Here is a 72,089-nt window from a genome sequence, read left to right as displayed (position 1 = left end):
TACGTTTCATCAGCTGTGATTTGTTTTCACTGATATTTTATAATGATCTCAATAATCTTAATTTATATTACCATTTTTATTATTGTGCACTCAACAAGTTACACTTTGGGCCATGAGTTATAATTATTATCCACAGTATTGAAGATATTGCATGGGATTTCATAGAATTTGATTTTGAAGTTAAAGCAAAAAAACACAGCCAAGACATGTACTACTCCTCTTGAGGCATTTTGTCGTGTATTGTTGACAATATTGTTAGTGGAATTTTACTGTCACAAATTTATGAGATGGAATTTCAATGCTTTTCAGACAAACAGTACCATCACTATAACATGCAGCAAACCGCCAGCTTTCTTACAATACTAACTAATTAACTTTTACTACCATTTTTTTAGGTTTTTAAAGTCACATAAAAAAATTGCATAAAAAAAAGTCACAAAAAAAACAAAAAACTCTATATAAGTTGCACCTAACCTCTTGCACCAGAAACTTCACCAACTTCTTTATAGAGAGACAATTGGATAGAAAAAAAATTAAAAGAAGTGATATGTCTGAAATTGTTATAAACAATTTATTTGAGGAACATATTCCCACACCAATGGGTTTCATTCCACTCCCAACAAACCTAACTTTCCCTTCTTTGGGTTGCAATAATCAATCTTTGAAACCTTTCACTTCCATAGCTTCTTCACTTACATCTGAAATATCATCAGATTCTACATCACAAACCCTACTCACAACAACAACCAATCCTCAAAAATCAAAAGAATATCTCACTCCAAGCTTTGAAGATGGAACTACTCAATTCCTATCCTTGCAGAGATCCACTCTAAATCCATGGTGAGAAAAAAAACTTTTTCTAATTAATTAATTTATTAACCTTTTATTATCTTCAATATTATATAATATATGTTGTTTGTTTAATATATAGGGCAATATTAGGAGGAGGAGTAGGTGATCATTACTTCAATAATAATAATAATGATAAGAGAAGTGGAGTAGTTCATGATAATTATCATTTGGGAGTTTGTTCTACTTCTAGCATGAAGATGAAGAAAATGAAGGGAAGAAAGAAAGTGAGAGAGCCTAGGTTTTGCTTCAAGACACTGAGTGCTGATGTTGATGTTTTGGATGATGGTTACAAGTGGAGGAAGTATGGACAAAAAGTTGTAAAGAACACACAACACCCAAGGTATATTATCAACAAAAAATAATTCAAAAAACTCTCTTTTCCATTTATTTTGATTATTATTAATAATAATTTGAAATAGTTATGAATAGTAATTTAATAAATTAATAATACAACATATGATTTTAGTAAGATAAAATTTAAAAAAAAAACTTTAATTAACTTTGTATTCATTGTGTTCTAAACTTGCAACTGAACTGATGGTTCTCTCTCCAATCTCTTCAGGCCCATCTTTTCTTCATTATTTGTTTTTTTTCTTCATCATAATTAGGTAGCTTTATAATTTACTTGTTTCAGAAAGTTTTTAAAGTAATAATTTAATGATTCTTCTCATTACATGCATAGAAATAAAATAAAGAGTTTATGAGGAGCTAGTATTATTAGCGAGTTAATTAATTGTGTGATTAATTAATTAATATGCAGAAGCTATTACCGTTGCACTCAAGAGAATTGTCGTGTAAAGAAACGTGTGGAGCGTTTAGGGGAAGATCCAAGGATGGTGATAACCACATATGAAGGGAGACATGTACACACTCCATCAAATGAGCTTGAAGATTCTCAAAATCAATCTCAATTTGAGAGTTTCTTGTGGTAGTATATATAGTGCATGCTTCATTATTATATATTTATATGTATATGTTTGTTTGTTTTATGATTAAGAGAAACTATATAGGTGTGCTTTGTAGAGATGAAAACCTTGCAATAAGTATAGAGAAAGGAGTGTAATGTAATGTATCTTGTCATATTCTGATTTTTCATCCCTTCCAAGCATACTATATATGATGAGTACTGTTGATTTTTCTATGATGAGTACTGTTGATTTTTCTATGATGACATTTTCGCCATGATATGTATCGGGGATATGCTATTGTGTGTCATTTGAGAGGTTGTTAAAAAGGATTTTGTTTTTCAATCAAATTTATTAATTTAAATATTATTAAATAATTTATGGAGATAAAATATTTAATAATATTAGATGATTATAATGTTTTGTTAGAAATTAATTATGTTGATTCTATGAGGTCACACAAATAGTAATATAAAAATTAAATTGGAAGGATATACATTGAAAAAGAAATTATCGATGATTAAGTTATTCCCTCCATTACTGTTTTTAATCGTCACTTTTTAACTTTTTTACATATACCAAAGAAACTTATAAATGTTGTTACTTTTTATGCTATGATTTTTCTTTCATCTATAATACCCCTAACTTTTAATTATTTTGATAAAAAAAATTCTCTCTATTAAATAGTTAGTGGTAATTTTAATAAAACTATAATCATCACTATATTAAACTTTGTAAGTGACAATTAAAAAGAAACATATTTTTTCTCTTTAAAAGTGACAATTAAAAAGGAACAGAGGGAATACATAATGTATGACATTACGAACTTAATCAATCCTCCTCTTATTGACCATTTTATCATCATTCTTAAATTCTAATTTTGGAGAGTGTTTCTTCGCATTCTCTTTCTCCTATCTTTCAGTTAAAAAAACTTACTCTTGGAGTAAGTTGAATCCCACTTTTACATTTATATCATTCAGTTAGTTTTCAATACATTAAACAATAACCCTAATATAATACTTTTCGATCTCTCTCTCTCTCACTCATTCCTTCTCCCACTCATTCCTTCTCCCACTCAAAGTGCTTAAAGCACTAACAAATTGGTATCTAAAGCTCCGTTTAGTTTTTTGATCGTGTTTTCAAGAACTGCAAGTTGGTGGCCGTGTTTCCAGTGATCGTGAATCACACTTTTTGCAAAGATGAATGGTGGCAATGGAATTCCCAAATCTCTTCCAATTCTTGGCGGCAAAAATTGGAACTTTCATTCCTTCTCCCACTCAAAGTGCATCAAGCATTAACAAATTGGTATTTAGACCTCTGGTTATTAGTTTCTTGATTATGTTTTCAAGAACTGCACATTAGTGGTCGTGTTTCCTGGGACCGTGAATCACACTTGCTGCAGAGATGGATGGTAGCAATGGAATTCCCAATTCTCTTCCAATTCTTCGCAGAAAAAATTGGAACTGATAGTGTAAGCAAATAAAATCCTTGTTTGGTTTTCCAGAAACCCTAGAAGTGGTTAACCCTATAGGGGTTCAAGATTCAATATAAGATCTGCAGGCCGATACATAAAAGAATTATGGTGGTTCCAACAAGTTCAAAGGCAAAGGATCAACAAGACTCGGAGCAATTGAGTCTTGGATGAGCCCTCAAAAGCATAAAGCTTGTGATATGGATTTTGAATCCTTGAAAAGAGGAGAAGAAAACCCCTATCAAAAAGATAAAGAAGAGAGAAAAGGTGTGTCATACCCCAAAATTTGCCCATACTCTTCTCCTGCACAAAACCAAATCAAAACACAATGCTCCTAAAACACACTCCCCTATACAAGGCTCTGAACTAGGGTTTAGGTCATTCAAAAGGAAATCATTGAATCAATGGCTCAAGGTGGCTCCATAGGGTCACCAACATCCCAAAGAATCTCTGTGCAAGGTTTCAAGTCAAACAGAGCTAATTGAGTCCCTCAAATCCTGATTAGGTCAACAGTCGATCCCCAAGGGCAAAATAGTCATTTCAAGTCCGAATACAGTCAAAGTCAATATACTTGGTCAACAACATCCTCATAACCCTAAAATCATCATTTGATCAAGGATTGATCATGATGATGCAAGGAAAGATCAGAAAAGTCAAAAGGCAAAAGTTACTATTTTGGGCATGAACTGAAAAAAGTCAACCAAACTTTGAAAATTCGCCAAATATTCATACTTCATCAGAAAAATTCCCGCCAAAGCTCATTTTGAAGGGAATTCATTCCCCTATCCAATGGTCCAAGAATCAAAGCCCATAGGTCAATGGTTTAAGAGATATGGCTTCATACATTCTAGGTCCTTTTCAAAGGTCAACAAAAAGGCATGTTTTTCAAAAGGTCATAAAATAAAAATGGAAAATGATTTTGATATGAGACCAAATACATTGGTTAGAGATCTCTCTAAGGTTTCCAAAATGCCCTATAACACTTCCATACCTCAAAAATTGAAGGAGATATGCCTTGTCAAAATTGAGTTATTTTGGAGGGAAAAATATGAAGGAATTCAAAATATTTTGCAAATGGGCCCAAATAGTTTTGACTCAATCATGATTCCCAAGTATCCAAGAGCCCAAGATAGTATTGCCACGAAAATATTTGGTTTATTTAATTTATTATGATTTTTTTATTCTAATTAAAAAGGATTAAAATCATATAAATAAAGAGAAAATCCAATATTTTATAAAAAATATGGTTTGAACCTATTTTGATCATCAAATATTCTCCAAAACAAATCAAATTTCGTGCACTTAAAGATTGGAAGGAAATTGAATCAATTTGGTCAAATTTGGAAAGATCCATAATCAAAATTCAATCAAATTTCTCAAGATAGGAATCAAAGATTCACATAGATTCAAGCCACTTTTATTAACCTAATTCACTCTCCCATATATAAGCAAGAGCTGCAGACCTAAAGGACACGGATTGGCTGCCTCCAAAGAACCAAATTCGAGTACAAAAGTTCAAGAAAATCTCAAACCACAATTCTGAATTCCAGGCCGATTCAAGGTGTTCTAGCTATTCCAAAACGTTCCTCAAAGATCACTGAAGGTGTTTGGATCGTTCCCTTGCCTCAATACCTCAAGAACACTCCACTGTAAGTCATTCTTGGCCGTTTCTTAAATTGCTTCGATCTTACAAATTTACGCATCCATACTCATATTCAATTGCATATTTGTGGTTATTATGTTGTGTTAATCAATCCTGGAGAATTTGGTACGTTATGATGCTGTTATGAACGCATCACCATATTAGGGTTTGTACCTTCGAATTGGGGGTTTTTGATACAGGTTTTATTAGATGAAATTGATTCCGTCATCAGGATCGTGAGAATCAGGTGAGCTTAAGGGCACTATCGCGATTTATTTCTGTGTTGGTTTGCATATATTCGCTATTTTCAGGGCAAGCATTGGTAACGCTTTTTTACAAAAGCGCTGTAAAAAAGGGGTAGTTGCAGATGCCCAAGGTCAGGGACGAAGGCGTGTCACACGGCCATTGGTCCATTCGAAACGGAATGGCGCGCGAAGGATTTTAGAATCCAGGATGATTCGGTGCATCAAGACGCACGCGAAGCCATGCTCCCTCATCCAGTCAGCCCTCTGATCATGATGTCTTCCAATCCAATGCTTTCAGATGTGAGGGTCTATCAGAGACCACCATGCATGCGCCACACAGGATCAAAAACGCTAAGTTTTCTATTTTTTTTTATTTTTAATTACACAAATCCTTTTTATTTATATATACACATATATATATTTTTGTTTTGTTTTGTTTTATTTGTTTTTACTAAGAAAAATTTTATTTAGTTTTCTAATAACTTTTTTTTATATATCATAATAATTATTATTATTTTATTTTAATGTTATTTTATTTAAATTATTTTTTAATTTATATTTAATTGCTTAATCACTTTAAAAAGTCATATTTATGTTATTTTAACTCCAAAAAATTCATAAAAATTATTTTTACACTCGATTTAATTTCTTTATTCCGATTTAATTAATTAGGCCGCAAGACCAATAATTAATTAAATCAATTTGTCATTATAGAGAATTTGAATCCTAATTAGGGTTTACCCTACACTAAAAAATCTTCTTCTTCTGTGCCTTTTTCAGGGTTATCTTTTCAAACGCCTTCCGACTACGCGCATGATCAACAAACCTCGAAGTTAAGTAATTTAATTCTAATTCAATTTAAATTATATTTAGATTATTTTACTTTTAGGGTTTGCTTTGCATTCATCCCTTTTTCTGCCTTGCCTTTCAGGGTTAACCTTAAAGGCGCCCTATTAACCATATCAGATCAAATCCAAATCAAAGCTAAGTATTATTTATTATTCATTATTAATTTATTTATCTTTTATTTTATTAGGGTTAGCCTTAATTGTCCCCGAACCGATAATGCACTCATCCTCTTTTGTTGGCCATTTTTTTTCTTTCTTTCAGGGTTTGTCAAATGCCAAAGCTACGTCATTGGTAACCCTAAATCTTTTCTTCTTTTTTATTTTATTATTACTTATGCCAAACCCTATTAAGGGATCCGCTGGTTACAAATCCCCTCTCCTCCGCTGGTTTCATTTTCCCCCTTCCCTTTATTGCTTTATAACTGCGTGGTTAGTAATTTAGGGAGTGCAACTCGCTAATTGAATTAGAATAACTAATTAAAAGATAAATATCTGAATTGAATCACGTGATTGGTGCACACACGCACGCTTTTTGGGTAACCCTCTCTGTTGCCTGTTGCCTTGTTGCCTGGTGCCTGTTGCCTTCGTGTTTTTGCAGAATAAGCCACGTCCCTCGAATTCGAAGATACCTCAGCCATGCTGCCTCGAATACTAAAGGTCATACGACCCTAAATGATGCTGCCTTCGATACACAATATGACCTCGACCCTCGGAAGTTGCCTACGGAAAAAGGCTGAGGTATCTTCTGGCTGCCTACGAAAATGGCTTATTCTGATCCTTGCCTTAGACTACCTGCCCTTCTATGGCATGGGATAGTCTTATGGCAAAGGATGCTTCGATGACCCTTCAACCTCCAAACGAAAGGCTTCCTGCCCTCTTATGGCAAGGATAGACCCTTTCATTCTGAAAGGCAAAAAGAGACCTATTATCTGAGTTTAAGGTAATTGCCCCTAATTGCCTTGCAATGCTCAAACCTTTTTATTATATTCTTTCTCATAATTTTTCAAAAGGGCAACGCTTATTCACAAGCTAAAGTCCCTGTCTCTTTCATCTACATTTTCTAAACAAACGAGCAAGCAAAGCAATTAAGAGCCCATGGAAAACCATGGATGCAAAGGGTGCCTTACACCTTCCCTTTGCATAAGTTACCCCCCGAACTCAGTTTTCTTAAAAGGTTTTTTTCTGTTTCTTTTTGCCTTTCTGAATTTGTTTGGATAAAATAAAAGTCGGTGGCGACTCTTGCTTACCGCGACATTCCGATTAATAAAAAGTCAGTTCACCGTATTACAGAACTGGCGACTCTGCTGGGGAAATTTCGATTAAGAGGGGTTACCTTAAAAGTTTAGGATTCATCTTAAATGTCTTCTATTGTTTGCTTTGTTTGTTTTATTTTTCAGGGGCGTTTTGGGAATTAACTGAAGGACGAATCCTATTCCCGGATTCAAGTACATCTAAGATAGGAAGTGGCATAGTCATGGCGACCTCCTTCATGTATGTGGAGGATTGGTCAATATGAGAGTTCACGCTTGAGTTAGGCCTCTATAGGTGTTTACATGCTTCTCTTGTATGAGGGAGGTTCGTGTGGATACCTGTGGGTGAGTCGGAGCTCAAGGACCGTTAGTAACCTTTAACCCATCCTGACTTTTAGGAACGTAGTGGGGGGACTACTCTTGATGTATGTTGAGAGCATAGTCGCTACCCGATACTACAGCTCAGATAGGCTCTTTCTCAAAGTATCATTGCATGGTATGTATGTATCATGTTCGAGGGTGCTTTAGGAGGGTCGACAATTCTGAGTCACTTGGTAGAACCCGTTGCTGAAATTTCCTTATCCGTAGGAATACCCTTGGGAAGGACACTTGATCAAACTCCACGCAAGCCTTAAGCCAAAAATTGTGTGACTTGTGTGACTTGTTTGTGTTTACTACTAACCTTCATTTCCTCGCAGGTTTTGTTGAAAGGATTTGTTTGTCCTTACCATCTCGCACTAAGTCCAACGAACTGCATTCGCATAACATCATGACATCATGGCATCATAAGCATAACATGTTGACTAACCCTTTCAAGGATCTTAGGAATTTAGAACGCACAATTTCAGGTGCTTTTGTCAAGGACTGAATTCCTATCTAGGGGCAAGAGGATTTATTTTCCTCTGGCCATGTACCTTCCAAGTTATAGAATCAGTACCTGATCAAGGGGCAAGAGGATTTATTTTCCTCTGGCCACGCACCTTCCAGTTCAGAAGTATCCCGAATCAGAGGCGATGACCCACTCGATATGGTGAGCTTGATTCTCAAAGAGGGACACTCATAGACGAAAGTCAGATTTCTTCAGACAAAGACGCGACTAAATCATTTTCTAAATATTGCTAACTAAATTCCTAAAGATCCTTGAAAACATTGCATTTGCATCCATAACATCGCATAACAGGTTTATTACAATAGGTCTCTCATCCTCCCTCGCTGTTTATTCCAGTATCATGGATCTTGAACAATCGGTCAAAAATCTCCAAGCTCAGAATGCTGAATTCCAAGCTTTGATCATTAACTTGGCCAAGGGGCAAGAAGAATTGAAGGCACTTCTGATCGAGAAGGAGAAGAATCAATATAAGTATCAAGGTGGTCAAGATAATCAGAGATCCAAGCCTAAGCGGTCATTTACTCCATTACATATGCCGCTGTCTCAAGCTCTGCAACAATTGCTCAATCAGAACTTGATAACTCTATTGCCTCCATATTCACTTCCTACTAATCCCGCTCCTGGGTACAAGTACCATGCAAGATGTGCTTATCATTCAAACAGTCCTGGTCATGATACAGAGGATTGTGGACCATTGAAGCACATGATCCAAGACCTCATTGATTGCAAGATCATTGACTTCAATTCACCTGAGAAACCTCATATGGCCAATACTGAGTACAATCGGAAAGGTCGCGATGAACCCAACTAATCTGCGGGGACAATTCTAATCTCTACACCAGTTCAACAACAAAGACACAAGACAGATACACCTAAGCGCCAATTCGCAAAGATCAATATGACTCTGGCCGAAGCGTTGCAGCAATTGCTGAAGAAAGGGCTAATCACTTTGAAGGATCCTCCGAGGAACCCTAGTACTTCCTCTTCTCGTTATAATCCTAATGCAAGGTGTGCATATCACTCTGATAGTCCTGGACATGACACTAATAACTGTTGGACACTGAAGAATAAGATCCAAGACTTAATCGATGACAAGACCATTGACTGCCACTCTCCGGAGAAACCTCACACTGTGTACGACCAGAAAGATCATGATGAACATAACCGATCTATGGGGACAGTTCTGACCTCTACACTAGCGCTGCAACAAAGACGCAAGTCAGATACATCTAAACGTCAGTTTACAAAGATCAACATGTCACTGGCTCAGGCATTACAACATTTGCTGAGAGAGAACTTGATTACTTTAAGGGATCCTCCTGTAAAGCCCAACACCTCCGCCCCTAGCTACAAGCCCAATGCAAGGTGTGCATATCACTCCAATAGCCCTGGGCATGATACGAATGATTGTTGGCCATTGAAGAACAAGATTCAAGACATGATCGATGCTGGTGAAATTGAATTCTATCAACCCAAGACTCCTATGGTGATCACTACTCCTATGCCTAATCACAAAAAGATTGATTAATACCTAGAAGGATGAACTTTTTAGATCATTAGATTTACTTTCATTTGCAATTTCTATTCTGTTTGTTTAAACACTCCAATTATGATAGACATTATTTGTTTTAATAATCATCATCAGTGCATTGCATATGTTTGTCTTGAATAAATTATTTCGCTATCACTCTTTTCAAATTATGTCGTTACTCTACATATGTTTTGTGATACTCAACTCCTGCTAAGCTGTAAGCCTTTTAAGGGAGGATGACGAGAACGATACCGCAGCCTCATATAGTATGCTTTTGAACAGACTATGCTGACGATGTACAGGCATTGTTTCAATTCCTAAACAATGGAGATATAAGGATGTTAATCCCTCGTTAACCCCGTTGAGCCTAAGAAGTAGAAGTTTTCTTTCTTGTACTAATTAAAACCCTTGATCATAACCTGGGGCAGGGTAGTTCTCAGTTAATTTGGCTGTGCATTCTATTTTTAAGAGAATCATTCAGTACACCTTTTAACAAAGGTTCCAATCATAAACGTTCAACCATACACATCAAAGAAGTGTTGGAGATGTCAACCAAAAGACAATGATGGTTCATCAATCATTAAGCAACGCAGTCAATATCTTTCAAAAGAAAAAATGGAAAAACATATATACAAAGAAAAGCCTGCTAAGTCAAAAAATCAAAAGATTACTTAGGCAAAAATCAAGGCATCCCGCTGACTGTAAGCGCAAAAAAGGACAGTTCAGGCAAAAGTTAGGGATATATATAAAAAAAAATGATGAATGAAAACAGAGAAGTCAATAAATTCCTGAACAACACAATGTCGTGACTACCAAAAGGAAGAAGTGACTGCCATCTCAAAGGCTCTCTTAGCTTGCGAACCATCATCGTTATCAAAAGCGCAAATCCAAAAGTCTCTTGGAACCTGAATGCATAAGTCGAGTTGACTGAGCTTAGGACTGAAGTTCATCACGAATAGGGGTGGGTACAATCAAATTTTGAGCCATTATCCTTTGTTTCTTAAACCGTGAACCAAGCCACGTTACAACCCTTGAAAGTCCTAACTGAAGCATGGTTAGTTCGAAAGCATACTGTCACCAAGAAGGTATCCCGACTCCTTAAGGTTTACTAAGAGGCTGAGTGGATATTTCGCTTCTGCAAAAAATAGCATGTTTTACAAATATCTCTTGTTTTAATGTTTTTTAAAAAAAACTCAAGACAAACGTATGCATTACATCTCATGAATTCTTTATTAAACAAATTCTGCTACACAATTTCAAATGTTAGCAACAGAAAAAACTTGCACAGGGTATGGCTAATGACTGAAAGTTATCCCAACAAACAAAATCACTCCAAGAAGCCATGTCTCTTACGTATACAAGGGGGATGACATGTTTTGCCCAATCAATATGAGGCAATCAAGTCAAGATTCCAAGAATCTCTCAAATGACAAACAGTCAAAGGCATATATCCCAAGTGGGTTTCATACTATTTCCCGATCAATCTGGGGCAATCAAGTCAAGATTCCGAGAATCTCTCATGGATGCTCGAACAATCAGGGGCATACATCCAAGTATATCTAAAGCTACTCCCCAATCAACATGGGACACTGTCTTGAGCCTATGATTACTGGGGGCATATCGCCCATAGTGTACATCTCATAAAGCCCTCGCGAGGCGAATCTTTCCAAAGTTCCTACTATCAGGGGCAAATCTATGCAAATACAGTTGGGCATCTTGATCAATACTCAATGGTGTGTCCTAATCAAATCCAAGGACGGTAGTTACTATAATACTGGGGGCAACATTCAAGACATCCACGTCTTCCCACAAAGCTGATTTCACAAGATCATATCCCCACAGAGTAATCACTAAGAAGACATCTTCAAATACTCTTGCCCTGACAAAGACATGGCGGCCCAACAGAGTTTACATCTTCAACACTGTCGCTCTCCTCCAACATGATTTATCAATATCTTTATCACCAATCAGGGAACATCAAGTCACTGATCATCTCCAAGCAGAAATCATAAATTCCCAGCTGAGCATCTCCAAATAAGATCAAACATCAAAATCACGAAGACATAGAGATTTATTTTCTCAATCAAGACAACATAAATCATATTCACATATCATATGTCATAAACATATTCATACATTGCACGCACTACCTCATAAAAATTCATACATAACATGCAAAGCTTCTCATTTATTTTGAGAGACTCATTATGTAATCCATGCATCATGACATTGCATAAATTTAATCTTACCTTTTGCAGAATACAGGTACAGACAAACGAACGAAAACTCCAACTTTCCAAGGTCTAATTCATCTACCACGAACGGTAATGACACGATCATTTTCAAGATCTAATTCAGCTGCCACGAACGGTACTGACACGGTCAATGCTCCAAGGTCTAATTCATCTACCACGAACGGTAATGACACGATCACTTTCAAAGTCTAATTCAGCTACTACGAACAGTACTGACACGACAAAAGATCTAATTCGGTTACTACGAACGGTACTGACACGGTCAACTCTCAGAGATCTAATTCTATCATCACGAACGGTGTAGACACGATCACTGACCTTCTCAGTCTAATTCAGCTACTACGAACGGTACTGACACGACAGAAGATCTAATTCAGATACTACGAACGGTACTGACACGGTCAAATTTCAGAGGTCTAATTCTATCATCACGAACGGTGTAGACACGATCACTGACGTCCACGGTCTAATTCAGTTACTACGAACGGTGCTGACACGACAAGAGAGTCTAATTCTATCATCACGAACGATGTAGACACGATTATCTCTCCAAAAGATCTAATTCATTTACTACGAACGGTAATGACACGATCAACGCGCAAACGACATTTCTCAAACTTCAACTATCGGATGGCATCTTTAAAGCCCATCTCCGACAAAAGTCCCTACTTCAATTAGGGCAAATTTCTTGGTATTCTAGTGTTCAATCACCTTCCACCTTCAGATACCGACTGGCATACAAACCACTCTACATCTTCAGGTTTAAGATAATTGAACAGGGGCAGCTGTCATACCCCAAAATTTTCCCATACTCTTCTCCTGCACAAAACCAAATCAAAACACAATGCTCCTAAAACACACTCCCCTATACAAGGCTCTGAACTAGGGTTTAGGTCATTCAAAAGGAAATCATTGAATCAATGGCTCAAGGTGGCTCCATAGGGTCACCAACATCCCAAAGAATCTCTGTGCAAGGTTTCAAGTCAAACAGAGCTAATTGAGTCCCTCAAATCCTGATTAGGTCAACAGTCGATCCCCAAGGGCAAAATAGTCATTTCAAGTCCAAATACAGTCAAAGTCAAGATACTTGGTCAACAACATCCTCATAACCCTAAAATCATCATTTGATCAAGGATTGATCATGATGATGCAAGGAAAGATCAGAAAAGTCAAAAGGCAAAAGTTACTATTTTGGGCATGAACTGAAAAAAGTCAACCAAACTTTGAAAATTCGCCAAATATTCATACTTCATCAGAAAAATTCCCGCCAAAGCTCATTTTGAAGGGAATTCATTCCCCTATCCAATGGTCCAAGAATCAAAGCCCATAGGTCAATGGTTTAAGAGATATGGCTTCATACATTCTAGGTCCTTTTCAAAGGTCAACAAAAAGGCATGTTTTTCAAAAGGTCATAAAATAAAAATGGAAAATGATTTTGATATGAGACCAAATACATTGGTTAGAGATCTCTCTAAGGTTTCCAAAATGCCCTAGAACACTTCCATACCTCAAAAATTGAAGGAGATATGCCTTGTCAAAATTGAGTTATTTTGGAGGGAAAAATATGAAGGAATTCAAAATATTTTGCAAATGGGCCCAAATAGTTTTGACTCAATCATGATTCCCAAGTATCCAAGAGCCCAAGATAGTATTGCCACGAAAATATTTGGTTTATTTAATTTATTATGATTTTTTTATTCTAATTAAAAAGGATTAAAATCATATAAATAAAGAGAAAATCCAATATTTTATAAAAAATATGGTTTGAACCTATTTTGATCATCAAATATTCTCCAAAACAAATCAAATTTCGTGCACTTAAAGATTGGAAGGAAATTGAATCAATTTGGTCAAATTTGGAAAGATCCATAATCAAAATTCAATCAAATTTCTCAAGATAGGAATCAAAGATTCACATAGATTCAAGCCACTTTTATTAACCTAATTCACTCTCCCATATATAAGCAAGAGCTGCAGACCTAAAGGACACGGATTGGCTGCCTCCAAAGAACCAAATTCGAGTACAAAAGTTCAAGAAAATCTCAAACCACAATTCTGAATTCCAGGCCGATTCAAGGTGTTCTAGCTATTCCAAAACGTTCCTCAAAGATCACTGAAGGTGTTTGGATCGTTCCCTTGCCTCAATACCTCAAGAACACTCCACTGTAAGTCATTCTTGGCCGTTTCTTAAATTGCTTCGATCTTACAAATTTACGCATCCATACTCATATTCAATTGCATATTTGTGGTTATTATGTTGTGTTAATCAATCCTGGAGAATTTGGTACGTTATGATGCTGTTATGAACGCATCACCATATTAGGGTTTGTACCTTCGAATTGGGGGTTTTTGATACAGGTTTTATTAGATGAAATTGATTCCGTCATCAGGATCGTGAGAATCAGGTGAGCTTAAGGGCACTATCGCGATTTATTTCTGTGTTGGTTTGCATATATTCGCTATTTTCAGGGCAAGCATTGGTAACGCTTTTTTACAAAAGCGCTGTAAAAAAGGGGTAGTTGCAGATGCCCAAGGTCAGGGACGAAGGCGTGTCACACGGCCATTGGTCCATTCGAAACGGAATGGCGCGCGAAGGATTTTAGAATCCAGGATGATTCGGTGCATCAAGACGCACGCGAAGCCATGCTCCCTCATCCAGTCAGCCCTCTGATCATGATGTCTTCCAATCCAATGCTTTCAGATGTGAGGGTCTATCAGAGACCACCATGCATGCGCCACACAGGATCAAAAACGCTAAGTTTTCTATTTTTTTTTATTTTTAATTACACAAATCCTTTTTATTTATATATACACATATATATATATTTTTGTTTTGTTTTGTTTTATTTGTTTTTACTAAGAAAAATTTTATTTAGTTTTCTAATAACTTTTTTTTATATATCATAATAATTATTATTATTTTATTTTAATGTTATTTTATTTAAATTATTTTTTAATTTATATTTAATTGCTTAATCACTTTAAAAAGTCATATTTATGTTATTTTAACTCCAAAAAATTCATAAAAATTATTTTTACACTCGATTTAATTTCTTTATTCCGATTTAATTAATTAGGCCGCAAGACCAATAATTAATTAAATCAATTTGTCATTATAGAGAATTTGAATCCTAATTAGGGTTTACCCTACACTAAAAAATCTTCTTCTTCTGTGCCTTTTTCAGGGTTATCTTTTCAAACGCCTTCCGACTACGCGCATGATCAACAAACCTCGAAGTTAAGTAATTTAATTCTAATTCAATTTAAATTATATTTAGATTATTTTACTTTTAGGGTTTGCTTTGCATTCATCCCTTTTTCTGCCTTGCCTTTCAGGGTTAACCTTAAAGGCGCCCTATTAACCATATCAGATCAAATCCAAATCAAAGCTAAGTATTATTTATTATTCATTATTAATTTATTTATCTTTTATTTTATTAGGGTTAGCCTTAATTGTCCCCGAACCGATAATGCACTCATCCTCTTTTGTTGGCCATTTTTTTTCTTTCTTTCAGGGTTTGTCAAATGCCAAAGCTACGTCATTGGTAACCCTAAATCTTTTCTTCTTTTTTATTTTATTATTACTTATGCCAAACCCTATTAAGGGATCCGCTGGTTACAAATCCCCTCTCCTCCGCTGGTTTCATTTTCCCCCTTCCCTTTATTGCTTTATAACTGCGTGGTTAGTAATTTAGGGAGTGCAACTCGCTAATTGAATTAGAATAACTAATTAAAAGATAAATATCTGAATTGAATCACGTGATTGGTGCACACACGCACGCTTTTTGGGTAACCCTCTCTGTTGCCTGTTGCCTTGTTGCCTGGTGCCTGTTGCCTTCGTGTTTTTGCAGAATAAGCCACGTCCCTCGAATTCGAAGATACCTCAGCCATGCTGCCTCGAATACTAAAGGTCATACGACCCTAAATGATGCTGCCTTCGATACACAATATGACCTCGACCCTCGGAAGTTGCCTACGGAAAAAGGCTGAGGTATCTTCTGGCTGCCTACGAAAATGGCTTATTCTGATCCTTGCCTTAGACTACCTGCCCTTCTATGGCATGGGATAGTCTTATGGCAAAGGATGCTTCGATGACCCTTCAACCTCCAAACGAAAGGCTTCCTGCCCTCTTATGGCAAGGATAGACCCTTTCATTCTGAAAGGCAAAAAGAGACCTATTATCTGAGTTTAAGGTAATTGCCCCTAATTGCCTTGCAATGCTCAAACCTTTTTATTATATTCTTTCTCATAATTTTTCAAAAGGGCAACGCTTATTCACAAGCTAAAGTCCCTGTCTCTTTCATCTACATTTTCTAAACAAACGAGCAAGCAAAGCAATTAAGAGCCCATGGAAAACCATGGATGCAAAGGGTGCCTTACACCTTCCCTTTGCATAAGTTACCCCCCGAACTCAGTTTTCTTAAAAGGTTTTTTTCTGTTTCTTTTTGCCTTTCTGAATTTGTTTGGATAAAATAAAAGTCGGTGGCGACTCTTGCTTACCGCGACATTCCGATTAATAAAAAGTCAGTTCACCGTATTACAAGGTGTGTAGTTGTTACACTTGGATTTTTAGCTAGAAGAAAATCAACAGAGAATGTCAAAATGAGAAGACATTAGTTGTTATAAGACATTAATGAAGTGTTTCATTACTAAAGTGTTTCAAAGAACAGTGACGACGAAGCGTCGAGAGAACATCAATCAACGTGTTGACGAAGGGAAACATAATTTGAAGGAATATCATGAATAAATCCACAATAATAGGATTATCTTGAACCATGTTTAGAATCTCGAAAAAAGCATTTGACATGACCCTCTCTGCAACAAACATATCAGTCTACTGAACCACGAGAGGTTAAAGACTTGGTATTTTTACAAGTTCAAAAGATCTTTGCAGGCAACGTCGATAGCTCATTGGACAATTACTCTCAAAAGTTTGTGGGGCAGTTCAAATCAATTATAATTCAACAAGGGTTGTGAACAGAGAGAATCGTGGGTGACATGTAAGCATACTAGTGGGAACTTGAAGACCAAACATGGATAGAAGCATAATGGTCCCACAGTTGAGAAAACCGTCTTCGACGGTTATTTTATAAATAAAATAATTAGAATACTCATACATTGTAACAGAGGTCGCAAAATTTCATACATATTTTCCATACCACTGGAGTACCTTAACCAAAGAGCAAAACAGTGTGTAAGAAACACGTATGTGTCCAGTCTTTTCATTGCTTTCTTGTTTCCTTCAATGAAACGTTTGCTCTTTTCTGATTTCAATTTTACTCTTGTTTAATTTCATTTACTGCATTTTACCTTGTCATTTATTGCAACTCAACTCCATCTAAAAGTTTGTTTCTACGATGTTATTGTGAAAACGACAACTGCATTCAATTCACACGCACGTGTGTTCACACAAATAATTTACACAAATTGCTTTGGAGATTTTTCGAGTTAATCTCACTTGCTTTCTAAACTTGCAATTGATTACCAAAAACACCGGTAAACAGCAGTGCTATAACTTTGAAAAGTGGGGTCACTTGGCTAAGCATTGTTGGCACATGAAAGACAAGGGAGCGACAAAGGGTAAAGATGAAGAAGGAAACCTTGCACGACGAGATTAAGATGATTCTAAAGATTTGGTGCTCATGGCTTTAATTGTAGATGAGCATGTTAACTCCAGGAACTGATTCCTCGACACAGGATGCTCGAATCACATGACTGGTCAAAGAGCGTGCTAGAATAATATTTGTGACAAAATTATAAGAGTTTCTAAAATCACAATATCCCAAATAAACATTTAAATATAAAAGGGTTAATACCATTTTACCCCCTGCCATATAGGTTATTTCTGGTTTAACCCCTGTAATTTTTTTTTTTGAAAAACAACCTTGCCATTTCAAAATACTAACTTTTTAGCCCCTAAAGTCAAAATCCACAGCAAAATCCGAAAGAAAATCCACAGGAAACCTGCAGATTTCCTGCGGATTATGACTTTAGGGGCTAAAAAGTTAGTATTTTGAAATGGCAAGGTTGTTTTTCAAAAAAAATTTTTTACAGGGGGGTAAACCAGAAATGACTTATATGGCAGGGGGTAAAATGGTAATAACCCAATATAAAATTACTAGAGTTTATATAATCACAATATCCTAATAAGCGTTGGTATGTTCGAAGATTATCTGTAGGCTTCCACACAACACTACCAAGGTCAACTTGAAGAGAAAAACCTCCTTTTTCCATTAAAATTGTCAGAACCAGGCACAACACTACACACCCTAGCTAACCTCTGAAATCTTACACAAATATTCAAAGAAACATTAAATTCCAAAACAAATCTCCCAAACAATCACGAACCTTCAAAGATGAGATTAAGATCCATGCAACAATGGAGAAAGAAGGAGGTAGAAGATGAAAGAAATAGTTGGCAATTGTTCAAGAAAGATTCAAAACTCGTTTGAAAATATTTGAGAACAAGTGGTTTGTGAATTTACAAATCAGAATTGGAAGTATGTATTTCTTAACATTGCGAATTATTTGAGAGAAAAAAATATTTACAGATGCTAGAGATTTAGCACAAAAAGAGTGAAAAATCATACTTGATTCGAGTCATGAGCTCATGGGTGATTTGAGTCAAATGGCAAAGTAGTTTGGAACAAGATCAAACATATGAGAAACTCATTTAACCATGATTCGAGTCAAGTCAAGACCTGTGATTCGAGTCATGAATAATTTAATTAGAGTTAAGAACAACTTGTGGTTCGACTCAGGCAAGCCAAAGGCAAATCACCATTTCATGATTCAAATCATGAATAACTTATGTTTTGAGTCACAAGGTTCCATAATTTGTGTCATGTATAATATGTGATTCGACTCACAAAGTCCCTGATTTCCCACTCTTTCATCTGATTCGACTCACATGGTGTGTGATTCGAATCACACACCTAAAATCTCAGTTTTTGAAATTTTTGAAGTTGTTTTGAGATTCCAATGATGTCATGACTTGAACCATTCTAAAAATTGGTTCTTGATCCAAAAACTCGACTAAGTGACTTAAAGTATATTGCTCACACTAAAAAATAAATAGTTTGAATTATGCATGCTAAAATATACGGATTTAAAACTTAATCCATAAATGAGCAATTAAAGAGGAGACTCAATGATATAAAACTAAATCCAAAACGAAGCTTAAAGGACGAGCAACAAAATGATATAGTAGAGACACACATAGCCCCCTTTAATGTAGCATGGATATGCAATTTCATCTTCTCCCAATGGATTCAAATCATTCTAGATTTAACCTTCCTTTATGTTTCTGTAAATGGTGCTCATCATGGTTTCTTTAGCTTCACAAGAGGTGTTAGACAAGGAGATACATTATCTTTTATATGTCATGTCTTATAAAATAAGTTTTAAGTAGAAGCATTGCTAAGCTATTTGTGGATGGCTCCTCGAAGCTCATCAAAAGTAGAAAAGGCACATACTTTCCTTCTTATGTATTGTATGCATATGATATTTTAATTTTCTGCAGGAAAAAGGTATCTAACAGCCCTCATAAATCTTTTCAACAAATATTCTCTTGCCTTAGGTTAGGTAATAAATATAACTAAGTATTCTATTTACTCAGGTTTCATATCTTCTATTAGGCTTCTTAACATCCTTTAGATGACAGGCTTCACTGGGGGGCTTCATGCCTATCATCTACCTTGGAGTTCCAATTTTCAAGGGTAGAGTTAGGTCATATTATATGCAGCCTATTGCAAACAAAACCATTTCCAAAATGACTATTTGGAAGGTTCAATTCTCTAAATGATTGGTAGAGTAATGCTTGCAAAGTCCATTATTAAAAGTATTCTTAGTTACACCATTTTCAAATATTCCAAGCTTGTTACCTTATTGAAAGAAATCGAGAGAGTTGCTAAGGACTTCATTTGGAGTTGAGTAGTGAACAAACGAAAACTAGTAATGCTTGCCTATAACAAAATGTGAAACATCAGCCCCATGGTGGTTTAGGTTTAAGATCCCTTATTAGACTTGATGAAGCATCTAACACAAAACTTGGTTGGGATATGATAACATGTGAGAAGTCTTGTGCCACAATTCTCATGGCCATAATTTTCAAATCCTACGGAATAGTCAATTATCATATCTTATCCACTATTTGGTTTGGCATTAGAATTAAATATAACACCATCAAGAATCGTTCCTCTTGCTATATGGAGAAAAGAACTTCTATTAATTTTTGGCAAGACTCTTGGTGTGGCTCCCCTCTAATCCTTGAAACTAGTTTGGAGTACCTTTAAAGCAAAAAAATCTTTGTGCACCCCAAAGTTGCAGATTTTGTTGTTTATGATCAATGGGACATCCCTAACAATTGGACCACAATCTTTTCTTTTATTCTCCAAAGGCTTCATCACTCCCTTTTACAATACGTTATTTATGAAGGCATCATCATTTGGCCCCTCTCACACTCAGGATTTTTAAACCTCAAAGAAGCATGGAAATCCAAAGCACCATCTTTAGTGAAATTTTGGGCCAAGACAATTTGGTGCATTAACATTCCTCAATCTTAATCCATGCTTATTTAGAAGTTCTTGATATTTCTTACGACAATTTGAAGCACATGGGTTGGAATTTGACCACCATGTGCAATCTTTACGACAAGGATGAAGAAACAACTAAACATTTGTTTTTTTATTGCCCTTTTTTCAAGAATAGGTGGTTTTGGTTTTATAACACAACTAAATTTTCCAATCATCCAAAACACACTAGAATACCGGTGGATTACTTGCACTACAAACCGGTCGAATCAAAGCTCTTTGGTATTGAAAATTGCCTTCACTTTCATCATCAACAATGTGTGGGAAGCTCGTAGTTGGTCCAAGTTCAAAAATCACACTCCAAATTCAAGCACTTAATATCCAAGACTAAAGCTCAACTGCTATTGATTGGAACTAACTCCTCCACCACATCATCTTTCCATCTAAATGACTTTAAAATTACCAAGACCTCCAATATCTCCCTTAAGCCTCCAAATGTAATTGTGATAACACATACAGTCATTCTATTGTTGTCAATGTTTTGATATTTTGATTTGTATTTATTATTTAAAATATTTGATATATATATATAATTATTTGAGATTGTTTTATTTTATTATTTATAATGTAATTTAATGTTAGAAAAAATGAATATTTTTATTAAGAAATTAATTTTACTAAATAGATAGTGGCAGAACAAGGATACCCGAACCTAACCCGAATTCATTTGGAACAAATTTTAATTTTAATATTTTATCCTCGTTAAGGATCAAGGATGGAACTAAAATTGTTTAAAGATTTTAGTTTAAGTTTAAAGAGGTAAAAACTATCCTCAACTCGCCACGTTGCCATGCCTAACCTGGACACTTTTACATTTCTCACCTTTAAAGAAAGTAACTGATATGCAAAACTTTTTTTACAAAACTTAATCTTTTTCTCTCCTTGAATTCTCTAACCAAAGTTCATTTCTATTAGCATTAGTCAAGTATTTAATGAAGGAAGATGGAAAGCTCTTAGGGATGGTAGGAATGGGCCGACTATATCTCACTTAATGTTTGTTGAAGATTTACTGTTGTTTGGAGAATCACGTGAGAAGCAAATTAAATATGTTATGCACACTCTTGATATGTTTTGCAATGCTTCTGGTCAACAAGTAAGTAGTGAGAGGACAAGTATTCTTTTCTCTCTAAATACTAATAGAAGAAGTAAGGATGCTATCCTCAGAATTTCTGGTTTTAGAGAAATGAACGTGCTAGGGAAGTATCTAGGTGTACCTCTAACTGGTAAATCTCCTAAGAGAAGGGATTTTGAATATGTGGTGAATCAAGTTAAGGCTAAGCTCATGAAGTGGAAAGCTAACCAATTATCCCTTGCGGGGAGAATAACATTAGCTAAGAGTGTGTTAAAAGTAATACCTATATATCCTACGATGACTTTTATGTTACAAAAAATCATGTGGAGGAGATTTATTAGATTCAAAGGAAGTTCATTTGGGGGGATACATATTCTCATAGAAAGTATGATGCAGTTGGTTGGGAGGTGGGTACCGTTCCAAAAATTCATGATGGTCTTGGAATTCGGAGACTTCATGAGATGAACAAAGCTTACATTTTGAAGTTGGTTCGGGGGATGCAAAATAACAGTCAGGAAATATGGTGTCAGGTCCTAAAAAGAAAGTATCGTCGCAACAGTGGTAATGACAAGCTTCTTGTGAGAGCAACAAATTCACAATTACAGAGGAGTATTGTTAAGCTTTGGACAGTACTGGAGGACAATATTGGCTGGATTGTGCGGGATGGCAGGAAAATAGACATTTCTCATGATTGGATAGAAACGGGGTTGAGATTGGTGGACTGTGATTTGCATATTCCGGATAATTGCATGCATGACAAGTTGGCCAATTATGCTCAGGATGGCCAATGGAATTGGCGGTTACTATCGGATTGAATGCCTGCAGAAATTTTAAGTAAAATTGGTGCACTTCTCCCACCGGATGACAATTATGGAGAAGATGAACAGATCTGGTTGGACTCAATTATGGCGCATACCTCGATTACTTTACTGTACCATGGTTTATGCAAGTTTGCGGTGCAGGCGGGAAATAAGTACTGGAAGAAAATATGGCAAATTAAAGTTTTGGAGAGAGTTTGTGTCTTTTTATGGTTGGTCATGCATGATAGATTACTTACCAACTCAAGAATAAGTCGAATGAGGCTTGGTTCGAATGCGTGTGAATATTGTTACGACTTTTCGGAAACGGTATTGCATGTGTTGCAAGATTGTAAGTTGGCTACTCAATTTTGGGAGAGTGTGGTTTCTAGACCCAACATAAACAGATTTTTCACTAGTAGCTTATCTAATTAGATTGACATGAATATGGATAATGGGAGGCAGTATGGTTGGCCTGAGAATCGGGATAGGTTTTGGGTAACAACTTGTCATATGTTATGGATGTGGAGATATAAAGAGAATCATGAGGAAGATTTTGTGAGACCTCATAATCAAATGGAGAAAGTGAAGAAAATGGTAAAGTATAATGGATCGTCAGAAAGTATAATAAAGGAGAATTGCATGGGGAGAAGTATGAAGATAAAAGTTCAGTTTGACTTTCCTAAGAGGGGGTGAATATGCATTAATGTAGATGGAGCCTGTAGAAATGACATTATTGGCTGTGGTGGAGTCATTTAAGGGGAAGTGGGAGAATGGATCACTGGGTTTTCTAAATTTATTGGCCGATGGGACCCTTATATGCCAGAGCTTTGGGGGTTGTATGAAGGGTTGCAATTGGCTAGGAATTTAAAGTTTGATAAGGTGAAGATTCGGGTAGATTCAATAGTTGTGGTGCAAGATGTTCAAGGAAAGCGGAATATTCAGCATCATGGGTACAATTTGTTGTCAAAGATCATAAGCTTATGTGAGTTAGATTGGGAGGCGAATATCAAGCATATTCATAGAGAAGCGAATCAGTTGACTGATGCTCTGGTCAATTATAATTTCGCCTTGAAAGACAGTTTCTGTATTGCCTAAGAAATTTTGATTATTCATTTCATGCTATATTAATAGAATACGTGTTTCTAGAATCGTTGCTTTGTAGTTTGTTTTTTTGACTTTTAACCTTCTTTTCAATAAAAAAAATTTGTACATAATAATCTAGAGTAGTCTTTCTTTAAAATTTCTTTCTTTTTAATGCTTTCTTCCTAAAAAATATTACTATAATATTTTTGAAGTCTTTCTCAAAAAAATACGAGTTTTTTTTTTTTATTTTTAAATTGTGTGATATTATAGTTTTTTTTAACATAACAATATTATATTAGTATAAATAAAAATAAAAATATAAAAATAAATCCCCGATATTTATTTTATTTTGTTTTTATCGTTAACTTAAACGGTGTTGGATCGGGCAGCGAAGAGTAGAGAGAGCAATTCAGGCACATTCTTTCCGTTCATTCTCGGCTCAACTTTTGCTCCATTCTTAATCCCAATCCCAATCCCAAAATCTCCGTTCGAAAACTCACTCTCTGCATTCATGGAAACAACCTTCCCACAAAATTTACCACTCTAATCTCTTAATCATTCTTCACCTTCAGGTTCCACTTCGTCGTTTTTTATTTTTCAACTTCTCAGGTTTCGATGCTCTATTCGATTTGAACTCCTTGATGTTTTCAATTTTTTGTTTTACTTAAAGTAATTGAAATCCTGATTAGTTTAGATATTCGTCGTGTTTCGGATTTCACCATGCGATTCAACCGAAGATTCACGTTTTGTTTGAGTAATTTAATAAATAATCGATTAATTGAAATTGAAATTGAAATTTGGCTCATGCAAAGTTCCACGAGCTGCGAGATTTTTTAATTAGATCATAGCGTTGATTTTCCGAGTGGTGAAATTTAAAGATGAAAAGTGTTTCGAGCTTAAATAGCTTTAGTTATCAATAAGTGTTTGAAATGATTGCATTAATGTTTGGGGTTTAAATAGCTTTAGTTATCATTAAATTAATGTTATGATTTGTTTTAAATTTTGTTGAATATGCTTTTTGTTGAATCAGGAGTGGAATGGATTCGGCCTCGGGCAGCGATGATCCTGCTATACTTCAGTTGCACAAGTGGGACGCGTCTGAGACCCAAATAGGGCTTTCGGAATTTCGTGAAGGTTTTATTTCTCCTACAAGAGAGATTCTGCTTTTGCATTCATATGAAAAGGAAGCTCTGTTGTTTCCTCTGGTTAAAGGTGATTGTGATTCGCTGCTTCCTTTTTTTTCTAAGGGATTGTTAGAATTGACTTATTTGAGCTTTTCTAGATTTTTAGAAATTTGTAAGACTGTTTGGTAGAATTTATGAAAACAAATGGCTGATATGATCATAAATTGTTTTGAGCTTTTCTCCATAAACTCCCCATGATAGATTATGAAAACAGCTGGAAACTTATATGAAAATAATTTGACTTTATTTCATATTTTTGTTATAAAAGCAGTTTTATATATATGCATTTATATGACAAATATTTATGTTATAAATGCTTAATTAAGTAGTTTATCCAAGCATAGCATACTTATAGTTTGGCTTGGCTATTATTGTTCAGTAGCCGAATAGCATGTATATATGTATTTAATTTTATGGGTAAAATGCAATTGCAGCTTGTTTCAAGTTTTTTTGATATCCTGTTATGGTGTTTGCATTTGCTTTTATGGTTGCAGGAGAGTCGAATTCCAGTGGTTGTGAAAGTGGCAATGATTATGATAATCACATTCTAGGTTCATCATCTCTTTCATCAGAGGTATTTGATAGGCCCAGCGGATCAACATTGGTGAATGATTTGCCTTCTACTTCAGGATCAGAAATTGGTGTTGATGCCAATGTTACTGAAATTAAAAGTTCAAGGTCCAATAGTTACCCATTTATTAGTGATGTTAACTCATTGGCCTGGGCTCGTTGTGGGGACAGCTATGATCAACACAATGATGCTTCATTTAGAGAATTTTTATTTGTTTCGGGAAGATGTGGAGTAACAGTCCATGCTTTTCCTAAACTGTCTAAAGCCAGAGAATTAGTTAAATCTTCATTAGAAGGTAGCTATAGACATGGCAGGTGGGTGGAATGGGGGCCTATTGCTACATTAGCTCAAAATATTGAAGTAGGAGAATCTTCCAGCCTTAGCCATGAAGTCTCTGGAGACCAGGATGTAAATTGGACTGGTGGAGATGATGGTGGAATTGAATTTTCGAGAGGCTCTGCGCCGACTAAGAGATATTTAAAATCTTTTTTCACAAAAGTTGAAACTATTGTAACTGACAGTAGTCTCTGGACCAAGTTCCCTGAGAATAACGAATTTCCTTGCTCTACAGAAGTGGTTTCTTTTAACATATTTGATGGAAGTCTATCCCTGGAATATCTCTTCAATGAAAATCCAGTCCAAAGTAAGGAGAATTGGCAGGAACCTGCTGATTTAGTAAAAGGTGCTTCTGATCACTCAAGCTTGAGCCCGGGTACAGCGGATATTAAGTCTGACTGTTTTTCCAATGTATTTGGTATTGAGATTAATGGGTTCTATGAATGCCCTAAAATTTTCTCGAGTGCTTCATATTGCCTGGTGGGTTTTTTTTTGACATTGATGCATCATGTTTCTGTCAATATTAGTGGTGCAAATCAAAGAGGCATGAATAAACATTTACTTCTTGTTGCCAAGTTAGACAATTGGGGTATTCAGTGGGTTTCAGTGGTGAAGTTTGATGAAAGAACAGACATAGTTCAGGAAGCTGAGTGGATAGATTTCCAATTTTGTGATAATCTTCTTGTCTGTCTTGATTCTTCTGGCTTGATCGTTCTATATTCTGCATTATCCGGTGAATTCGTGACACATTTAAATGTTCCACAGGCTCGTGGACTTAACCCTCTTTATGATTTCCAAGGTTTAGAAAAATTGCCCTTGGGTGATGATGTATCACGCATTAAACACGGGTCTGACATTAAAGATAACTTGAAAGATCAACACCGTGATTCTTTTAGAAGATCATTTAAAAAGTTAGTTGTTGCTTCACACACTTACTTTTTAGCCGCGGTTGATGCATGCGGTGTGATCTACGTGATATCGTTAAGGGAATATGTTACCGACAAGAATTATATATCTGAAAAGTTGCTTCCACATTCTCAGCAATTTGGACTGGGGATGTTATTTGGCTGGGGGGCTGGTGGTTCTGATATAGATTGTCAAGCAGTATTCTCTAATTTCTCGGGGTGTTTTCATTCAAATGATTTAAACATAATAGACAGAAGTGTTTCTCACCCAGACAAAACCGTGGAAGGTGATGCGCTCGAGAAAACTAATGGCTACACGTCTGAAGAAAGGAGCAATTTGTTTGGTCCCAATTCAAGTGGTTTTTCTTCTGCTTCCAAAGCAACTAATGATCACAGATTTATTGGTTCTGGTGTGAAGTCGCCTGTTATGAGAAAGATATTCCTTCCCAATTTTAAACTATGTGAAGATGATTCTATTTCTTTTTCTCCCATGGGAATTACTATTCTCTCTAAATTGAAGAATGCAAAGAATCAGAAAGGTTCAACAAAACTTGTGCATTTTAATCTGCAAGTGAATTTAGATGTCCACGATGACAACACTTTAGATAGTGCATATGATGTACATCACTTTAATGGAAAAGAAGAAGCTGTTATTGGAGAAGTAGTGGGTTGCACATTTCAGGGTTATTTCTATATCGTGAGAGAAGATGGTCTATCAGTGTATGTTCCTTCTGTTTCACTTTTATCGAGTTTTCTTCCTGTTGAGTACATTGGTTATCGCCAACCAAGTACAGATAGAGGAATTTCAGTTCTTCTTAAAGACAGTGTGGAAGTAAGAGAACCAACCAAAAAGTTTTCTCCTTGGAAAATTGAAATTTTGGACAGAGTTCTTGTGTATGAAGGGATTGAAGAGGCAGATCAGTTGTGTTCGAAAAATGGTGAGTTACATAAAATGATCATTTTATAACCTGACATAATGATGTTGTGTATTATATATAAACACACACACGTTCATATATATCATCTCATAGTCACCCCATTACTTATCATATAGGTAGTTTATTTATGTGTTTTTTCACATCTATTTAGGGCCATTCTTCCAGAAGGTATTCATTGGGACCAGTGACCATTCTTATTCTTATGTTAACAGAAAGGAAGGTTTTTCATGAAAATAAATAATTACAGAAACAATATTATATAAATAAAATTTAGGAAAAATCGATAAAATCACACCATTAAGTCAATCTTTCCATAACAAATCCTCCTAACTATTCAAAACACAAATTATTATTAAATAAAAAAACCAAAACATTCAATATCATATGAATCCAAAAGGCAATTTATGCTTTGTTGGTTGAGTACTTCGGAGGATTTTAAGCTGATTCACCAGGAGGATGTCAAAATTATTGTTTTCCAAACTTCTGGAAGGATGATATCACAATCTTGATTCCCTACCCTTTCCCCTTTTCTATCATTTGAAGTTTCTTTTTCTATTGTCTTATTTTCCTTTTCATTATGGTGTACTAAATCCTTCTCGTAGATATAATTCATCCTATATAAAATAGTTTCCCTAAAATAATACCGGTCTTCTATAATTGCATAAAATTGCACTATCTTGTTTTTCCCTTTTATTTTGTACTTTACTGTAATCAGCTTTGTATTGCTACTTTAGTTTTGCTGTAATAGGTTTATCCCATCAATATCTCAACCACAATATTTTGGTGCCTTGGGAAGTCTTAGAATTTAGGTTGGGCTTAATTCATCCTTATAAAATTGGCTTGTATGGTGAGGATTGTATTAACTCATAAACCTATGTTCAAGCCTTATCTTATCTAATGTGCAACTCAAACACACACCTCTCACCCAGGACTAGACATCTGGAGCGTGACCAGAGTCACTTGATGGCGATGACCTGAGAGCAACTAAATAGGCTCTATTACCATCCAAAAATTTGAATTGGACCTAACTCAACCTTACAAAACCGACTTGTAAGGTGAAGATTGTCCTCACTTATAAACCCATGTCCCATGTTCAAGCCTTATCTTATCCAATGTGTGATTCTTAACTGGAATACTTGGAGATAGCCAACAAGGTGAAATAGGATGGGATAATATGTTTTTTTTAGCATCCTCATCTGGACCAATACTAATCTACTTGTCCTGAATGGGTTCTTTTGGCCGTTTATCGTCTCTGGTCTTTTGCTACCAAAACCACCTCTATTTCAAGATTTTTATTATTATAACTTTTTGTAAATTTTCATTTGGCACATAAACCAATAAAATTCTTATTAAAGGTGAATAAATGAAAATGATTACTAGTAAGAACTAACATTACAGGAGTGAGGGAATTAAAAGACCAGGGTTAAAGGAGAAAAATACTAACATAAGAACTAATATACAAACCGCGTATTAAAAAAAACTAAACTTTTGATGGCGTTGTCTATTTATTTATTTAAAATCTGATGATTTGTGTATTGGAATGGAATTGACACAATACTTTAGGATTTCACAATAAATTTTAGCTTCATGCTTATATTTTTTTCTCTTTCATTCTTTGTCAGGATGGGACATCAAGGTTTCTCGTCTTCGTCAGTTACAAATAGCATTGGACTACTTGAAATTTGATGAAATAGAAAAGTAAGCCAAATTTAATCATTGTAGTATCGATTTATATTTCTTGTTCTAAAGTAGTAATCTGATAGAAACCTGGTATGTACAATGTTACAAAGCAATAGGGATAAACCCTAATTACAACTATGAAACAATGCAAAACTTTGAGGCGCAACAACCCTCCCTCCCTATCCAAAGGCCCCCACTCCCTTTTAATTACTGAATACTGTTCTGTACCTTACCCTCCTGTTATTTATATACCTGTCACTCCCTTACTTTCTAACTAACTATCCCAACTAACCAACTAACTTTCGAACCGAGACTTTACAACCCCTTCAAGGAGGAGAGTGCCGGTTGACAATATTATCCTCTTTCCTGAAGGAGGGTCTCAGAATTTGGGTTGGGCCTAACTCATCCCTACAAAACCGGCTTGTAAGGTGAGAATTGCTCCCATTTATAAACACAACATAAGCCATATCTCTAAGCAATGTGAGATTAAATTCACCCCTTCAAAGCCAACACAATGAAGGTGTTGGGGGCTGCAATAAGACAAGCCATAGTGCCGCAGTTAAGGCAACTAGGGGCGGATCGCAATTAAGGCGGGAAATCCAACACACCCCCTCACACTTGGGCCTCAATGAGCCCGAAGCGTGGACGATGCGGGAAGTCCAACTATGGATATAAGATAGACTCTGATACCATCTTAGAATTTGAGTTGGGCCTAACTCATCCCTACAAAACCAGCTTGTAAGGTGAGGACAATTAAGGCGGCTAGGGTTTAGAAGACTTGAAGATAAAGAGTGATGGACTAATGAGACTTTATTGTGATAATAAATCTGCTATTAGCATAGCCCATAATCCAGTGCAGCATGATGGAACCACACATATTGAAGTTGACAGACACTTCATCAAAGAAAAGTTAGATAGTGGTCTTATTTGCACTCCATATGTTTCTTCTCAGGACAACGTTGCAGATCTTCTAACTAAGGGAAGGGGTTGAACAACAATAACTTTGAAAAGATTGTTTTCAAGTTGGAAATGATAGATATTCATTCTCCAGCTTGAGGGGGAGTGTTGTAAATTAGTTATTTTTACTATTATTAGTTGTAATTTATATTCGGGCTATTAGTCCATTAGTTAGGCCCATTAGATTAGAACAGTCTTATATAAAGAGATTAGTGCTTGTAATTTTAAGATACTTGAAATCAGTGTTTTAAAAACCGGACCGAATCGGCCGGTCGGACCGGTTGAACCGGGAACCGGTAATGTAACCGGTTTGGTTCGATTGTTGGATCGGATATGTCATTGAACCGGTGTGAACTGGTCAAAACCGGTGTAAACCGGTAAAACCAGAAAAACCGGCGGTTTTCCAGAACCGGTGGTTTAAATGCATTTTTAATTTTTTTTTATTTTAAAATCTTAAAATATCATCATTTTAATTTTTTTAATGAAAAGTTAAAATTAAAATAAAAATAAAATAAACAAATAAAAAATAAAATAAAAAAATAAAATGTTTCGGATGCGGTTAATTTTATTTCAGATGATTTTGATATTGAAGAAGGAGATACCAACATTGAAATAATTTTTTCTTTGAAATTAAATTTAGTAGACAATGAAGTTACTTTATTATAATTTATTCAATTAGATTATTTTGCGATTAAATTTTGTTTGCAAATATATACTTTGTAATTTTGTACTATTTTATTATGTGCGATACCTATGTTTAAAATTTGAATTTAAATTATGAATTTGTGAATTTATTTAAGATATGAAATTTTTAAAAAATTTAAGTGTCAGTTATATATTGTAGAGACTGAATCATCATGTTCAACATGTTTTATACCTATATAGTTTTGTTATAACGACCGGTCTATTCAACCGAGTTATTCGGTTTAATCCGGTTTAGTCATGCGGTTCGACCAATGACCCAGCGGTTCGACCAATAAACCATTGACCCAGTACCCTCACCGGTTTGATGTCCGGTCTGGTTTTTAAAACATTGCTTGAAATATATTATTCAATTCCAATAAGAGGGTATAATGTATTTTCCAAGAAAATAAACACACTCTTCACTGATGAGAAAATTATATCTTCACGGATGAGAAAATTACATCATAAGTGCTTAGTCAATATGGACTCAATTAAAATGCTTACCCAAACACCCCTAAGTATTAGCCTTCAGTTGCTCTTCATTCTGGATTCTCCGTATGGCTTCCTAGCATAGCTTTTCCATGCATAAGTGTGAAAAGCAATAATGGTTAAAAGTTTCTCTTCTGTTGATATATAGTTTTTTTGCGACTCTTGGATCTTCTAGAAATATTTTGCTTATCTATGTGCACTGTGTTGTGATTTAGTTTTTAGATTACGGCAAATTAATTTGTTGCAAATGTTACAGTGGTACTGGTTCAATGGAAATGATGCTGTAAAAGAGATTGCTTACATTGATGCGCTCATATAGTATTTAGGTTTTTTTAAATGGCAAATATTGTCTAATGAAATTCACTTTCCAGTTTTATTGATGGGCAGATCTTTGGAAATGCTTGTGGATGTGAATCTAGCGGAAGAGGGGATTTTGAGATTGCTTTTCGCTGCAGTTTATCTTATGCTTAATAAAAGTGGCAATGATAGCGAAACTTCTGCTGCTTCAAGGTAAATTTATATGTTCATTGGCTTGGCTCTCATACTTTTACTTTGCATTCTTCACTTTTATTCCATATTCTTTATCATTTCTAAACCAAGTTGCTACTCGTAAGAAATTGTGTCAATGTGTCGTAATTATATTGGGTAAATGTTCATATTGGTCCTCCAAAGATATATATGACATCAATTGGTATTTGGTCCATTAGGTTAGTTATGGCTATTTTTTTTGGATAGCCATATTAATCATATTTTAGGAAAAAAATAAAGTAGAAATGTTAGCAGAAGTATTTGTGTTATGACATGGAAATTTTCACCGTGTCTGCCAAGGGTCAACCATGATCCCATATTTTTTGTGTGTATGGACGATATATTTAATGGAGGATCAAGAGAAGTGATTAATGAAAAGTTAGATTTATGACAATAAGCCTTGGAAACGCTCGGTTTCCTCTGAACTGAAGTTGAAGTAAAATAGAGTATATGAAATGCAAGTTTAGCAAAAGGCAAACAAATTCTAACTCAGAAGTAAAAATTAGAAATTATTCAATACTATAAGTCCCATGTTTTAAGTTCTCTATACAAAGTGACAGAGATATAGGGAGACATCAACTATATGATCAAAGGTAGATAAATGGAGGAATGCTTCAAGTGTGATTTGCGATAACAAATATCTCTCAATCTTGAAGGGAAATTCTATTGGGCAACTGTTAGACTTGCACATTAACATGGAACTGAATGTTGGGTAGTAAAAAACCAACCATAAACTGATGCAATTAGATTTTTTAACACATAAATAGGGTGGGTGGAAATTCTAACCAAGATATGATTAAAATTGATAACGTTAGAGAGAGAGATAGTGGGGATAAAACGTATTTTGAAAAAAGATGGCTGAATATCGATTAATGTGATTTGGGGGTATGTGGAGGAGACATGTAGAGGATGAGTGGAAGTTTTAAACGAAAGAGGATTAAGAATTATGCTGTCATTAGATTTTTTTAACACATCCCTTTTTAAAGATCAACGAGTGGAAATTCTAAAGAGAATGATGGTATATCAACTTTACTATTCAAATAATCACAATTGGATTGTTGACATTCCGTTAGACTTCTTGTGCCTTATCCTTTTATCAGTGGTGATATCTAATGGAGAAAAAGGAAAAGCTTTTAGTGGATCGCATGCATCATCTTTGTTGTTTTTTCATTCCAGAAAGAAAATTTAATCTGACTTATGATGTCTAGGCTTCTTGCACTGGCTACTTGCTTTGCAACTACAATGCTTCGTAAGTATGGGTTACTACAACATAAAAAGGATACACGCGCAGCAGAGGGCTTGAACAAGACAGGATTGCTTTCTCTTCCCCCAATTGAACCAATGAAACTCCCGACTGAAATGGATTTTGCTCTAAAACTTTCTGAGCTGGCTCATTTCTTAGAGATTATCCGAAATCTGCAATGTAGGCATAGGACAATATTCCAAAAGGCCAGTCAAGGATTGGTATGGTGCTCTACTATTATGCTACTTGCACTGTTGGTTAAACTGTTCCATTGTTTTTCCTGATTATTATATGTTATCTTATTGCTAAATATTACAGGTTGACAGTGAAGAGTCATCTATTATGAGCATAGAGAAGCTGCACGAAGAACCCCAACTTGCAGTTCTTCCTTCAGATTTAGCTTCATTGGATATGTTGAACCAACATGAGCTTTCTTTTCCTTTACCAGCATCAGGTGCCGACAATAATGAAAATCTTGCGCTGGTACCTGTTGATTCCGAGTCTAAATTGGTCTCCGAGGAATTAGGCGACTTATCTCATTCGGAAAAGAAAGTTTTGCCTCTGGAAAATCCAAGAGAGATGATGGCACGCTGGAAGGTGGGTAATCTTGACCTCAAAACTGTGGTTAAAGATGCTCTACTCTCTGGTAGACTCCCTTTGGCTGTTCTTCAACTGCATCTTCATCAATCGGAAGACTTCATTGTTGACGAAGGGCCTCATGATACTTTTACTGAAGTTCGTGACATTGGCAGAGCTGTTGCTTATGAATTATTTATGAAGGTGATGTACTCAACTTTCTATTTGGATGTCTGATACGATACTGGATTTGGGGCCTTAGCCCAGTATAGAGGCTGAGTAGGGGAATAGGAATGGCGTGGCAATATTCTGTTAGCAAGGGAATTTCTTTTACAAAAGAGAGGATAAGGGATTAGAGAAGCTATTCGAAAATATTGTTAGAAAATTTGTTAGGGAAGTTACTCTCTGGTTTAGGAGTTCTTGGAACTTCGGTTTATCCTTTTTTTCTGCATTTTCACCATTGTAAAGCCTTGAGCTCATTTTTTCCATTTAACAATATACAGTTTCATTACCTTGATTTTACTAGTTCTATCAATGTCACAAACCTCAATGAAAATAACATGACTCATATTACAATTATACAGGGTGAAACTGAACTTGCTGTTGCAACACTTCAAAGGCTTGGTGAGAACATTGAATACTGCCTCAAGCAACTTTTGTTTGGCACTGTAAGGAGATCCTTACGAGTCCAGATTGCTGAGGAAATGAAAAGGTATGGTTATCTAGGACCATATGAGTTGAAGATATTGAAAGACATTTCACTGATTGAGGTATGTGGAATTTATGTCTTGTTTTGTGGTTAATGTTTAGTATGGGAAAGAAAAATTTCCATGAGCTGATACTTGCAATCATTTTTGTATTAATGCATGTGTGTGAGTAGAGTCTCTATCCAAGCAGTAATTTCTGGAAAACATATCATCACCGGCTGAATGATACCAGTGGCCCATCAGACTGTGATTCACCACTAGGGATTAGATTAAGGCTTTTGCATAACCATTCATTTGATAGTCTTGTCATTGAATGTGGTGAGATTGATGGAGTTGTCTTGGATACGTGGATGAATATTAATGAAAACTACTCTGCTCTGGAAGTTGATGACGATGATGCTCATGTTGGATATTGGGCTGCTGCTGCTGTCTGGTTTGATGCCTGGGAGCAAAAAACTATTGATCGGGTTAGTTATTTCCCTGTCTTGTTACTAAATGCTAGTGTTGATATTCATATATGCCGTTGATTTTCAATAGTGACTAGTAATCTCATTCCCCATAAGAGATCATGGAAGCCAGGTTTTATATTTTCTTGTCATCTACTAAATGAACAAAAGATTGAAGGTGAAATTTCTGTATGAGAATTCTTGATAATTGGAATTTTTTCCAGGACTATATATCTATTGGATGAGGTTGGAAGTTAAAATGATTAATGTCTTTTTGGAGATTTAATCTAATATGCATTTTGTCTTCCTAGATAAAGCTGATTATTTTCTTTGAACTATAATAACTTTCTTTTCATTAATCGTTCATCTGTGTGTACAGATGATACTGAATCAATCTGTTTGTTCAGACATTTCTTTTTTGTGGGAGTCAGAACTTGACTACCATGTGTGTCGTAATCATTGGAAGGAAGTCTTTAGATTGTTAGACTCAATGCCTGCATATGTCCTATCTGCTGGAAGCCTTCAACTCAATTTGGATGTTGTACAGCCTGTCTCATCTTCCGGATGCGACGGGAAGTCTTCTAATTATGGAAATTTCTTATACTCTCTTGAAGAGTTGGATTCTGTATTCATGGAAGTTCCAGATGTTCAATTATACAAGTTTTCTCCTGATATTTTCTCTGGGTGGATAAGGATGCTTGCGGAGGAGAAGCTTGCAAAAAGGTTTATATTTTTGAGGGAATATTGGGAAGGGACAACGGAATTGGTATCCCTTTTGGCTCGTTCAGGTTACATATCTGGCAAAAATAATGTCCCGTTGGAGGATGATCTCAATGAGACTTCATCAGTTAGAGATGGAACTGTACAAGCTTTGCATAAAATATTTGTGCACCATTGTGCACAACATAACTTGCCAAATCTTTTGGATCTCTACCTTGGCCATCATCATTTGGTCCTTGATCTCGACTCACTTAATGCATTCCAGGAAACAGCAGTAAGTTTCTGTGTCCATTGTGTTATTAACGTTTGTGCTTTATCTATTCTGATTGTTTGTACTTGGTGGTTTTCATTATTTGAAATCATGATACTATTAAGCATCAATAAGCGATTGATTCACTGAAATTTGTAGGTTTGTTTTTGGATTATTTTGTCTTTTGTATTGTTATTCAAGTTCAGTGAAAAAATAGGACAACCCCTACATTTTTTTTAATAAAATGAGAATTTAACAAAGATGAAGAATATTAGGAGTATGGAAGATGGGGAATCCTCCATTGGAAAAAGGGAAAAGAACACAACAGGAAAAAACTAACATCAATGGAGCAAAGCTGCTTGATCCATGTGAAGCCAAATAGAAGCCAATCCACATAATTTTATCCCAATTCAGCTGAAGAGCATATAAATGGTCATTAGGAATCTCCGAATTTGGATTGAGCCTAACTCATCCCTACAAAACCGGCTTGTAAGGTGAGGATTGCCTCACTTTATAAACATAACACAGGCCATATCTCTGAGCAATGTGGGACTAAATCCCCCCTTCCAACTCAACACAATTAAGGTGTTAGAGGCTGCAATTAAGGCGACTAGGGGCGGACCGCAATGAAGGCGGAAATTCCAATACACCCCTTACGCTCGGACGTCAATGAGGCCGGAGCATGGACGATGCGGGAAATCCAACAAAGTGATCTAGGAAAGGCTCGGATACCATCTCAGAGTTTGGATTGTGCCTAACTCATCTCTACTAAACCGACTTGTAAGGTGAGGATTGTCCCACTTTACAAACCCAACACATGCCATATCTCTAAGCAATGTGGGATTAAATCCACCCCTTCACACCCACACAATTAAGGTGTTGGAGGCTGCAATTAAGGCGAATAGGGGCGGGCTGCAATAAAGGCAGAAATACCAGAGTCACTCTTCAACCAAATGCACAAGATAGTAGCATAGATTGCACATTGCCGGGCTTTATATTAAGGGGGTCTCATAATGTTATATTTTCAATCTCACTGCCAAGAATCTTTGTGGAAACCTTGAAACGAACACATCCTCAAAGTTTGTCCTGATTGGTGAAATTTCTTGTTATGTTTTTATATTTTTTTTCTATTGATCAACATTGTATGTCAACAGGTTGATTGTGAATGGGCGAAGTGGATGCTCTTATCAAGAGTCAGGGGGTGTGAATACAAGGCTTCACTTGCCAATGCTCGTTCAATTATGTCACATGATTTAGCTCCTAGAAGCGACCTCGGTGTTTTGGAGTTGGATGAAATAATTCGAACCGTTGATGACATTGCTGAAGGAGGGGGAGAAATGGCAGCTCTAGCAACCCTGATGCATGCTTCTATCCCCATTGAAAGCTGCTTAAATAGTGATGGTGTAAATAGGCACAGTAATTCCTCTGCCCAGTGCACATTGGAGAACCTTAGGCCGACTTTGCAAAGGTTTCCTACATTGTGGCGTACTCTTGTTGGAGCATGTCTTGGTCAGGATACAATGTGCTTGTTGGTCCCCAAAGCAAAAACTGGTTAGTTATTAACCTTGTTTTTTTGGTGACTCTTCCATCCGCTCTTCTACTTTATTTTGCACCTAACTAATCCACTTTTTTTTTTTTCATTGCATCAAATTTTTCTTGAATCACAATTTGGAAATGCAGCTTTATTAGACTACCTTAGTTGGCGCGATGACATTTTCTTGTCTACTGGACATGACACTTCACTTTTACAAATGCTTCCATGCTGGTTTCCTAAGCCTGTACGAAGACTGATACAGCTTTATGTTCAGGTCTGTTTTGTCTCCATTTTGAGTTACTGGATACAATTGCTGCCTTTTGTTAGGTACCTTGTATCTATGTATAGGCCCAATTATCCTAGGACCGTTAGAGTTATCCAAAAAGGAAAATTAGAGAAAGAATAGTTAGTTACGGGAGAGAGAAAGAGGGAGTTTGTTATATAGGGGCCTGAGGGATAGAGACTAGAGTAAAGGCATCTTGGAGAAATCATCTGTTTTAGTTATGGACAGAAAATATCGTTCTCTGTAGGAGCTTGGATCTGGGGTAGATTGAGATTCATTCCTTTCAGCATATATTTCTTCATTAATCAAATTCAATCTATTTCCTAAAGTTTTACTCATTTGATTCTTTATTTTCTGTTTCGGAAATTCGGGATCCCATCACCTTTTCTCTACAGTTTTATCCTTTTGATTTCAATTCAAACTATTCCTATCTGATATTGATTCTTTATAAAATACACTATGTTTTTGTGTAATGTTAGGACAGCTTCATCACTGATCTTTTGCTCTCTCTTTTTGTTACTTTATAAATATTTTAATCTATCATGTAGTTTGCATGCTATTGCAGACACATTTCTGTATATGCTATCCAAGTTATGTAGTTTTCATTATATTACAGGGTCCTCTTGGTTGCCAATCATTTTCAGCATTCCCTATGGGAGAAACTTTGCTACATAGAGATATTGACTTGTACGTAAGTGCTGATTTGCATGATGAGATAAATGCAATCTCCTGGGAGGCAACTATCCAACGACACATTGAAGAAGAACTACACAGTCCTTTACTTGAGGTATATTCTTTTATTTTAATTGCTATCTTTTGGTTTCTCCCTCCGTTTCAAAATGAGTGTTGTTTTAGCAAATAAAATGTTTCAACATGAATGTCGCTCTCACGTTTCAATGTAGAAAGGATTCCTATTTTTCCAATTGCGCTCTTTAATATACCATATATACTATACAGTAATGCTAAATTGAATATTCAGGAAAATGGATTTGGGCTTGAGCATCATTTGCATCGTGGACGAGCGCTGGCAGCTTTTAACCAAATTATTGGCCAACGAGTTCAAAGTCTGAAGTCAGAATGGGAAGGCAGTAGTTCGACTCTTGGGCAAACTAACATTCAACCAGATGTTCAGAAACTTCTTTCACCACTAGGACAACATGAAGATACTCTACTTTCATCTGTGAGTTTTTTTTTATTCATAGATTGTCTGATTATGCGATTGAAATGAGAGACAAATTAAACAAACCAATGCATTTAGTACAAATTTTTAAAATGCTATGTTTGTTACCTGATAAAAATCTCCACATGATCCTAAATGTCAAACTATCAAATATTGTTTGTCAGAAACCAATTTAATTTAAAATTTTAATGATGTTACTTGAAGTCATATGAGTCATTTAATATCTTCAACATGCTCCTGCAAGCTACTTTTGGACTTTTAGCTTGGACAACACAGAAGGCCAATTTACTTTACACTAAAATCGAATTGAATTTTGGGGATTAAGTTTGTAAAGGATCAAGCTTCTGATCAGTTGGTCATCAGAGCTTTCAAACCTTGTGAAGAACCAATTAAACCTAAAAGGTTAAGCTGTTTGGTTAAAGGGCATCAATGAATTTATATCCTTAACTCTATTTGCTTGGTATTCTATCAGTTCTTTGCTTCGTTGTAGAATTTATTTTGATTTTGATGCTGGACATCCATCCATTGCTTCCTGATATGTAACATCATAGAATCTTAGCTGTGTTTTATATATTTTTTCATTACAAATGCCTGATAAAAAACACACAATTAAAATTTTAAATGTTAAATTGACAGATTTGTGCTCGAATTTTCAGGTTTTGTCAACTGCAATTTTGCATTTTGAGGATTCTATGCTTGTTGCTTCTAGTGCTTTTCTTCTGGAGCTATGTGGTTTATCTGCCGGCAAGATGCGCATTGACATTGCTGTGCTAAAACGGATATCTTATTTTTACAAATCAAATGAAACTAACAAAAATCTCAAGCAATTATCACCACCTAATGGATCTGTGTTTCATGCAAAATCACATGAAAGTGATGTAACAGAATCTCTTGCTCGGGCTCTAGCTGATGAGTATTTGCACAAGGATTCTCCTGTAATTGCCTCTGAAGTGGGAGCTCCAAGTAAACAGTCTTCACGAGCTCTTATTCTTGTCTTACACCATCTGGAAAAGGCAAGCCTTCCACTGTTGGTTGATGAAAATACCTACGGGTCATGGATATTAAGTGGAAATGGTGATGGAAATGAATTAAGATCTCACCGAAAGATATCCAGCCAGCAATGGTCATTGGTAACAAATTTTTGCAGGTTGCACCAGCTTCCCTTAAGTACAAAGTACCTTTCTGTATTAGCTAGAGACAATGACTGGGTATGTTTCTACTTTTGGTATTTTTTCTATTAATTCCCCAACCAATAGACTTAAATTTTTTTGGTTTCTGTCAGATTGAATTTTTGTCTGAAGCTCAGATTGGAGGATATCCATATGATACAGTAGTCCGAATGGTGAGTCTTGTATCCTGTTCTAACTCAACATGTAAATTGTGTAAGTTCTGTTGAAACAAAGTTTCTTTTTATATCTTTGTGATTATGAATGCTAGGCATCAAAGGAGTTCAGCGATCCACGTCTCAGACTTCATATGTTGACAGTTTTGAAAGGAATGCAATCGAAGAAAAAGGCAGGCTCTGCCCCTTTCTCGGACACACTGGAGAAAAGCAGTGAAACACCCTTTCCTGAAGAAAATGTATGTGTTCCAGTTGAACTCTTCCAAATATTAGCAGTGTGTGAAAAGCAAAAGTGTCCAGGAGAGGCTCTCTTGATGAAAGCAAAAGAGTTGTCGTGGTCAATATTGGCAATGGTTGCTTCATGTTTCCTTGATGTCTCTCCATTATCGTGTCTGACAGTTTGGTTAGAAATTACTGCAGCAAGGTGATCGTAACTGCTTTCATACTTTCATATACTAAGACATCTCTCCTGTGAAGGGCCTGCAGTCTTGTGTGATTTAATTTCCGCCGTGTCTTAGTCAAAATCAGTCTCTCTATCTCTATTTTAGGATAATTGGCAACATCAGTGATGAAATTAAATTTGACAGCAGCTGGAATAATATTTTCTTATGACCAGTTTCTCACGAAATTCACTGTTCAATTATCATTTACATCACAAATATTATGTTCAGAAAACTTTACATTAACCGGAAATTGTTTATATTGCATCAGCCCATATTAAAATTAATGTGCAATACACATTTTTTATTACTGTTTCATTTCGTAATTATATGTGTTCAATTTTATGAAGAATCTGTATGACAAGCACAAGAGCAATATTTTCTAATTGACTCCGAATAGAAATGAAGTCGGTTGGTGTATAATTCAATGGTTGAATTGAAAATGACATTCTATGATGAGTTGTTATAGGCCCAAGTCTTGAATAAGTGCTAATTGGTCCACACACACGCAATTCAAACACGTGTGATGTATTTCAATGATTGAAACTCATTGCCTTTTTATTGTTTTGGACAGAGAAACTTCCTCAATCAAAGTGAACGATATCGCTTCTCAGATTGCCGACAATATTGGAGCGGCTGTAGCGGCAACTAATGCCCTGCCTCTAAGTGACAGAGAGCTCACATTTCATTATAATAGGCAGAGTCCTAAACGTCGACGGTTAATAACTCCTGTTTCACTAGACTCCTCTGCTTCTGCAATGTCTGACATCTCAAGTATTTCTATTAAGGAAAGAATATTTGATTCTCAAGATAAGACTGTGGAGGATGAAATAACAGTAGAACACCATGGATCTGTTAATGCTGTAAGTGTTTCCGATGAAGGGCCTGCTTCTCTTTCCAAGATGGTTGCAGTGCTTTGTGAACAGCAGTTGTTTTCGCCTTTGCTAAGGGCGTTTGAGATGTTCCTTCCATCATGCCCCCTGTTGCCGTTCATCCGTGCTCTTCAGGTTTGGCAACTAATTCAAATTTCATTTGGCTCTTTAGTATGTGTAAGATCATTGAGACTAGTAAGTACTACTTTTTGACGATAGGTTTATATCGTAGACGATACATTTGTTTTTATAATGTGCTACTGTGTCTCTTTGGTCAAGTGCCACAATATGTTCTTGGGTATTCAACAACCAGTAGCTGGTTATCTTCCTGTTTGTGACTTGACTCTCTTTTAGTCAATATTTTTTCTAATAAAAAAGTGAACTTTAATGCTGCAGGCATGATGTACAATAAGTGCAAGAATAAGAACAAGGCAATGATACACAAGAAAATTCTCAATATTAAAATTCAACAATATATTTGAAAACCTAAGGCAAATAATGGGCCTTTTAAAATTCTGCATAAAAATTACCCTCAATATTTTGCTTTGACCATGTAAAAAGCAAACCTAAATTGCAAAGTAAGATATTAAATCTTAGACATACTTTTTAAGAGTTCCCTGCCATGACGGTTAGTTTGCCGAGTTTCTTCTGCTGAATATTGAATGTTTGATTAAACTGAATTCTTGTTAAGAACATAGTTAATCACTTTAATCAATTCAGGTCAAACCTGTAACATGCGACTGCGTTGTTTGTTTGTTTGTTGTGAGCTATTTTATGATATTTCTATGGAAATATTTTTTTTACCAATCTGTATATACTTTTAACCAAATCTTTGCATGGGTTATAATATCTCTGGTGCAATATTGATATCAACCTTACTTTAGCTTTAATTTAAATATAATAGCCCTCCAATTTTGAAATTTTCTTTCCCTTTTGTCCTTAGGCCTTTTCACAAATGCGCCTCTCAGAAGCTTCTGCGCATTTGGGCTCCTTTTCTGCTCGAATTAAGGAAGAACCAATGCACATACAGACAAATTTAGGAAGAGAGGGGCAGATTGAGACATCATGGATTAGTTCTACTGCTGCTACAGCTGCTGATGCTGTGCTTTCAACCTGCCCTTCTCCTTACGAGAAAAGATGCTTGCTGCAACTTCTTGCTGCCACAGACTTTTGTGATGGTGGATATGCAGCGGCAAACTATCGAAGGCTTTATTGGAAAATTAATTTAGCAGAGCCTCTACTTCGTAGAGATGACGAGTTGCATTTAGGTAATGAAGATTGGGACGATGCTTCACTCTTATCTGCACTAGAAAAAAATAGGCACTGGGAGCAAGCAAGGAATTGGGCCAAACAGCTGGAGGCCAGTGGTGCACCTTGGAAATCTGCTATGCATCATGTTACTGAATCACAGGTAGGATTTAAGTTTGTAAACCTGTTTGTGGAACGCAGTTGTTGATATAGACTATACCTCAATTGAGGGGAAGCCAATTGATCCTATATTTGAACATTGATCAATTGAATGGTATATACAGAAGTAACAGTAGAAGCCATTTATAACTAATTCATGTTTTTTCTTCATCTCATTTTCTTGATGTTAGTACATATTCTTGATCTGACTGCTCTTCATATTGTCTCTTATTAATAATTATAAGTTTTGATCCATCAAACTTCATACTAGACTAGTTAATTATACATTGGTGGATATTATATCAAACTTCATACTAGACTAGTTAAGGGTTTGAGTAGCGTTTTCTTGCCATGTTACATATAACATCTTATTGTTTAATAGAAAGGGAAAAGGAAAAGGAGAGAAAATATAGTTGAGAAGTTATGTTATATTGTATTGAATCTGCTCAAAATAAGTTGCAAATGAGTACCAACAGCTATAATTTTTTCCCTTACATTTAGCTTTTAGTTCATAGTTTTTCATATTTCTCATGAACACTATCCCCTCATCTCTTCGTCTCTTCCACAAATGCTAGGCTGAATCTATGGTAGCTGAATGGAAGGAATTTCTTTGGGATGTGCCAGAAGAGAGGGTTGCTTTATGGGGCCACTGCCACACACTATTCATCAGATATTCCTTTCCTTCTCTTCAAGTATGTTTGGTTTCTTTTTTCTAGTACAGTCGGTGTTCAGCTAAAGAAATATACTGTGTTGTCTGGTGCTATAAGTTTATTCCGTTGTAATGAGTGCAGGCTGGGTTATTTTTTCTTAAACATGCCGAAGCTGTGGAGAAAGATCTTCCTGCAAGGGAGCTTCATGAACTTTTATTGCTTTCTCTGCAATGGCTGAGTGGGATGATTAGTATTTCCAACCCGTATGGAACATATTTGCGGATTATACTTTCTGTTTCAACTTAAGTAATGTCCTTACTGATCTTGTTGCTAAATTTTTTCAGTGTCTGTCCGTTGCAACTTCTGCGTGAGATTGAAACCAAAGTATGGCTCTTAGCCGTTGAGTCCGAGACTCAGGTGAAGAGTGAAGGAGACTTCAATTTAACCTTTTCTACCAGGGAGAGTGCTATCAAGAATGATTCCAGTATTATTGACCGAACCGCAAGTATAATAGCAACGATGGATAACCATATAAATACAATGAGGAATAGAACTGTAGAAAAATATGAGACTAGAGAAAACAATCAAATGCCTCACAAGAATCAAGTGGTGGATGCTGGGCTTTCAACTACTTTTGGTGGGAATACAAAGCCAAAACGAAGGGCCAAAGGATATGTGGCTTTGAGACGCCCAGCTCTTGACTCGGTAGAAAAAAGTGCAGATACCGATGATGGCTCCAATACTATCATCAGTTTCAAAAATGAGTTGCAGTTACAAGAAGAAAATTTGAAAGTAGAAATGTCTTTTTCTAGGTGGGAGGACAGGGTTGGAGCGGCAGAGCTGGAAAGAGCTGTTCTTTCTTTATTGGAATTTGGGCAAATCACTGCTGCCAAGCAACTACAATATAAATTCTCCCCTGGACAAATACCATCTGAGTTTAGACTTGTTGATGCAGCCTTGAAGCTTGCTTCTATGTCAACTCCTCCTAACAATGTATCAGTCTCAATGCTTGATGAGGATGTGTATTCAGTTATGCAGACATATGATTTACTGAATGATAAGCGCCACATTGACCCACTTCAGGTAACTGTCCAAATCTCTCTCCCCCTCCCCAGATATTGTTTCCATTAATGATGTTTAAAATGTTGTGGAATGTTGGCTCAAAATGCTAGGTTTTGGAGAGTTTTGTGGTCATTTTTACCGAAGGCAGTGGGCGTGGGCTATGTAAGAAAATAATAGCAGTTATAAAAGTGGCAAACACCTTGGGTCTCTCATTTTTTGAGGCATTCAACAAACAACCAATTGAGCTACTGCAGCTGCTTTCTCTTAAAGCACAAGAGTCCTTTGAGGAGGCAAAATTTCTGGTGCAGACTCATCCGATGCCAGCTGCTAGTATTGCTCAAATACTTGCAGAATCTTTCCTGAAGGTTTGATTCATTTTTATTATTTTATGTTTCTAGTTAATGATGGTTTTACTATGTTGATGCCTGGAAATTAGTGGATGTGTTAGACCATTCTAATCATTAGATGGACTTTTGTGGGCGTGTTGTTTCCCATCTATTGAATGAAGAAATTTACCTGGATTTGTGAACTGATGTCATTATGATTTACAGTTTTGTAATTTACATGCCATGTCCATTATGAAGAGGTTGTGTTACACAACTATATTTAGATATAATTTTGTGAAGTAGATAGGGATTCATGACTTATTGCTAATTAATATTTATGTTGTACAGGGTGTGTTGGCTGCACATCGGGGAGGGTATATGGATTCACAAAAAGAGGAAGGCCCTGCTCCCTTGCTATGGAGATTTTCAGACTTCTTGAAATGGGCAGAGCTTTGTCCCTCTGAACAAGAGATCGGGCATGCTTTAATGCGTTTGGTGATAACTGGGCAAGAAATACCACATGCCTGTGAGGTACCATGTTGTTATTTGTCACTCACATTTTCTTTTCACTATCTTGTCCAGAAATGGTGAATTAAATCCAATTCTGTTGGGAAAATTCTAATTCATGTTATCTGAGATAATGATGCCCTGACTGTGATACCCTCTACTCTTTTTTTTTTCAAAAGAAATTTATTTAGACAGAAGAATATTACCAGTGCTGTTGATGACAGATGGATTATGGCAGCGAGCAAACTATATATATATATATATATATATATATATATATATATATATATATATATATATATATATATATATATATATATATATATATATATATATAAATAAATAAATAAACCTGGCTTGTTAGGAGAGGGCTGCCCAAGCTTTATAAACACTACAAATGACATATCTCTAAGCAATGTGGGACTTGATCCACCCCTTCAAACCCAACAACACAATGTAGGTGTTGGAGGCTGCAATGAAGGCAAGCTAAATGCTGCAATTAGGCGACTAGAGAAGGATCGCAATGAAGTGTAATTTCCAACAATTAGCAATAAGTCATGAATCCTTATCTACTTCACAAAATTATATATTAATGCAGAAATAAATAAGAATCCTCAAGACTGTCGATATATGTTAAGAACTGGAGACTTGATTGATAGAAAATATCCTTAGTGTCAATGAGTGTCATAAACAACAAACAACCACTTCTCATCAAATTCAAGGCTTCAAAAATAATAACAAAGAGTGGTGTTTTGTATCTACTTATTGAACTGGATGGTGAAATTTCCATCCATGGTATGCTCTGTTAGCTCTAGCAACCCTTTAAGTTTATAAGGAAACTTGTTGGTTGGACATTATCTACAAAACTAAAATAGTTACTTGCAGGAATTAAAACTGAATTAAAAAAATTCAAAAGATTAAGCAAATATAGAAAAGAAAATGTTGGAATTTCCGCCTTCATTGCGATCCGTCCCTAGTCGCCTTAATTGCGGCATTTGGCCTGCCTTAATTGCAGCCTCCAACACTTTAATTGTGTTGGATTTGAAGGGGTGAATTTAGTCCCACATTGCTAAGAGATATGGCATGTGTTGTGTTTATAAGTGGGGGCAATTTTTACCCTACAAGGCGGTTTTGTAGGGATGAGTTAGGTCCAACCCAAATCCTGAGATGGTATCAGAGCCTATCTTAGATCTATTGTTGGGCTTGCCGCATTGTCCATGCTTTTGGCTCATTGAGACCCAAGCATGAGGAGGGGGTGCGTTGGAATTTCCGCCTTCATTGCGGTCCGCCCCTAGTCGCTTTAATTGCGGCATTTGGCTTGCCTTAATTGCAACCTCCAACACCTTAATTGTGTTGGGTTTGAAGGGGTGGATTTAGTCACACATTGCTTAGAGATATGGCCTGTGTTGTGTTTATAAGTGGGGGCAATCCTCACTTATACAACAACAATGAGAGCAACAACAATCAACACTATTTATAAAGATGAACTGTTTAACTCCAAATACTCCCTTTTGGACTTTTCACACTTACTTAAAAAAAGTAATAATTGTTGTATGAAAAAAAAAAGTTATGAAAAGTTTTACAAAATTGTCCTTCATTAATGGTATGGAGAAGATAAATTTTCATAATTGAAAGAAGAGAGGATAATGAATATCTAAGGGTATAATAGGTAAAATAGCATAAAGAATTTATTTGTATTGTAAAACGACTTATAATGTGGCACACATTTTTTTCTCAATGCAACGTATAATAAAAATCGAAGGGAGTATTTTTTAGTGGTTTGATTTATAGTTTCCCTGTCTTCTAAGGTAATACCTAGATCTGTTCTACCTAAGCACCATTGTGTTGCAAATATTTTAAATTGCTGCATGGTATCTCTCTTTACTTCTACTAAAACTAGTATCACCAGTCCAAGGACTTGGGACTCACTGTTCCAAAAAAGATTAAAAAAAAAAGTTTCCCATACAACAGAGTATGAGAACAATGTAAGAAAATTGAGCAACATATTCTGAGCTTGCACTTCACAAGTGAATCAGTTTCAATGTTGACATATATTTATACGTTAGTAAAATTGCAAGTTGTTTTTCTAGGCTAAAGGCAAGTTGTTAGGTCATTATCCAGCCAATACACTTGACCGAAAAATTGACTCATAATTAGCTCGTGTGTGGTAGAATTTCAGTTGTAGACATGATAGAAAGAGGAGTGCTAGGAACCTTTCAACACTCACTCTAACTCTTACACTCGAGGGAACATATCAAGTGAGTAAACTAGTTTATAATAAGAGCAGGAGAAGTGAATTTTAATCATCAGGTTTTCTGTTAATGTTGAGGATTAAAAGACAAGTTATACCATAAACTCGGCGTCCTTACCATTCATACAAGATCGTATTTTTAAGATTTGCTCCTCTTTATCCAATTACAACTTGAGAACTGATATACCCCTCTCTTCTGCTGCTGTTGTGTGTTACCTTATCTTTTAAAGGGATAATCATTGAGTAGCTGTAATTTGGAAGAAAAAAATATTAGTTGAGAATGTATCTTAATGATTCTGGCTGACTCATTCCTTTGTCTTGAGCTGACAATGTTCTTCCTGTGTAATTGGCATTTCAGGTTGAGCTTCTTATTCTGTCCCATCACTTCTACAAATCATCTGCTTGCCTTGATGGAGTTGATGTTCTTGTTGCTCTTGCTGCAACTAGGGTTGATGCTTATGTTTTGGAGGGTGATTTTCCGTGCTTGGCTCGCCTGATAACTGGAGTTGAAAATTTTTATGCTCTCAATTTCATTCTTGGTATTCTTATAGAAAATGGTCAATTGGATCTTCTTCTTCAAAAGTATTCTGCTGCTGCCGACACAAACACAGGCACTGCTGAGGCTGTCAGAGGTTTTCGAATGGCCGTTCTTACATCTTTGAAGCATTTCAACCCTAATGACCTTGATGCATTTGCCCTGGTTTGTATTTTTTTCTATATTGATGAAATGTTGTCTACAAAATTTTGTTTGTAGATTAATGGTTGAGTACTGCTTAAATTCAAATACATTTAATTATTTAATTATATTGCAATGTTGCATACTGTTTCCCAGCATCTACTTAAGAAGTGGGCGTGTTGCATTTTTCACTTGCTCATGAAGTTTTTTCTTTTTGTTTCTGTTCCTAGTCATTGGTGCTTAACATCCTTCATTTGTCTTCTTTCCAGGTCTATACTCATTTTGATATGAAACATGAGACTGCCACTCTTTTAGAGTCCAGAGCAGAGCAATCCTGTGAACAGTGGTTTCGGCGTTATAACAAGGACCAGAATGAAGACTTATTGGATTCCATGCGCTACTTCATTGAAGCTGCTGAAGTTCACTCTTCCATTGATGCTGGCAATAAAACAAGGATGGATTGTGCTCAAGCTTCCCTTCTGTCCCTCCAAATACGAATGCCAGATTTCCAGTGGCTTTATCTATCAGAAACCAATGCTAGACGAGCATTAGTTGAGCAGTCTCGTTTCCAAGAAGCTTTAATTGTAGCTGAAGCTTATAACTTGAACCAGCCAAGCGAATGGGCTTTGGTGCTCTGGAACCAAATGCTCAAACCTGAAGTCATGGAGGAGTTTGTAGCCGAATTTGTGGCAGTTCTACCTCTTCAGCCTTCAATGTTGACTGATTTAGCGAAATTTTATAGAGCTGAAGTAGCTGCCAGAGGAGACCAATCTCATTTCTCCGTATGGCTCACAGGGGGAGGGTTGCCTGCTGAATGGGCTAAATATTTAGGAAGATCACTCAGGTGTTTACTGAAGCGAACAAGGGATTTGAGGTTACGGATGCAGTTGGCTACAGTGGCTACTGGATTTGGAGATGTCATCGATGCATGCACACAAGAAATGGACAAGGTCCCTGACAATGCGGCCCCATTAGTGCTGAGAAAAGGTCATGGTGGAGCTTATCTCCCTTTAATGTGAAACTTTCTACTGTAAATTATCATTATGATTGGACAAACCAGGTCGGACGGGAACCACCTTGACCCACTGCTGGCTCAAAAATAATATGGAGTCATTGTCGCACATATTGAACGGTGCTGAGCCAAAACCAGATTGGCTGGACGAAATGAATATTGAATGGGTTTGATGATCTATATATACATGTATATTTTTTTTGTTGAGTAGATGCTTGATGGTTGTATATTAGGCAAATTGTATCTGTAGCTCATTCTTGTAAACACCCTTATAGTTTTTGTTTTCTCTGATTCTTTTGTAGGGGAGAAGAGGGTAGTTTGTTGTCGATTTTGAGGCCCATAGCATAGAATGTCCCATTGGTTTCTTTTTTTCTTTTTTCTGCTCCAAAATGTATAGTTCCTGTACATCAATATAAAAATCCATTTGCCATGTTTTGCATAGATATTACCGTTTCTGTTGCCTATAAAATTTGGTTCATGCCTCATCAATTTTTTTTACTAAACTTGGTTGTTATTCAAAGCTAGTACATCGAAGATGCTGATAGATTAGTTTGACAAACAGAAAACGTTAAAATCTTTGATGGTTTATTGCATTGTAAAAAATTGTTGATTATTTACATGACCTCGTTATCGATCTCATTATAATATCAATTATTCATCTATCCTAATCAATGTCCAATCCCTTGGAATTCACCGGGTTGCTATTAAAAATGCATTATTTGTTACTTCAAGACACTACTTTACGAGATTTGCACTGCATCCAACTCCTTAGGGTATGTTTGGATGTAGAGTTTTGGTATATGTTTGAGATTTTTAAAATATATACTAAAGAATAGCATGGTCATATAGCATTTCAATCAGGCTTAATTTTTAATTTTTTTTAGTTTACTTATTTTATTTTAAAAAGAAAAAAATTCACTTTCCTCGAAAATTCTACATCCAAACATACTTTTAGGATTTAGATCTTGTCATACAATGCCTTTTGGGATTTATACCTCAATAACCATCGTTCCACATCCAGTACATCCAGATTTCCTTGTCCAAATCATATGACTTTATGGTCAAAAGAGTGGTCATTTATTGTCAAATCGAGCAATAAAGCTAGATATCAAAGTCTCTTAAACTTTGTTGTAATTATCAACAATAACATCCAAGCCTTATTCCATTAAATAGAATCAGCTACATGGATCAACTTCTGCCATAATATTCTATTTCCTAAATACCTCAGTATTAATTTTAAGCCTCAAATGCTACAAAACTAGATGAAAGTTAACCAGAGGGATGATACATTATACAAAATTCATAGAATAAAAAATCATATTCTTAATCTTCACTTTTTTCTGAGTTTATGCGCGGAGCTTTTGTAGGACGCCTCTCAGCAAGGAAACGTTTTGAACTCTCAAGGACGCCAAAGAATATTGAACCACCTATGCCTATCCAAAGTACTCTTGGCCCAATACCCTGCAATAAATATAGGAGTATGATTTATATTATAAGCTCCAAGTATATTTCTTGCCAGAAAGCTGTATCTTTTTTAATCTACATGCGGCGGTAGAAGATAAAGTGCATGCTTTGGGAGGAATTTGTACCATGTTATTTTACTTGTCATAAGCTACAATGTGAGAAAGAAAACACAGAAAGAAACTACCTTCAAAAAAGCACCAGGTCCCTCTTCCTTAATAATGGTTTGAACGCAATCCACAATTCCCTTATATTGGTTTGCAGGTCCCTTAAGAGGAGGAAATAGGAACTTCGTCAATGGCTGGATAATTTACTATTGACGTGTGTGATTGATTTACTTGCAGATTAATTGAACAGAAAAGGTATAATGTAAAACCAATACATACAAATGAAAAGGAAACAGGATTTCATCTTACCTGAATCATTAACCTTGTCTTGATGACATCAAGGGGCGTAGTTATTGCTCCGGTTAGTGCGCCTACAAAAAACAAAAAAGTATACCGCATCACAAAGTTAGTAGGACACGCCATAATGCTTAACAAATCAACCAAAATAAAGAAATTCTCATTTACTTACAATCCTCGAAAAATTACAAATAGAAGTGGAAAATATAATCAATGCAGTTTTTTTAGCAAGTATATCTTCATTTAGGTTACAAGCTCCCGTATTTGAAGTATGGTGGTACAAATTTTGTCAACCTGTCATACATGTATATCATATACAACAAGTATCTTATTTCCAAATATAACTAAATGTTTTCTATCTTGATGTTACCTACTGGTCACTGTTAAATAAAGCCAAGGGTTCTATTGAGATCTAGAATTAGGTTAGATTGACTTTCCTCTCAGTTACAGAAATCTAGTTTGACTGTGTACCTTGCAAAGAAAAATAGCTTGAAAAAATTAACAAGATTCATGGTTTTGATTCTACACAGTAAATCCGATAGAGTTAAACAATCACATATCTTTAAATCTTAATTAGCTTGAAGTACAATTAAAGCCTAAGCTCATGATGCTAGTGCTGAAACTTAGATATATTTTCATTTATTTACCTGCAAAAGCACCAATAACGGCATTTTCTGGATCATTCAGATTTCTTCGTGCCTAGCAAAAAGAAATATAAATCACATCATCAATCACGAATGAAATAGAAGAGAAAATAGCAACATTGATATCTTCGATAAACCACAAGACAGTATAACTCATAAGTATATATTAATTGTTTAAATTCAAAATACAGCTTCAAATTCATGCTACTGAATTATGTCTAGTAAACATAAAAGTTTTAATAGTGAGCATGAAAGGCGAAAATGACTTTTGTTTGACAGAACCATTAATAGCAAAACATTTCAACACAGTGGCTTGGTAATTTATCAGAGACAACCAAACAATAAGTCTTTAAAATACATAAGTATAGAACTCGAGAAAATTACCGCAAGCATATAACCTAATCGAATCTGCTCATAGAGGCAAAACTGAATAGCATCAAAGGGCAAATCCCGCAGTAAAAAAGATCCATACCCCTGTGATTTCAAATATCAATATCAATGAAACCTTTTAACAAATTATCGCGGGCGTAGATAATAAAATTTATCATAAAATATTACAAGAAAGAAGTAGTGAGCTTCATACAGCATAAAATCCTCTAAAGCCCTCCTTAGATGCAATAAAGCGGACAGCATTAGATGCTGACGTAAACTGCCCAGTTTGCATTCGTTGCTTGACAACCTGTGGAGCACTAGAGATGTGAAGTTTCCTAGTGAAACCATATGCAACCATGAAAATATCACTTTTACAAATATGAGAATTTAGCAACCTCTGTTGGAACGCGAACAAAAGATGCAGCAATGCCCCCTATAGCACCTGCAGTCTAATGAAATTTAAAAATTGAATGAAAAATTGTATCCCAGAAATTTTTAAAAAAATTGCATCAATAAATTTTGTGCCAGCAATAAAAGAATGATGACATAGACATAACATCAACTCCAGTGCAAGCCAAATAGACCCAAGAGGTTTCAGATGACCATAATGGACCAAACTTAAGACTTCAAAGCAATGAGAGACAATTGATTTGAAGTGCCGAGTATGTGCTCTTTTCTAAAATGAATATAGCATGTTGTATCTTCATACTAATGTTTATATAAGCAGTATCTTACTAAATGAGCAAAAGCACTCAGATTTTCAGGAAACATCCTTAGCAATTTCTGCTTTACAGGTTCATAAACTCCAACAAATAAAGCAGATGCCCTGCACATTTAAAGGCAACACAAGGTGTTAAAGAAAGAACCTAGATATGATTCATGAATCAACATATTGATACGCATAGAACAAAAATTCCTAAAGCCCCTTAAATAAATTGTGAAATATATCTCTCTTTCAATTTAAATATGTATAACACCTTTAATGAAGAGTAAATATTAATAAACAGTTTCTGTAAAAGATACTAGCTTTCCAAACTAAATTTTTTATGCATGCTCCCACACCCTATGGAAAGAACCTAAGACCACACTAACTAAGAGCTTTCCGAATGAGCAATCAAGAATCCAAAAGTGAACAAATAATCTACATTGAGGAGCACAATATTAAAATCATGTTACATGATGGCTTAGGAGTATGAATCACAACCAAGAATTAAATAAATTATATTTCATATCCTACTGAAGGAACTATCAAATGTGTGTGCTAATTAAATGCCAGCCAGAAGAAATACAATCCCTAAGCCATCTTTATTCAGAGGAATATGAACATCTCTCATACTATGGTTTCCTCAAGTATCTTTGTCATTGAATCGAGAAAAATGAAAGAGAAAATCATCGACAATGTGTATTTGTAGTTAGAGTTTATAAATCTTCACACTTAGCTTTCTTTGTTTACAGAGAAAACCTCCACACAAAATGTTGGTGTTTTCAGTTGAGCCATTTAGAACAGATTCAATAAATCATCATAGATGTAGATAATTGTATATTGTAGGCCTTATGTTTGCTAACTAATTTCTGATTTTTTTTCCAAGTTAGTGTGTTTTCGAAATTTCTAATTAACATACAAAACCTAGAACGTTTGAAACATCATGCTATCCACGAGGTTCTCACGGTAAGACACCAGCAAGGTTCCCTGCCAATCCAGAATAAAGGCCTTTTAATACTAGTTTTTCTCCTCCACGGGCAGCCTATAAAAACAAAAACAAACATAATCAGCATACTTTATGTAATATGGAAGCCCTCTGAATTGCTGTTAAGAAAAAGGCATGGAATTATAATTGAGTGGTCCCAAACTAAATGAATCCCCAAGAAAATGCCATGAGGAGCACATATACAAATTTTTTAACCCAAATTTAGTTTATCGTGTTAGAAAACATATTTATCGCATGTTTAATTTGTAAATAGCAGTTAAGATTTAACTGATTCTGACTATTTATGAGTGATCAATTTTGTACCCTAAAACATGATTATAAATATGACTGTATGTACATCCAACACACAATACTCAGAACATCATTCTTACATACCAAAAACTTAAGGAAAGTCCACTCACTGTACTACGCAAATGAACTAAGAATTCTATGCATAATAAATCTTGACGATTAGATATTGCTAATTGCTACAAGACAAACTGCATCCTATCCAACGACAAAAATTATATAGTTTTCCTTTGTCCTCTCAAAGCTTGATATCCTTGTTAGTTATTAAATTATATAATTTTCCTTTGTCCTCTCAAAGCTTGATATCCTTGTTAGTTACTACAGCATTAAATATTAATCAGTATAGCATACAACAAAATACAACCCTCAATAGTCATTATAATTTATTCTGTTGTAAGAGCCTACCTGCAGACGTGTTTTTATAGTGTCAATGGGGTATAAAGCTGTTTCAACAACAACACCGGCTGTACCACCTGCAATAACACCCTCTGCAAAATTCCACCAGGTTCATCAGAATGATTGCAATACAATAAAATTTTGTTTGAAGAGTCGAGGGAAGAAACTGCAGGAAAGTTAAAAATATATATACAAGCCTTTGAAACACATTTAGCCTAAATATATATACAAGCCTTTGAAACACATTTAGCCTAAATAGTAGTAGAACAGTATAAATGGATTGCAAGAGACGCAAAAAGAACGAAAGTTCAATTTTGGAGCAATAAGAATGTTGCGATGGATGAGTAGTTACACAAGGGTACAAGACTCTCAGAATTTGGGTTGGGCCTAACTCATCCCTACAAAACCGGCTTGTAAGGTGAGGATTGCCCCCACTTATAAACACAACACATGTCATATCTCTAAGTAATGTGGGACTAAATCCACCCCTTCAAACCCAACACAATGAAGTTGTTGGGGGTTGCAATTAAGGAAAGCCAAATGCCGCAATTAAGGCAACTAGGAACGGACCGCAATTAAGGCGGAAATTCCAACAAAGACAAAGTAGGATTAAAAATATAACTATCAGAGAGGAGAGTGGGATAGCTCCCATTATAGAGAAAATGATAATATTTATAGGTCAGATCATAAGGGAGATACATAGATCAATAGTCTATCTTTAAACTAAACACATGATAGAGAACTATTGAGTCGTCTGGTCTATGCAGCTGACTCCACCTACTGGGTAAAGGTTTTGATGTAGTTGTTTCTACGTGTTTAGCATTTTTTTTTCTATACTTCTGGTATATATTCAGCTAGACTTTATGCATTTCTCAGCATGTACTATGAGTACAAATCTCTATATGCAGGAAATCAACATTTTAACCTGTTTAATCTAAATTACTTACAAACTATGAATCACACATTCCAACAAGGACAACTATAACACAAGACTATCACTATAATATCTACTATTTGCGACAACTGAACAACAACGAAGATGATACAATACTTACCAATCAAAGTGCGTAAGAAGTCAAATGGATTTTCCTGTCCCACGGTAACAGATGCAAAACAATTTCTCACATTCAAGTTCTGCTTTCTCTTAGTAGACGCATCTGCAATTTGCTCAATTCAACAGTACTCAATTCAATTGCATTGGTATTATCATAAATCAATGTAACAAAACAATCACGAAGTAAAAATCAACTAAGCCAAAATCGCTAAAGTGTGAAACCTACCTGAAATGGAAGAGTCTTGCGGCTTAACGGAGAGTGTAAGAGGAGCCATCAATGGCGGCTGATGAAATCACCGCTGAGAAAATTGAAGACGAACAGCATTAGGTAATAAACAGAATATGAATAATTTTGTGAACAGAGAGAGAAAACGACAACAGCAGAAGTCGTTTTGAATGTCTTCTGAAAAGAGAGCGAGTTTACCGATATGAAGTCAAGAGAGTTATCCGCAGAGACGAGCTATCTTCTACTAAACTGCCAGTTAGTTCATGCAACCAGGTGTGATGGGATTGTATATAAAGAGGAATAAATAGGAGGAATTTGGTGAAAAGGATAAAAAGATTTTGGGTAGGAGGGTTTTGGAGGGTTTGAGTTTATTCATAACACCAAAAAGCCCATAAAATGGAGGAACTCAAAAATTGTATTGAAGGAGGGTTTTGGAGGGTTTTGAAGGGCTTACATAAATTTTCCAAATATCTTTTAGGTTGTTATACTATTTTGAAAATTAAAAATTTTGTAATGATAATAACTCTTTTATCATTCTAAACAAATTCATTTTTTCACAAAATGTCAAATATTTTCCTACATTTTTTTAAAATTTTGTTTTTGGAAGCTTTCCCTTCCCCTCCCCTCCAAACTCCCAAACATAACCTATATGTTATCCAAAGAGTTACTTTGTTCAAAATGAACTTTGGATTCTAACATAAGTGGAAAACTATTGGGTTAAGTGTTCCTAAAATTTATATTAAATTAATAAAATAATAGTTTTAGCTAGAAAATGTCTAAGACAAAAAATATATATATCATTAAGTCAGCTCAGTTGGTAGTTATGTAGGGCATTTAAGACGCGTGTTCGAATCCGCAACAATTCACTTAGAGAATTTCTTTATCCACCTCTTTATCTTCTTCAATACATCATCGAGGACGTATCAAAGTCGAAGCTTACAAATCGAAGTTAACATGGCAGTCACAATATTCAAAATTCAGGGATCAATATTTCAAAAGGAGCATTCAAAAAAAGAGGAGGAAAGCGCCCGCTAAGTCAAAATGGAAAATTCCATAGAAAAAAACAAAAAATGACTTAGGCAAAAATTAGGGCATCCCGATGGATCAAATTCAAATGAATTGGCTCATGCAAAAATAAGGGATAGAAAAACAAAAGCAAAATTCAAAGGATAATCTTGTGACTGTTAAATCATCGAAGCTTCCCATCAATGCTTGGATCTCTACAACATTTTTCATCGGTGCTTGGATCTTCACTAATGCTTTCGCTCATCATCGGAACTGAAACAATTCTCTTGCAAATGCACATTCATTGGATTAAACGAACTTTAGGATTGGAGAACATCAAGGAGAAAGGGGTGGGTTAAATAAATTTTGAGCCTTATATCCGTTGTTTCTTAAATCATGAACCAGACCAAGTTACAACATTCAAAAGTCCTAATTGAGGCAATGTTAACTACGAAAGCATATTAAGCAGGATTTTGTTATACTGACTCTTAGGGTTGTTAAAACTGTTCCTAACCACTACGCTTCCTCAAACATCCATTTCTAATCATCCATTTCCAATTCATAACAAACTTCGATTTCAAAACTTGCATGTGCATCGCATTGGAGTTACTTCTCAAAGGGCATGGCGTCATCTATGAATATACACTTAGCATCAAGGAAATCTCGAAATTGGTTTAATCAAAGGCGGTCATTTCTAATAAAGACTCTTGAATGGGGGAACCACGTCCAGAGGGTTCTCCTAAACAGGGGCAAAATCTCAAGGATTACAGGGGCATACAATCAAATATCCTATTAACTAGGGGCATTCATCCTAAGGTCCAATCGACTTGGGTTACATCTCGAAGCAATAACAATCAGGGGCATGTCAAACATGGGAGAAATTTAAACCAAATGGATAGAACATTATGGATAGCCCTCCATATCTTAGAGATCGAGGGCATACCCTTCAATCTAAACGTTGAAGCATATGTATCACATTTCTATGACAAGGTTATTTCTCGGGGTACTTCCTTCATGGCTCGGAGATCAGAGGCATCTTTTCCCACAAAACTAAATATTGGGGAAGTGGATATCAAATCCATAAGGTGAACAATTCAAAAGGTTAAAGGGGTGGAGAACCTCAAAAAGGTGGAGAATTTCAAAAGGTTAAAGGTGTGGAGAATTTCAAGAGGTTAAAGGTGCGAAAAATTGCAAAAGATTAAAGACGTGGAGAATTTCGAAAAGTCAAAGGCGTGGAGTAATTCAAAAAGCCAAACCAGGGCAAGACACACAGCAAAAAGGCATCCTCACACTTTACAACCTCCAACAAATCTTTCTCCTAACTACGATCCTCAAGTTCAAAAGCAAGTATTGGGAAGGCGCGCTAGCATCACACCCCACCCTATCAGACGACCTTACAACATTAGCGAGCTATATACGCTTTGGTTATCAACAACCTATCATTGGAGCATCATGCAAATATACATAAGTCATGCACTGCATACATTGGTTAATACGTTACATCTCATACATTGAAACGCCTAGACAATTCAAAAAAACAAAGGGTACCAGGGGATTGGTTTAGGACCTAATGGTCTAGAAGGAAACTGAAACCTGAAGTTCCGCTCAAAAATATTCTACGCATAAGCATTACTAGTCGGCACGAGCATAGTCGTCGCATGGTTTAAACAAATTCAATGGGTTATAAGGAGATAAAACGTGGGGATCACTATATATACATGTGCATCGGCATACACACATACGCATTAGCATTAGCATATACATACCAATTAGCACGCACATATAGGCATTTATCAATCAATATATACATAAGCATAATCATTACACATTCAAACCTAGTCTAAAAAAAGGCATATCACATCATTAGATCTTCGCTCATAAACATGCGCACGAGCATCATTTTCATACAAACCGGATACCGTAAACAAAGGACTCTTACACGTGTAACATTTACATTACATATACAGACGGTTCATACATCTACATTGTACAAACGTCAGGGTCACATGCATGTACAGCCGTTATATGTACGTGCACAATATTTATACAAGCATTATACATACTATGTTTTACACGCTACGCTTTACACACTACATTTTACACACTACGTTTTACACGTTACGCTTTACACACTACATTTTACACACCACGCTCTACACGATACGCTTCATGCACACTATGTAATACACGCTACACTCTGTGCATACACAATGTACAACACCAAGTTACTGGTCCTTATACTTCTGACTTCTACGTATGTGTCAAGAAATTTATGAAGATGATCTTGCTAGCACTATAGCAGGTAAATCTTTTTATGTAGATAAGCATGCTAGCACTATATCTGGTAAATCTTTCTACGCAGATGATCTTGCTAGCACTATAGCATGTAAATCTTTCTATACAGATTGTTGCACCCCAATTTTTGACCTCTGAGATCCCATCATTTTTCAAAGTATCGTGATCATTATCATTATCATTTATCATCATGCATATTTTTATTTACTAACAAAAAAATATAAAAAAAAAAGTCTGTTGCTTGTGTGTCAAAAATAAGAGAATGATCAAAAGAAAGTTGAAGAAATTAGGGTTTTGAGGCCCACAAGAGGTTCATCATTATCTCATGATTCAAAGGCCTTCAAATCAACATTATATTCAATCCATGTCATTTAATGGAGGAGAAGACCTTGATTCATTGAAAGATCGCAAAACCGCGGTTCATCGAAAAAAAGTCAACTGCAGTCAAAAATCAAGATTTTTGGTCAACATCAATCATTGGAAGTAATATTCATCAATTGATCAAGGATTTATCATAATTCATCAAGAAAAGTTCAGAAATCAACAAAACTCAAAATTGCAAAATTAGAGTTTTTTACCTAAAAGTCAACTGAACTTTGACCAACCATAACTCTCCCATAATTTATCATAAAAATTCCAACCAAAGCTCATTCTCAAGAAAATTAAATTCTCTACAACTTTGATGTTGGGCCCAAGGTCAAGAAATGCTTCCGTATAAGATATATAAGCCAAAACATTACAGGTCATTTTCAAAGTCAACAAAAAGCAGTTTTTTGTCAAAGCCCATATCATCAAGATAACTTCTCCAAATGCAAAAAAGCTTCCAAAGTGGCTTGTAGAGGACATCTTGGGCTTTCCAAAAAGTACAAGAACACCTTCATAGGATCAAAATTGAGGGAGATATGCCTTAATGAAGTTGACCTTTTTTGGAAGAATGCATGAAATAAGTAATGACCAAAACTTGATTTTTTTTTTCAAAAAAGGCCAATTCTTTTGTGATTCAATCTTGATTATAATATGGCTAAGGGAATTCAAAATATATCCATGATTCATGACATTTTTATTTCATTTTTTATTGAATTTTATTTATTTAAAATTCAATTAAAGTGAGATAATTCAAAGATAATTCAAGGATAATGCAAGGAAGCTTCATGTGATGCAAGCAATGACCATTCAAGATGCTTAAAGATCAAGTTGCAAGATTGGAGAGAATAACACTTCAGTGCTTAAACCATGGTTAAGCTTTTAACCTAAGCATAAAAGAATATTCCATTCTTTTTCCACAAAATCAATCATGGTCTTTTCCACTTGCTTGGCCTCCAAGATCAAACTCTTTGCCTATAAATAGAGCTTCATTTTCTTCATTCAAGAGAGGAAAAAAAAAGGAGGAGCAAAAGGGAAAGAACAACAACAAACACCAAAGCCATAGTTTAAGCATTTTATATTTTTCAAAAGTTTCAAGAAACTTGTAAAAAATCAAGGCTCATTCAAATAGCCACCTTCAATCAATTTCAATCACTCTATTCCACTCTTGGGACATCATAGAGTAAGTACAATGTAGTTTTTAATATGTAGTAGTGTTAGGAGTTCATGAATTAAAAACTCCATATTTATGCATATTTTCAATTTCTCAAAAAAAAAAGTTTTAATTTTAGTTTTAAGTTGATAAAATGTTTATTTAATTTTTAACATAAAAATATTTTATTTCTTTTCATAATTAATTTATTTTTCTTAATTAATTAGTAATTATGTAAATATTGCTTTTTAATTATTTTCAACCAATCAAAAAACTCCAAAAATATTTTCCTTTTAGATTTAGGTTTATATTTTTATAATCTAATATTTGACATAAAAATATTTTATTTCTATTCATAGTTAATTTATTTTGCTTAATTAATTAGTAATTATGTATATATTTACTTTTTTTAATTATTTCTAACCTATCAAAAAATTCGAAAAAAAATATTTTATTTTGTTAAATTAGGTTTATATATTATATACTAATTTTATACATAACTAGATTTATTTTTCTTGTTAAGTTTAATTATTTGTATAATTATTTGTTTAATTAGCTTTTAATTAACTTAAAAACATTAAAAAAAAAAAGAATTAGGTTTAATTTGTTTTAGATTTAAGATTTTGTCATTTTATTTTCTCTTAACCTAATTATACTTTCAAAATATCTCTCTTATTATTGTGTAAATTTTTCACAATTTCAGGTTTATTTTTTATATTATTTGATATTATTTCTTATCTTTTTCTTTGTCCCGAATTGGAATAAAAGATCAAATATGGCAGAGATTATATGCAGTTGATTTAAGACTTTTAGAAATTTATCGTGTAGTCGCTATGATTCTATCAAGCTTCTGATAAATTTTCATTAACTTTAAATCCGAGATCATCATTCACTCACCATCGATCTTCACTAACATCGTGGATATACTTGACTAGCTTCAAGATGATTCGCGTGCTAACATACTAACAATTGACTTTAATTTCCGCATTTTATTATATTGTTCTTTATATTTCTTGTTTTATGCTTTATTTTATCATTCGTATTATTTATGTTTATGTTATTTTCTCTTTGTCCATTTGGACGTATTATTTATGTTTCTGTTATTTTCTCTTTGTCCATTTGGACGTATTATTTATGTTTCTGTTATTTTCTTTTTGTCCATTTGGACGTATTATTTATGTTTCTGTTATTTTCTCTTTGTCCATTTGGACGTATTATTTATGTTTATGTCATTTTCTCTTTGTCCATTTGGACATATTATTTATGTTTCCGCTATTTTTTCTTTGTCCATTTGGACATATTATTTATGTTTCTGCTATTTTTCTTTGTCCATTTGGACATATTATTTATGTTTCCGCTATTTTCTCTTTGTCCATTTGGACATATTATTTATGCTTCCGCTATTTTTTCTTTGTCCATTTGGACGCATTGTTTATGTTTCCGTCATCTTCCTTTTGTCCACTTGGACCATACTTTTACCTTTGAGCTAAAACATTAATAATCAAGATAAAACTTAAAAAAAAAAAAAAAAACACTTTGCACACTTGCACCTCTATGGTTTTCCCTCTTATTATTTTTTTTAATCATACCATCATTTAAGAAAAGTATTAAATGCATAGGAAAGATCTTATAAATTGAGAGTACGTAACTCCTAATTGCTTGCTCAAACACCTTTCATTTACAAACAACGTGTTTTCAAAACTTCTCATCTATTTCCAAAAACTTTCATCTGGTATTTGAAGGGCATTATTCCCGGTGAAACTCTTCAGAGACCTATGTGACCTATTGTCCATCTTCACTTCTTCTATTTTCAAATCAATAAAGCATTTAAACAAAAGTGAGCTAAGCAATTAAGAGCCCATGGATAACCATGGATACAAAGGGTGCTTAAAACCTTCCCTTTGTATAACCAACCCCCCGAACCCGAAATCTGTCAAAAGGTCTTTTTCTGTTCTTTTATGCCTTTCCTAATATAATTGGATAAAATAAAAGTCGGTGGCGACTCTTGCAAAAAAAATATCAAAAACAAAAAAGAGCAAAGAGTCAGTTCGCGAAAAACCGAGTGACGCAGATAAGCTTGCTAGCACTATAGCAAGTAAATATTTTTATACAGATAAGCTTGCTAGCACCATAGCAGGTAAATCTTTTTGTGCAGATAAGCTTGCTCGCACGATAGCAGGTGAATCTTTCTACGCAGATGATCTTGCTAGCACTATAGCAAGTGAATCTTTTTATGCAGATGAGCTTGCTAGCACTATAACGGGTGAATCTTTCTCCCACTAATTTTCAAATACTTTCAAACAAGGTTACACTTATTTAAAAACTAAAGTCCTTAACAAAGTTTTTACTATTCACACACTACACTTACTTTTAAACAATTGAAACATTCAAAAGGTGAGATAAGCAATTAATAGCCCATGGATACAAAGGGTGCTTACACATTCCCTTTGTATAACCTACCCCCCGAACTCAAAATCTTTTTAAAAGGTCTTTTCCTGTTCTTTTAGCCTTTCTATAAATTGGATAAAATAAAAGTCGGTGGCGACTCTTGATATCCGCAACATTTCAAAAAGTCAGTTCTCCCACCGTATTATGTAACACCCCAAATCTACCCGATAAATTATACGGAAAATCAGAGTATAAATTCCAAACAAGTTCATTTGAGGTATCACATATTCGTCATTTCAAAAACAGTTACGGCTTATTTGCCTTCACATAGATACATAGCACAGAAATTTAAAACGATAATCAAATCATTACTAAAAATCACTTTGTTTAAATTCAATAATTAACTCGCAGCGGAATCAACAAACTTCATAAATTTCAATTCAAGTCGTAGCATCATTGCACGGTAACTTTAAGTTACAATTTAAACCAAAACCATATAAAAATTCAGCAAAAGAAATAATAATTAAAACAATCGTTTTATCTCCCCGAGTGCTACGTATCAGAGCAAGACACCAACTCGACTAACAACAACTAAAGACTTCATAAAATCACTTCAAAACTTCCACCGCTATCTTGAGTACCTGTTTGTTTCCCACGGTAAGGGAAACATCATTTAGAAGGGGTGAGATATCGAAAAATATAAACAAAAGTATGATAATTAATATATTAGATCAGATCATACAATTATCACAATAATTATAATAATTATTTCGCACATCAAACCAACACAACTTATATCAACAGCAACTCATAACAACATTAACTTCACAACGACCCAAAATGCGACACAACTATGCAAATGCATGTGGTACCCAGGGCTTCAGCCCCCATCGCCAATTGCCAGTTAAACTGAGGCATCAAGGCATAAGCCTTCGTCACTAATTTGTCAATCCAGGCCATCGCCAAAAATGCATATGTATATGAATGCAACAACCACATACAACAACATCATCGTCACAAAGGCATAAGCCTATATCTTCGTTATACCAATAAATAGAGGTATACATTGTCGCTGAACATCCTACAACTTCGCATAAAAGAACAACAATGTATTTGGCAACAACAAAATCAGCAACAAGTATTCAAAATAACGCGTTCATTAACAACGCATTCACAATACATTTTCATAACCCAGAACAATCCAAACGTACCTACAAATTAATCTATTCAACAAAATCATAACAAAAGAAACCAACCAAAAATGCCTACCAATATACACGACCGACTTCGACAATTTTGAACTTTGAAACATCATGCCCTTGATTAATTAGACCTTAGAATAATTTACCCCTGATGAATTGTTTTGAACCAGTTTCTGTTAAACGAGCCTCGTAGCGCTCTGCCTTAATATTTGAATTTTGAAAGGTACGCCCCCAATTTTTAGATTTGTAAAAATGTCCGGATGACATGATATAGATATGGTTTGCTCCAAGTATCCAAATCTTGAAAATTTTGTTCTTTGAAGTTATTTGAAAGGAAACTTGGATCCTACGTGTCGTAAGATGACCTTGACATAAATTGCCTCCATATGTGAGCTTCGAAACGTGTACCCCTGATTACTAGGGTCTTGGAAATGTATGCCCTTGATTGATTGGTGCTTTGAAATATGACCCAAGTTGATTGAGTCTTGGAATGAATGCCCCTAGTTAATAGGATTTTCATGTGATGTGCCCCTAGGATCATTAGGATTTGTCCCTGATTATAGGGCTCCTCTTAGATTTGTTTCCCCTAGTTAGGAGCGTCTTGGAATGAGTCGCTTTTGATTAAACCAATTTTTGAGATCTCCTTGATGCTAAGGGTCGATTCGTAGATAAAGTTGTACATTTTGAAAAGTGATTCTTACTTGATGCACATACAAGTTTTGAAATCAAAATTGATTATTGGAAAGAAATGGATGATTAGAGATGAAAATGTGGCAGTGTGGTGATAATTTTAACAAACATTAGGAGTTAGTTTAACATAAATGATGCTTAGTATGCTTTCATAGTGAACCTAATTTCAATTAGGATTTTTGAGGGAAAAAGTGATTTAAACAAGAAAGCGCCAAATGAATAGATATTACTTCGGTAGAATAAATAGGCGAGGTAAGAATTTCTTATGAAATGTATAATTTGTAGCAGTGTAGATTACTACACATTGCTTCTAATATGTATTTGGCCACACGACAAATATATTAGTTTTAATTGAATAAAATATAATTAATTATTCATGTTTGAATTGATATTTTAAACATAACTTAAAAATTTGCCATTTAGCAATAGAATATTGTTTTTTTTATCAAAAATGATTTTTAGATATATAATTATTAAAATAATTTTTAATATGCCTATTTGAAATTTAATTTAATTTATCATATAATGTCTTTTTTTATAAATTAATATAATTTTTATATGCTTCTTTGCATAGATTTTTTTATCTTTGATTTTTTTTTGTTTATATTAGTCAGTTAAATAACATATAACATATATTTATTTGTTGAATAGAAAATTGTACTCTCTCCATCTCGAAATAAAAATCTTTTAAAGTTTTTGCTAATAGATTAAGAAAATTAATAATTTAATAATTAAATATAACAATTTTACAAAAATGCTCTTAATTACTATTGGTCGTCATAAAGGTATAGTATGATGTAATAGCTTTAAATTAGTGCAAACAATAATAATTAGAGGTAAAATTGATAAAAACTAATTAATGTTGAATTGAAAATGTAAAAAGACTCTTATTTTAGAATAACTTTTCTCGGCTAGAAAGACTCTTATTTTGAGACGGAGAGAGTATATATTATTTTCATTAGTTAACAATAGTTGTTGTTTTCTAAATAGTCTATCTTTTATCTATTTTAGTTGGATGATCCATTAATTAAACTAATGGAGGATTATAAATGAATCCATTTTTTTTATCAAATGAAATGGGACTTATTTTATTGAAGGGGTTATAATTACATTAACCACTATAGTGGCTCATTCAATTACATGAGAATACATATTATTATATTTTTTGTCCAATTACATGAGAATATATATTATTATATTTTTTGATGTTAGTGATGTATAGTGATTAAATATGACCATTTTTTTCTTGAGACACTTTACAAAAAAATCGATATATTTGAGAGAAGAAACATTTCGATTCAACTACAAAAATAATTTTGTACGCTGCTTTTTTTAAATAATGGGAATTTGTAATATATAATTATATGGTTCTAATCAGCCAAAACTAAAATTTGAAACATTAATTAATCAATTGTAACTTTATTGTTTTTATTGTCATATCGTCGATATACCCTTACAAACATAGTTATATCAAACATCCACTAAGAGGTACATCCCAATATCTGTAACTTTTTTTTCGAAATCTTATTCAAAATGGGAGCATATAGGTTGGTTTGAATTAATATGGATTTCTTCCCTAACTCTTCCCATGTTTTTGTCCCTACTTAATGATATTAAGTTATATTCAAATAATATACTATTCAACATTTTTTTACCAACATAGTTAAAAAAAGAATGACCTCTTCTTCGGTATCTCATATGCATTTATAATTATAGAAATTGGTTCTATAAATGATATTGGTCTCAAAGAGGTCATTTTACAAATAGTATGTTTTTCAACTTTTAGTTATATAAGTATTTTCTTTTATCATATATTGAAAATTAAAAAATATTATAATAGTGATAAAAATAGTTCATTTGTATCGTGTTGCGTTAAAAAAATAATATGTCAACAAATTTACAAATTATAACTGTAAAAAATTATGAACCAATTGACTATTGAAGAATTATATTACAACTCTTTTTATCTTATTTAATCTATAATTCAGAAGCTACTGTAATTTTAGAACATGCAAAAAGAAAAGAAAGAAAAACAATGACATCAACCATTTGCCATCTACTATATATATATATATATATATATATATATATATATATATATATATATATATATATATATATATATATATATATATATATATATATATATATATATATATATATATATATATATATATATATATATATATATACTAGTGTGTATACCCGTGCGACGCACGGGTTTAAATTTAATGGGTATATCCGAGGTAAGGATTTAAATTAATAAGAAAAAAATATTTTTAATTTATTTATTCTTTACAATTTAAAATGAAAATTTTTTAACGGTTAATATATATATAAATCTAAAATATTTTTAAAATATTTTTTTAAGAGGTAGAATTTAACAATTAAAACTTGTCAAAATATTCATCTTGAAAAAGTTTTAAAAATGTGAAACTTGACAAAACTTACTAAAATACTCATCTTACTTTATTATATTTTATGATAGTAAAAGAAAAATAGTTATTTAGCAAGTTTGTCATTTGTCAATTAATTAGCTTTTAAAAACTACTATTAGTTGTAATATTATAATTATCTTTAATTTATATTTGACTTTTTAATTTGCTATTTCTTAACTATTATATTTTTTATTGTTACTTAGTCAAATATTTGTCACTTACATTTTTATTTGTTGTACCAATTATAACTGATTCAAGTTTTTCATACAAAATTGAATATATATATATATATATATATATATATATATATATATATATATATACATTTCAACGTTCAATAAAAAATTAATTTTTCACTCTATTCTAAGCATAGAGAACTTAAAAATAAATATTTATTTTGCATTTCATTTTAATTTGAATATTCTATTAAAAATACATATTTAGACACAATTGTTAGAATTAATCTTAAAATGATAAATATTTATTCTTTTGATAATATTTTAGTATTATACTCTCACTCCCCCTAATGTACGTCTATCAATTTTAATTTTTGTATCCACATGCAGCGAAAGTATAAATGATATATTTTCATTTTAATTATTATATAAAAGATTTGAATGATTAAATATTAATGTATTTATATTTATAGTAGTTATTTTTTAAAACTGTTTGTTTTAACAATGTAGTACTTGTGGAGAAAAAAATTATATGTAAAAGGCATTTATAACAATAACTAAAGTTCAACGTATGCATATCTAATTTGATCCTTTAGCCATGTCACATTAAAGGCTCATAGGTGTTACATTTTATCCAACTGAAATTTGGAAAATTTCAAACACTTCAATAATAACTTTATGAGGAGACCAAAAAAATTTTGAGTGACCAAAAAAATATGATAACAGATATGTATCCTTCATGTGCCATTAAAATTTTGATTCTCTATTAATTTGAATCATCAAATAGAATATATTCAATTGAACAAATTATTTTTTTCATTGACATTTATTTTAACTTTTAGTGCGACAAATGAATATAGGAATATTTAAAATTTTATCAGGTTATACAACTTACGTATGATATGCAATACTGATAATCATGTAAAAAATATAAATAATTGTAGCTTTTAAGTACAATTTGAATGCAATATTGACAGAAGAAGCTACTACAACATTAATTAAATTTACATTACCATGCTCAGCAAAAGTTGGGTATACCACAAAAGCATAAACTTAAAATGGTAGAAACTTAGTTAGTGTCCACATCAATGGCCACTTCCTTCTTCACTAAAGCAGAGATAGCGGCTGGGGCTGCAAGCTCTGCTTGTTTGAGCAGCAAAACTTGAGTCTATCTCGATAGCAGCAGTTCGGGGAGGTGATGTTGGCTACATAGCCACATCCAGATAAGTTGCCTTAAATCTTTCCTGCAATCCTTCATCAACTAATCTCACCATTCAATTGATTTCCAAGATACATCCACCTGATGGAACAATTGAGAATATTATATCACCTTAAATTTTTTGGATGAATTCAAAAACTCAACAAATAAAGAACACCATAAACAGCTCAAGATTTATATGGATGAATTTTCCCCACTAAACAAACAGTTACAACCAGATTAGTTTTTTAGTTCAAAAATCATTTTAAATCCAGACAATACTCCACCCCAATAAAAAAATTTAAAAATACCATGAGAACTAAAAATACATAACAATCATAAAACAGCAAACCTACTCTGCATGAGTATTGTGCATGCAAGAGAACAATTCCATCTTTCTAGTTTTTGCAACTCGTCCATTTGCTTCATGAACAAAAGAATAAAACATAATTTCAGACAACACAAATTAACAAAATACTTGTCCTTCTCCTACATCAAACATCATGAGGCAAGTAGATTTTTATTTTTATTTGGATCCAGATGTTTGATAATAATCTCATTAATTCAGGTAGTTTTATCAAGATCAGTGATTGTTTGATCAAGATCAGACTATGCAGAAAGCAAATAGATTTTGATTTATCTGGATCAAGTGGTCACCGATGTTCCTACTCTGTGGATGCATGGGATTTGTGACAGTGGGGAAACCAAATCCATTTAGAACATGTTCAACAAAATAAAAGTGTTATAGAAACTGAACAATCACTAATGAAACAAAAACAAATAATGCACATGCGACATAAAATGCCTCTGAATAACATTTACCTGCTGCTCCTTACACGGGTTTGGAATAACACCCACCTACAACATCCACAATGCAGCCATTTCCAATTTGCTCAAATCAATCCTCTACATAATATTTGTAATATTTTAATCATCAATAAATTATTTTTCAAACATATAACAAAATAGCAAAATAAATTAGTGAAAAGGGGTAAAGGTTCGGCTAATATAGCGTTCACCCATAAGGCATAGAAATGGATCCCTTAGATTGTGAAACAACAATAAAGGACCTGCTCATGCTCTTGTGAGATGATCCTAATGATCTATGCATTCTATGCCTTGATCAGTGATTGTTTGATCAAGATCAGATGCTGAGAAATCAAACATAGCAGAAACAAAATCAGCAACAACTATGAGATAGAGGTATAAAACATAACTCGGGTAATAGAATCAGTTCACAATTAAGACAAATATGAATCATAAAACCTTTACAAATACACAAATGATTTCAAAAAATGTAATAGAAAAAAGACAATAAAAAGATAAACTTGGAGATATTGAAAAAAGAACAGTAACTTCACAAATTGAAACTCACCCATATCTGATCCATGCCACTGAGTATTCTAAAATTAAAGATCATCATCTACCTCATCCAGTTGGTGGTTCAATAACACTAAGAGGATTCCTATGCAGCTTCACTTCAATACCATTGGTAAGAACCTGAAATTTCATGCATCAAACACATTATTAAAATATAAAAACATTATACTTCATCAGATCCAAACATTACATGCTAAAAAAGATACACAAATCTTACAGTTCACCAAACCCAAACCCTTTATCAAATTTCAAAAACACATAATTTAATTTTACTATTCACAAACCTTTCTGGCTACTAAGATGAAATCCTATATGATGTAGCCTTAATTTGATTCAATATATAGCAGAGAAAAGGGATGAACTAATTAGATTTATGAAAACAGCCGTGGAGATGAACAAATACACAGATCTAAACCTGAAACAACCATTAACCATAAATAACAAAAGAATAAAAATCAGAAATAAACCCTCAAACATAATAATAAACTAATTAGATTTATGAAAACAACCATGAAGATGAACAAATACACAAATCTAAACCTAAAATAAATATTAACCATCATCATCATCATTGCACTTTCACCGAATCAAGCTTCGACAAAATCACACAACACAAATCACTAATTCCGTATCACCATCATCATCAAACTAACAAACAACGAATCAGAAATAGAAAAGAGGAGAAGAAGAGATTGAGACCGAGAGTTCGCCGGAGAAGAGAACTCGTATGAGTTCTTCGGCCTTCGTGTTTGAAACAGACGCGAGGTTGGGACGGCGGAGAACTTGACCGAGAGAGAAGATGAAGCGCCGTCGTTGTATGTGTTGTTTCTGAACATGATGAAAATGAAGATGGAGTGAAAGCGTTTTGAATTTGTATTGAGATACGATACCTCGAGCATTTCACTTTCAATTTATTTGCTCTTCCCCAAATATTCGTGTTTATCGTGTAACCCTTGAAAGAAAAAATGATGTTTCAGCTTCCCAATAAGACAAATGCATTTATTCATTTAATAAAATAATTAATTGAATAAAAAATAAAATTATTAATTGAGTTAAGAATAAGTTTCCATTAATAGAAAGTTTAGAAAAATTGAAAAAGTGTAACAAAGCACCAGGGAGTGACACGTATCTCACTTGCCAAAGAACTCCTTTAGAAATATTATTATCTATGATATATATATATATATATATATATATATATATATATATATATATATATATATATATATATATATATATATATATATATATATATATATATATATATATATATATATATATATATATATATATATATATATATATATACTAGTGAATATACCCGTGCAAGGCACGGGATAAAAATCTTAAAAATCTTATGCTAAAAAATATTTTATAACTTCTTATAATCTATAAATAAACTATGGTAACATTAAAAATTATCTTTGCTAATAGTAGTACACATAAAAATTGTATTAAAACTTATATAAGATTCATTTGGTATCATTCTATCACTATTAAATTATTTGGGTCAAAAAATTCTAGACATTTTAAAGTGTATTCAGAGTCTTATATTAAATTAAATATATAAGTGTGGTAATCACCATTTAAAAAACTTATAGAAATCAAGTGAAAACAGTTTATAGAAATAAGTTATTTCAGTAAACTATTTTGAACTGTCTTATATGTTTGCTTATAAGTCATATAAGTTTTGAATTTAGTTAGCCCAACCAAAATATTTAACATTTAAATTGGACACTATATATGGACTAAAGTTACTTTAAATGTAATAATTTAGCTATTTATAAAAGAAACTATATATGCAACATACTTGTTAAAAAAACTCTAGCGGATAGTAGTCAATCTCAAGTTAGTGAAAGATGTGTAAATATTGATAGTTACATAGACTTATAGCTTAAAGGAATACCAACTAAAAAATGTATTTGTTTCAGTTTTATATCAACACAATATTTAACCTCAACCAAATAATAAAAATAGAAATGATTATGTAAATTTTTAGGGTTATGGATAGTTGTAAGCCCTTAATGAGTTCCAATGTTTTCCTTCCCCAATCTCTC

At 34.4% G+C, this 72,089-nt stretch overlaps 3 protein-coding genes and 1 long non-coding RNA gene across 6 annotated transcripts; 2 read left to right on the top strand and 2 right to left on the bottom strand.

Annotated features, from left to right (window-relative positions):
* Window positions 1-414: 414 nt before the first annotated feature.
* On the top strand, window positions 415-1,977 carry LOC131607582 (probable WRKY transcription factor 13). Its single transcript, XM_058879564.1, has 3 exons — window positions 415-840; window positions 932-1,192; window positions 1,613-1,977. The coding sequence occupies exons 1-3, from the start codon at window positions 548-550 to the stop codon at window positions 1,782-1,784; spliced, it is 726 nt and encodes a 241-aa protein (XP_058735547.1). The 5' UTR covers window positions 415-547; the 3' UTR covers window positions 1,785-1,977.
* A 21,817-nt stretch (window positions 1,978-23,794) lies between these two features.
* Window positions 23,795-49,620, top strand: LOC131602801 (uncharacterized). 3 transcript variants are annotated; one of them, XM_058874992.1, is made up of 26 exons: window positions 23,795-24,006; window positions 24,465-24,646; window positions 25,113-27,368; window positions 28,991-29,066; window positions 31,566-31,688; window positions 32,915-33,170; window positions 33,268-33,729; window positions 34,110-34,295; window positions 34,406-34,699; window positions 35,058-35,672; window positions 36,803-37,199; window positions 37,329-37,456; window positions 38,082-38,252; window positions 38,445-38,645; window positions 39,302-39,853; window positions 39,928-39,987; window positions 40,083-40,411; window positions 41,002-41,434; window positions 42,243-42,710; window positions 43,282-43,398; window positions 43,498-43,619; window positions 43,701-44,439; window positions 44,529-44,783; window positions 45,093-45,275; window positions 47,861-48,202; window positions 48,448-49,620. In XM_058874992.1, the coding sequence occupies exons 2-26, from the start codon at window positions 24,472-24,474 to the stop codon at window positions 49,195-49,197; spliced, it is 9,690 nt and encodes a 3,229-aa protein (XP_058730975.1). In that variant the 5' UTR covers window positions 23,795-24,006; window positions 24,465-24,471; the 3' UTR covers window positions 49,198-49,620. The 3 variants fall into 3 exon arrangements, with proteins under 3 accessions (XP_058730975.1, XP_058730976.1, XP_058730977.1); XM_058874993.1 differs by having other exon boundaries at window positions 23,795-24,043; XM_058874994.1 differs by lacking the exons at window positions 23,795-24,006; window positions 24,465-24,646 and having other exon boundaries at window positions 27,306-27,368; window positions 31,550-31,688.
* A 704-nt stretch (window positions 49,621-50,324) lies between these two features.
* On the bottom strand, window positions 50,325-56,063 carry LOC131602802 (S-adenosylmethionine carrier 1, chloroplastic/mitochondrial-like). The gene is made up of 13 exons (XM_058874995.1): window positions 55,943-56,063; window positions 55,745-55,817; window positions 55,520-55,621; window positions 54,474-54,556; window positions 53,740-53,816; window positions 52,807-52,897; window positions 52,467-52,520; window positions 52,283-52,378; window positions 52,084-52,173; window positions 51,703-51,754; window positions 51,068-51,129; window positions 50,839-50,919; window positions 50,325-50,651 (listed from the first exon to the last, which is right to left on the bottom strand). The coding sequence occupies exons 2-13, from the start codon at window positions 55,791-55,793 to the stop codon at window positions 50,514-50,516; spliced, it is 975 nt and encodes a 324-aa protein (XP_058730978.1). The 5' UTR covers window positions 55,794-55,817; window positions 55,943-56,063; the 3' UTR covers window positions 50,325-50,513.
* A 12,384-nt stretch (window positions 56,064-68,447) lies between these two features.
* Window positions 68,448-70,971, bottom strand: LOC131607581 (uncharacterized). The gene is made up of 4 exons (XR_009285344.1): window positions 70,732-70,971; window positions 70,028-70,152; window positions 69,475-69,558; window positions 68,448-68,754 (listed from the first exon to the last, which is right to left on the bottom strand). It is a non-coding gene; the product is annotated as an uncharacterized LOC131607581 (long non-coding RNA).
* Between the last annotated feature and the right edge of the window lie 1,118 nt (window positions 70,972-72,089).

This window comes from Vicia villosa, linkage group LG5 (assembly GCF_029867415.1).
Source record: "Vicia villosa cultivar HV-30 ecotype Madison, WI linkage group LG5, Vvil1.0, whole genome shotgun sequence".
Lineage (NCBI taxonomy): Eukaryota > Viridiplantae > Streptophyta > Magnoliopsida > Fabales > Fabaceae > Vicia > Vicia villosa.
This window is presented reverse-complemented; position numbering and strand designations above follow the sequence as displayed.

Coding starts and splice junctions, on each gene's coding strand:
- LOC131607582 (XM_058879564.1), top strand. CDS start 548: ATGTCTGAAATTGTTATAAACAATTTATTTGAGGAACATATTCCCACA. Junction 841..931: donor AGATCCACTCTAAATCCATG/GTGAGAAAAAAA, acceptor TTTAATATATAG/GGCAATATTAGGAGGAGGAG. Junction 1,193..1,612: donor AAGAACACACAACACCCAAG/GTATATTATCAA, acceptor ATTAATATGCAG/AAGCTATTACCGTTGCACTC.
- LOC131602801 (XM_058874992.1), top strand. CDS start 24,472: ATGGATTCGGCCTCGGGCAGCGATGATCCTGCTATACTTCAGTTGCAC. Junction 29,067..31,565: donor AAATTTGATGAAATAGAAAA/GTAAGCCAAATT, acceptor ATTGATGGGCAG/ATCTTTGGAAATGCTTGTGG. Junction 44,784..45,092: donor TTGCAGAATCTTTCCTGAAG/GTTTGATTCATT, acceptor TATGTTGTACAG/GGTGTGTTGGCTGCACATCG.
- LOC131602802 (XM_058874995.1), bottom strand. CDS start 55,793: ATGGCTCCTCTTACACTCTCCGTTAAGCCGCAAGACTCTTCCATTTCA. Junction 54,557..55,519: donor CTTCTTACGCACTTTGATTG/GTAAGTATTGTA, acceptor GGAATTTTGCAG/AGGGTGTTATTGCAGGTGGT. Junction 53,817..54,473: donor CTATAAAAACACGTCTGCAG/GTAGGCTCTTAC, acceptor TTGTTTTTATAG/GCTGCCCGTGGAGGAGAAAA.